The 70,985-nt window shown below is 41.2% G+C and overlaps 5 protein-coding genes, 1 long non-coding RNA gene and 1 gene segment (V, D, J or C); 5 read left to right on the top strand and 2 right to left on the bottom strand.

Moving 5' to 3' along the window:
• Positions 1-15,046: 15,046 nt before the first annotated feature.
• Positions 15,047-17,092, top strand: LOC117599702 (uncharacterized). The gene is made up of 5 exons (XM_034313579.2): positions 15,047-15,098; positions 15,200-15,544; positions 15,688-15,780; positions 16,107-16,144; positions 16,316-17,092. Exons 1-5 carry the CDS (start codon positions 15,047-15,049, stop codon positions 16,433-16,435), a joined length of 648 nt encoding a protein of 215 aa, XP_034169470.2. The 3' UTR covers positions 16,436-17,092.
• A 1,639-nt stretch (positions 17,093-18,731) lies between these two features.
• On the top strand, positions 18,732-19,715 carry LOC128321764 (Ig kappa chain V-III region PC 7183-like). The segment is given in 4 exon segments: positions 18,732-18,783; positions 18,885-19,229; positions 19,381-19,473; positions 19,645-19,715. Coding segments are annotated over 4 exon segments (561 nt in total).
• A 6,446-nt stretch (positions 19,716-26,161) lies between these two features.
• On the bottom strand, positions 26,162-27,658 carry LOC117599704 (uncharacterized). Its single transcript, XM_034313583.2, has 5 exons — positions 27,607-27,658; positions 27,161-27,505; positions 26,917-27,009; positions 26,547-26,584; positions 26,162-26,375 (listed from the first exon to the last, which is right to left on the bottom strand). Exons 1-5 carry the CDS (start codon positions 27,656-27,658, stop codon positions 26,256-26,258), a joined length of 648 nt encoding a protein of 215 aa, XP_034169474.1. The 3' UTR covers positions 26,162-26,255.
• Positions 27,659-37,148: 9,490 nt separating this feature from the next.
• On the top strand, positions 37,149-39,675 carry LOC128321733 (uncharacterized). Its single transcript, XM_053242261.1, has 4 exons — positions 37,149-37,310; positions 37,412-37,756; positions 37,898-37,990; positions 38,163-39,675. The coding sequence occupies exons 1-4, from the start codon at positions 37,259-37,261 to the stop codon at positions 38,279-38,281; spliced, it is 609 nt and encodes a 202-aa protein (XP_053098236.1). The 5' UTR covers positions 37,149-37,258; the 3' UTR covers positions 38,282-39,675.
• A 13,196-nt stretch (positions 39,676-52,871) lies between these two features.
• Positions 52,872-55,286, top strand: LOC128321728 (uncharacterized). Its single transcript, XR_008305280.1, has 3 exons — positions 52,872-52,972; positions 53,080-53,117; positions 53,289-55,286. It is a non-coding gene; the product is annotated as an uncharacterized LOC128321728 (long non-coding RNA).
• A 3,299-nt stretch (positions 55,287-58,585) lies between these two features.
• On the bottom strand, positions 58,586-60,565 carry LOC117599700 (uncharacterized). The gene is made up of 4 exons (XM_053242314.1): positions 60,514-60,565; positions 60,068-60,412; positions 59,824-59,916; positions 58,586-59,188 (listed from the first exon to the last, which is right to left on the bottom strand). Exons 1-4 carry the CDS (start codon positions 60,563-60,565, stop codon positions 59,064-59,066), a joined length of 615 nt encoding a protein of 204 aa, XP_053098289.1. The 3' UTR covers positions 58,586-59,063.
• Positions 60,566-69,046: 8,481 nt separating this feature from the next.
• LOC113524709 (uncharacterized) overlaps positions 69,047-70,985 on the top strand; it is a 6,724-nt gene continuing 4,785 nt past the window's right edge. Inside the window, exons 1-4 of the mRNA XM_053242041.1 lie at positions 69,047-69,086; positions 69,229-69,564; positions 69,732-70,086; positions 70,197-70,294. Of these exons, the coding sequence (XP_053098016.1) occupies positions 69,047-69,086; positions 69,229-69,564; positions 69,732-70,086; positions 70,197-70,294 (829 nt within the window). The remainder of the gene's footprint in view (positions 69,087-69,228; positions 69,565-69,731; positions 70,087-70,196; positions 70,295-70,985) is intronic.

The following is a 70,985-nucleotide window of genomic DNA, read 5'->3' as shown; positions in this document are numbered from 1 at the left end:
ATGTGGTTGTCCGCTCAGACAACACATCGGTGGTCTCCTACATCAACCGACAGGGGGGTCTGCTCTCGCGCCCCCTATACAGGCTGGCACACCAGATCCTACTGTACGCTCAGGGAAAGCTCCTCTCACTCAGAGCAGTCTACATCCCTGGGCACCTCAATCAGGGAGCAGACATCCTGTCGAGACAGGGGCTGAGGCCTGAGGAATGGAGGCTCCACCCCAAGGTGGTGCAGCTCCTCTGGAGGGAGTTCGGCCAAGGCGGAAGTGGATCTATTTGCGTTGCAGCAAATGACACACTGTCCACTCTGGTTCTCCCTCACGCATCCAGCTCCGCTTGGGCTGGATGCCATGGTGCAGATGTGGCCGAGGCTTCGTCTTTATGCTTTTCCCCCGATCGCTCTGCTCCCGGGAGTTCTAGAGAGATTACGCCAGGACGGGGTCCGTCTTCTGCTAGTAGCCTCGTTCTGGCCGGCCCAAGTATGGTTCTCGGACCTTGTGTCCCTCCTCGACGGCTGTCGACTGGAGATTCCGATCAGGAGGAACCTCCTCTTTCAGGCGGGGGGCACCATCCTTCACCCCCGCCTGGAGTTATGGAAGCTGTGGGCGTGGCCCCTGACGGGGCACAGCTCCTAGCATCCGGTCTCTCAACTGAGGTTGTTGAGACCATACTCCAGTCCAGAGCTCCCACCACAAGGAAACTGTACGCCTTGAAGTGGAAACTTTTCACTTCTTGGTGCGGACAGCGAATGCAAGACCCAGTCAACTGCCCAGTTGGTACAGTTCTGGAGTTTCTGCAGGAGCACTTCTCTGCAGGGTTATCTCCCTCGACTCTGAAGGTTTACGTGGCGGCCATAGCTGCTTACCATGCCCTTCTAGGTGGTCAGTCATTGGGAAGACACCGTTCGTTACACGTTTCCTCTGTGGCACCCAGAGGCTGAAGTCAGTACAGCGCACCAAGGTGCCCTTATGGGACCTGGCGGATGTTGTGGAGGCTTTGTGCAATGCCCCCTTCTAACCCATTGAAGATATTTCTGATAAGCTCCTCACACTGAAGACCATCTTTTCGCTCACTATATCCTCTCTCAGGAGGATAGGGGATCTTGAGGCACTCGCTGTATCGTGCCTGGAGTTTGCTCCAGGCATGGTTAGAGCGCTCCTTTACCTGAGAACCGGGTATGTCCCTAAAGTGCCCACTTCTTCGCCAGGCCCCGTGGTACTGTAAGCCTTTTGTCCTCCTCCCTTCCAGGAAGCAAGCCAGGAAAGCCTCAATCTGCTTTGTCCAGTGCAAGCACTGGACGCTTACGTCCACAGAGCTGCCCAGTGGCATAAGGCAGATCAGTTGTTCGTTTGCCTCAGTCCGCCTAAGAAAGGGGTTCCTCCATGATGACATGCTGCTTGAGTGCTGGTACCAAATGAAACTAATAAAAAATAAATAAATAAATGATCCTCCAGCAAAGTTGTATATGCATAAGTGACGTATGGAATTGCAGAAGTGATCCATGGCTCAGAATTAATTCCTCTGTGTGAAAGCAAATCTGGGATTATGAGCCCCGCCCCCAAACAAGCCTAGAAGCAGTCATGAGAGTGGACTCAAGTGTTCAGGCCAAGTGTGAAAACGCTCTTAACACATTTGCAGAAGTGTTACTGGCTGCAGCAGCTCTCTCACATCATGCAGTTGTTTTAGTTTAACAGAAATAGCATTGTTGTTTCTGAGTTTCTGAGACTGAGTGTTTTAATCAGCAGCTCACACTGACTTCTTTTGGGTCACTTCAACAGTCCAAATGTGTTTGTGGTAGAATCTCAGATTAACACACAAAAGAGCTGGAGTACATTACTAAAAATATCTCTAAAAATATCATGCATATGATATACTGGAGCTCTATCAGTCCTGTGTGCTGGAACCTCTCTGATAGAAGAAGTTTAATGAAGTGCTTTTAGGTCAGCAGATCTAACAACCCCAAAGACGAATAATGTGTAATCCCGCTGTGGGGGAGCGGGACGCAGTACAGTTTCAGTATGGTCTTTTCACAAATCATTTGTCTAAGGTAGAAACTGGAGTGAGCTTTTATACAGGGTTTTACAGCAACCATCAGATACTTGGTGGGGAAGAAGCTCATCTGTATTATTTAAGATGTAGACACTAGAAAGGTTTACAGTAGAAAAGGTTACTTTTATTCTTTATTTCTTTTTAAAAGATGTTGCCTGCAGCAGTTAATAAGAAAGTGTGCATAAAAATGTATAGTGTTTATGTTTAATTATAAAAAGAGGAGTGGTAGCTTTTTTCGTTGATGTGCTTTGTGGTTACCGTAAAACCCTGCATATATACACACTAGAGTTTCTACACAATGGGCTTTACCATCGATCATTAAATTATATATTTAACGACCAGTTCTTACCATCTATCAAATCCACACGTTTCATGTGTTAATTAACTTTCTAACCACATCAATGCACTTACCCTTTTAAGTTTCATGTTCAGTGTTACTTCATGACATTAACAGCATTTGACATGTAAATTAGTCACAGTAGTTAAGTACTTAGCATTTCTAGCTAAGTCCCAGCATTCCTAACATAATGAATGAATGTAGTGTGTGATTTATCCTTGTGTAACTCCAATTACTTACTGACGCCTTTGTATGTATTTTTCACTTTCACTTCTTTCATGTAAATTACAGACCTCGACATCACGTCGTGGTCCGGGGGTCACCGTGTGGAGGAGTGGAACTTACTGGATAGCTGAGTTTCAAGTTTGGTGATGTTGGGGAAAGGGTTGTTATTGTCAGTGGAGGAGACAGAACGCCTTATTGATAAATAAAACCACACTTTGCTAGGACTGGAGCAACTTTACTGTAATGACCTCACCCTTGTGCTGCGAGTGTTTGTACTGAGAACATTAAAAAATACACACGTCTCATGTCGGCCTCCGTGGCTAAAATCTTCTTACACCAGAACAGCTCCTCATTTGCAGGGATTCCTCCATGATGACATGTTACTTGAGTGCTGCTACCAAATGAAACTAATAAAAAACAATAAAAGGATGAACCTCCAGCAAATTTGCATATGCATAAGTGACATATGGAATTGCAGAAGTGATCCATGGCTCAGAATTAATTCCTCTGTGTGAAAGCAAACCTGGGATTATGAGCCCCGCCCCCAAACAAGCCTAGAAGCAGTCATGAGAGTGGACTCAAGTGTTCAGGCCAAGTGTGAAAACGCTCTTAATGCATTTGTAGAAGTGTTACTGGCTGCAGCAGCTCTCTCACATCATGCAGTTGTTTTAGTTTAACAGAAATAGCATTGTGGTTTCACAGTTTCTGAGACCGAGTGTTTTAATCAGCAGCTCACACTGACTTATTTTGGGTCACTTCAACAGTCCGAATGTCGTTGTGTTAGAATCTCAGTCTGATACACAAAAGAGCTGGAGATCATTAATTAAAATGTCTCTAAAAATATCATGAAGAATTTTGAGAGCACTATTTATTCAAACTGTGCTAGAGACTGTGCTCTATCTGTGTGAGGCCTGTTATCCACCCTAAAGGACATAACAACAGAGAAAGAATTGGTTATGATTAAAGTATAATCTCACACCTTTTGGTAGATATGAATCCTTTAATGATTAACCTGTATAAAACATATCAAAAATCTTCAATGCAAAACTTTTAGACACAGCGCTGCTTCAGTCTATGAGTCTGGCAGTTTCAGCACCTTTGATGTGGTAAAAACCTTAATGACCTCACGCTGGTGTATGGTTTGAGACTTTTGTCCTATAGTTTCCATCTCACACCAGAGAGTGTGTGTCAGTGTTAATGGAAACAGCACTGTGCTTTAAAGTGAGAGATATAAACTAAAGGGTTTGATTCTTTCTTTATCAGGGCTGTTAGAGATGTTAGACTTTTATAAATCCAGTGGTTCTGACCGAGATGGAGGTGTGGTAGCACACAGCCGGCACTTCAGGTCTAGAAATATGGTGCATTGTTACGTGTAGTCCATTCCACCACCAAAGAGATCGGGACCAGATTTTATGAAAATTTATATCATGTTAAGTGTTTTTCTTAGGTCACACTGTTTGTATTTTTCAGTGTGTGTGATGGATTCATGGCTCAGGCTCAGTACTTGGCTCTTCACTGATGTAGTGGCCCATCCCTCCAGCGTTGACATCTAAACACAGACACACACACACACACACACACACACACAGTAAAGCCTGGTTTAAACTTCTGTTTTAACACGTATTTGTGTCTTTGTGTCGTGATACAGAGGGGAGGATTATGGGTAAATGTGGCATGCAGAGATGTGCTAGCGCAGTCCTGTTTTATAAAGCTTAGTCTGTAGCACAGTTTGAATAAATAGTGCTCTCAACATTCTACATGATATTTTTTGTGAATTTTTATTAATGATCTCCAGCTCTTTTTGTGTGTTACCCTGAGATTCTAACATAAAGACATTTGGACTGTTGAAGTGACCCAAAATAAGTCAGTGTGAGCTGCTGATTAAAACACTTGGTATCAGAAACTCAGAAACCACAAAGCTATTTCTGTTAAACTAAAACAACTGCATGATGTGAGAGAGCTGCTGCAGCCAGTAACACTTCTACAAATGTGTTAAGAGCGTTTTCACACTTGAGTCCACTCTCATGACTGCTTCTAGGCTTGTTTGGGGACGAGGCTCATAATCCCAGATTTGCTTTCACACAGAGGAATTAATTCTGAGAGATGGATCACTTCTGCAATTCCATACGTCACTTATGCATATACAACTTTTCTGGAGGATCATTTATTTATTTATTTTTTATTAGTTTCATTTGGTAGCAGCACTCAAGTAACATGTCATCATGGAGGAATCTCTGCACATGAGGAGCTGTTCTGGTGTAAGAAGATTTTAGCCACGGAGGCCGACATGAGACGTGTGTATTTTTTAATGTTCTCCGTACAAACACTCACGGCACAAGGGTGAGCTCATTACAGTGAAGTTACTCCAGTCTTAGCAAAGTGTGGTTTTATTTATCAATAAGGCTTTCTGTCTCTTCCACTGACAATAACAACCCTTTCCCCAACATCACCAAACTTGAAACTGGAAGTGTACTGGCCTCACTGGCTACCTCACTCAGCTATCCAGTAAGTTCCACTCCTCCACACAGTGACCCCCGGACCATGACGTGATGTCGAGGCGTTTAATTTTAATGAAAGGAGTGAAAGTGAAACATACATTCAAAGGCATCAGTTAGTAATTGGAGTTACACAAGTGTAAATAACACACTGCATTCATTCATTATGTTAGAAATGCTCGGACTTAGCTAGAAATGCTAAGTACTTAACTACTGTGACTAATTTACATGTCAAATGCTGTTAATGTCATTAAGGAACACTGCACATGAAACTTAAAAGGGTAAGTGCATTGATGTGGTTAGAAAGTTAATTAACACACAAAACATGTGGATTCAATAGGTGGTAAGAACATGTCTTTAAATATATTATTTAATCATCGATGGTAAAGCCCCTTGTGTAGAAACTCTAGTGTGTGTATATGCAGGGTTTTACAGTAACCACAAAGCACATCGAGGAAAAAAGCTGCCACTCCTCTTTTTAGAATTAAACGTAAACACTATACATTTTTATGCACACTTTCTTATTAACTGCTGTAGGCAACAGCTTTTAAAAAGAAATAAAGAATTAAAGTAACCTTTTCTACTGTAAACCTTTCTAGGGTATACACCTTAAATAATACAGATAAGCTTTTTCCCTCAAGTATCTGATGGTTGCTGTAAAACCCTGTATAAACGCTCACTCCAGTTTCTACCTTAGACAAATGATTTGTGAAAGGACCATACTGAAACTGTACTGCGTCCCGCTCCCCCACAGCGGGATTACACATTATTCGTCTTTGGGGTTGTTAGATCTGCTGACCTAAAAGCACTTCATTAAACTTCTTCTATCAGAGAGGTTCCAGCACACAGGACTGATAGAGCTCCAGTAGATCATATCTGTAAAGTCATGTGACTCATCACAGCATCAGAATAGACAAGAATTCACTGTCAGCTTCACATCTCCTTACAGCTAATGGACCAATCAAATCAGTCCACAGCTTCAAAACATCCAATCAGGCGTGAGTCTGTACCTGGTTTTCTACTGAACACACAAGTTCCTTACCTCACTATCACTTTGTCTAAACAGGAACGATGATCACACTCTTTGTCGCTCTTTACTCTCTGCTTTGTCTCTGCACAGCTTGTGAGTAACATTTTGAAAACTTTCATTTAAAATAGTAATATTACATATTTAACTCATTTACTGACATCATTAAACATTAAATATTGAACGCTTTTTTACAGTAAAAACTTCTGACATCAAGGAGCTTCACGTGAAAAGAGTAAAGCATGGAGCAAATGTAACTATGGAGTGTGACATTAGCAGGGTCAAAGACAAAGATAAGGTAGTTTGGTACAGACAGAGTTTTGGAAAATTGCCTCAGTTTTTTGCAAAACCATACAGGAGCAATTTGAGCTACACATTTGATCCAGGATTTAAAGTCAGCCGCTTCAGTATTACTGTAAATGACCATAAGTTTGATCTCAACATTAATGGAATGATAGAAGATGATGAAGGAGAATATTTTTGTGGAGAACTGGAGGGAAATGGAATAAAGTTCACATCTGGAACACGTCTGCAATTTGAAGGTAAACAGTTTTACTCTGATAACCTGCTAATTCCAGATCAACACTTTAACCAGAATTATGTGTACATATGCATTAAATTTTGAATATTTCACATTATTCATATTTAGTATCATTTCTGTTCATTTGCTGCTTTTCCATTTTATTTGTAAAGGTAAAGAGATGAAACTCTGTCCTACACCTGGAACGGTTAACAAGAAGACAGATTCTACACCCCAGGGTTCGAACAGCAGCAATGGAGAAGGTTAGAATTTTAATCAAATAAGCTTCCTTTCACTTTCTATAACAGAATTTTCTCTAGTTAAAACCTTTTCTTGTTAATGAATCATTCAATATTAACACAAGTTGTGCATTTTGATCATTTCAGGAAATGAATATTGGATTATTGCCTTAGCAGCCTCCATAATAATATCTCTTATTCTAATCGTGGTTCTGATTGGAGTTTTATTTAAAAATCAAAGAAAAGGTTTGTTTACTTTTATTATTATTATTTATAGAGTTACTGTATAAAGATGTCACCAAAATGTGAATCCTTTCTACATTTAAACTGTACTTATGTGTATTACTGTTCAGGTGTTTCATCAAGAAACCATCAAATTCCCACCAATCAGGTAATCCAGTTTTCTATCAACTGTGATTCTGTTAAATAAATCCACATCTGATCTACAATCCACAATGCACAGAGAATTTTAACAGACAACTATTTACAAAATATTAGTGTAATAATTATTTGTAGTCTTTCAATCCACTCTGGTTTATAAACGGCTCTTGTTTTTTATCAGGATGATGATGAAGATGTCTTGAACTATGCAGCTGTGAGTTTTGCTAAGAAACCTTCATCCTCCAGAACCTCCAGAGACAAGAGCCATGAAGACGTTTATGCACAAGTTAAAATAAAATAGATAAAGAGAAATGACTTCACACTTGAAATACAATATAAATACAATTATTCACCCAGTTTGTAGACAGATGTGTTATATTTTAATCAGACAAAAACTTTTTTATTGCTGTTTTATCACCATTTCCAAACCTTTGTAATGTACTAATTTGCCTTACTTGATGGATGTATTTTTTTTAAATTTTATTTATTGATTTTTATCACTTTTATTTTAATTTTACTTTCATTGTCTGCTGTTTTTTTTCTGAAAGCCTTACATTTGGAATGTTTTCTCAGCATTTTCTCTTAAAGTTTATAGTTTTCTATAATGTAAATTTTTTATTTATTTATTTATTTTTCGATTTTGAAGGTTAAACTATGGCTAAGGTTAAGAAATGGCTCATGGTACACAATTTGCTTAAACTTTTATTTTGTAATTTATTTTGCTTAGGAGCTTTATAGAGATGCTAAATTTTGTGAATATTGTAATTACTTTAGATTAGCTAAAACATTTTTGTAGCCAGTTCATCTGTAAACGTAATACATTTTCCGCTTTTCCAGAAATACTAAGGAAATTTAAGTGCAACAGGGCTGAATATAAAGATGAGTGGTTACTGCATTACTGATGAGATTCGACTGCTTAACCTGAAACTAAATTCCAGATAGACATTTACGTGAATGATGTTAATGACCATAATTAATCCAATTTCATTTAATTTTGTTTAAATCAATTTTCCACATTTATTAAAAAAATGTTTATTTCATAATAAATTTCATTATTTCTTAGTCAACTCATCTTCCAGATCAACATGTTTATTGACTCCACTCCTTCACTTGATGCTGATGTAGCTAATATTACTAGGATAGCCTTCTTTCATCTCAGAAATATTGCTAAGATAAGAAATATAACATCACTACACAATGCAGAAAAACAGTTCCTGCTTTTGTTAATTCTAGGTTGGATTATTGTAATGCCTTACTGTCTGGACATTCTACTGGTGCATAAACAAGCTCCACTTAGTCCAGAATGCAGCAGCCAGAGTTCTTACTAGAACCAGACGATATGACCACATCACCCCTATCTTATCCACACTGCATTGGCTCCCAATCAAATTTCGCATTGATTATAAAATGCTACTGCTGACCTATAAAGCACTGAATGGTCTTGGACCTGAGTGAACTTCTGGTGTTTTATGATCCACCATGCCTACTTCGATCAAAAGGCTCTTTGTTGGTGCCTGGAATAGTGATGACTACAGCAGAGGGTAAAGCTTTCTCTTACAAAGCCCCACAGTTATGGAATAGCATTGTGTAACCCCTGTGTGGAACTCCTGGGTAAAAGCAAATAATGTCTGTGGTAGATTTTGTATAAATTCATTATCCTCAATTGGGTCTTCCAATCACCTTAGTCTGTAATACCTGATATGAGGAAATCTGCCTGGCAACTAGAGTCTATTAGCTGATGAAAATTTGCTATTGGTGGAAAATCACGAAGCTCTGATTTTGAGTGAATATCGGGGTGAGTGAGATTCCAGTTGTGCAGATGCAGAGAAGTTGATCTGATTACTCTAAAATGCTTCATTTTAGAGAGATTGCGAGCTGATATTCATTCTACAAGACGACAAAGTTGTCATAAGCATTTGAGCATTTGGATTTTGAAGTTGTATCCTGTCTTCTGTGAATTTGAGTCTTCTGCTAAGCTGTCAGTGAGTGTTAACTTGCTTAACAAGCTTAAACGATCTGATATTAATTCTTTCATAGTTAAATGAGATTTATATTGTCATACTTGTTTCAATGTTTCTTAATATCATGATCAAATAATTTCTTTGAGTTGATCTTCCCTGAGTTTTATCATTGATGTGTGATGTAAATGCTGTAGTGCTGAGCAGCCTTTTTAATGCGTTGTTGAGAACGCATAATGTGATTCATGGTAAGAAACGTGAATGTGATCGACTTGATGTAAAAGTTCTATGCATAGACAAAAGTGAATGTTGATTATTGTTAATTATTTACAATATGAAAGTCACGTTGTTGACAACATGATTAACTGAGTGGGCTTTCTGTATCTGAAGTAGGTATATTGAGTGAATTGAGCACATGATTGTGAATGTTTAAGAAGTCAAGTTCATGATTTGAATTCATTTATTGTGTTTAAACAGAGTTTATTGTACATTAAGGTCCGTATTAATTGACTATCAGCTGATTAATGAGTAACTGGATATATGGATAATAATATGGATGTGCCTGTTTTATTGCAGGCCAGGTTTTTTTTTGTATGCTATTGAATTCTTCTGGAAGGAAGATGGCGAGCCACCCACCCTTGATCGTTGGATCCATGGAGTTACTGCTTTCTGAAGGATGTTCCTGATGATACCACTGTGCAGTAGGATCTCAGTGGGCCTTGACTGCACCCCCTTTGGATATATATCTTTTTCCCCTATCAACTCCTAAGTTCCAGATTTGAATCAATAGAACATTTTTTGGCCTCACCTTATTTTTGGTTGTTTTTTCCTTCATCATTAAAAACAAAAAAAGACAGAGCTTATTTCTACAATAAGGGAACATTTCTCCATTATCTTCAAGACTGGACTGTGGAACTTGAAAAAAACTGAACACATACACTGATTGCGCACCACACTTTATTGATGTTCTTGGTACAAAAGTTGAGTTATATTTTGTACACATTTCAATGCAGTTCATGTGAAAGGGTAATCAATCTGTGTGTTGTCAATGACTTCCAATCGTACCATTCACCACATTAGAATCCAACTGACTTGTATACGAGTATTCGAACTTAGTGTGTATTTACCCTTAGAGAGGGTTACAATTGCACTTAGTGTTCAGGACTCAGATACAGTCTCAGTGTTTAAGTCAAGGCTGAAAACATATTTCTTTTGTCAAGCCCTTTGTCAACAGTTGTTTTCTTAGATAAAGGAGCAGATCTGGAGAGCTCATGGGCATAGAGTGTTTAGGGGAACTGGGATGTTTGGATGCTGTTTTTCCCCCACTCTCATACGTTCACTCAGGTTTGATGCCGAGAAAAGCGTGCTTTCTCCAGCTCAGAGAACCGCTTATCTAGGCGTCGTGTGGGATTCGACCACGATGCAGGCACGTTTGTCTCCTGCTCGGATCGAGTCGGTCCTCACAGCGGTCGCGAGAGCGAAAGTAGGCCGGTCACTCACTGTAAAGCAGTTTCAGAGACTGCTGGGCCTATTGGCAGCTGCGTCCAACGTGATACCGTTTGGCCTGCTGCACATGAGACCCCTACAGTGGTGGCTCAAGACCAGGGGGTTTTTCCGAAACAGAGGAAACCCGCTCCGCATGAACAAGGTCACGCGGCGATGCCGCCGTGCCTTAGCTGTGTGGAGAGAACCTGGGTTCTTGTCTCAGGGCCCGGTCCTGGGAGCTCCTGGTCGCCGCGTAGTGCTAGCGCGAGGTGGTGGAGCTCATATGGCGTATGTTCGGCAGAGCCCAGGTGGATCTGTTTGCGACGCAGGAGACGTCGCACTGTCCCCTTTGGTTCTCTCTGATTCATCCAGCTCCTCTTGGACTGGATGCCATGGTACAGCCGTGGCCGAGGCTGCGTCTGTACGCCTTTCCTCCGGTCGCTCTGCTCCCGGGAGTTCTGGAGAGAGTGCGCCGGGACGGAATTCGTCTACTGTTAGTAGCCCCGTTCTGGCCGGGCCGAGTATGGTTCTCGGACCTGATTTCCCTCCTAGACGGCTCCCCATGGGAGATTCCGATCAGGAGGGATCTCCTCTCACAGGCGGGGGGCCATCTTCACCCCCGCCCGGAGCTGTGGAAGCTGTGGGTGTGGCCTCTGAGGGGGCACAACTCCGCGCTTCCGGTCTCTCAACCGAGGTTGTGGAGACCATCCTCCAGTCCAGAGCTCCCTCTACGAGGAAACTGTACGCCCTGAAGTGGAAACTTTTCACTTCCTGGTGCGGAGACCGCCGGCTTGACCCTGTTCACTGCCCAGTTGGTACAGTGCTGGAGTTCTTGCAGGCCCGCCTCTCCGCGGGACTGACCCACTCCACCCTGAAGGTGTACGTGGCGGCTATTGCGGCCTGCCACGCCCCTCTCGATGGCCAGTCAGTGGGCAGGCACCCCTGGGTGACACGTTTCCTCCGCGGTGCGCTGAGGATCAGACCTCCAGCTCGATCTCGGGTCCCCTCGTGGGACCTGGCCGTGGTTTTAGAGGCTCTCTGCAAACCCCCCTTCGAGCCCATAGAGGAGATTTCGGACCGTCTTCTGACGTTGAAAACTGCCTTTCTCTTGGCAATTTCCTCTCTTAGGAGAGTGGGGGATCTTCAGGCCCTCTCGGTGGCCCCTTCCTATTTAGACTTTGCGCCTGGTTTGGCCAAAGCATTCTTGTACCCCCGAGCGGGGTACGTACCGAAAGTCCCCTCTTCGGCACCACGGCCGGTCGTGCTGCAGGCTTTCTGTCCTCCTCCCTTTAGGGAGCCCGACCATCGGAAGCTCAATTGTACGTGTCCAGTGCGAGCACTGGACGCATACGTCCACAGAACTGCCCTGTGGAGAAAGGCGGACCAGTTGCTTGTTTGCTTTGGTCCCCCTAAGAGGGGTTTTCCTGCTTCTAAGCAGACCCTCAGCCGGTGGATTGTAGAATCCATTTCTCTGGCTTTCGAGTCCTCTGGTCTCCCCAGTCCCCTGGGGGTCAAGGCTCACTCTACCCGAGCGGTGGCGGCCTCTAAGGCCTTTCTGGCAGGTGTGTCCTTACAGGACATCTGCAACGCGGCGGGATGGTCCACGCCCCTGACCTTTGCTAGGTTTTATGACCTAGATACCCGGGCCACTCCCAGCTCCTCTGTCCTTGTGCCTTAGGCTTGCCTCCTCCTGGAGGCAGGGACTTGTAAGTCTGGCGGCGTGGGTATACTCGTTCCCATAGCGTTTCGTGACGCAGCTCGAGTTCCTGAAGGGGAACGTCTCCAGGTTACGTATGTAACCATGGTTCCCCGAGGGAACGAGACGCTGCGTCTCGGTGCCACACTTCCGGCGTCCCTGCGGCGCTTGCTTCATTTTCCAGTAAGCTAACGCGGGGCTCGCCGCTCGGGCTTTTATGCTTCCGGGTCGCTACGTCACCCCGCCCGTGACGTCTCGCCCATCCATTGGACGGATTAGACACGTGATTCAGAGCGCGGTCACGCGGGAGCGTTCCCATAGCGTTTCGTGACGCAGCGTCTCGTTCCCTCGGGGAACCATGGTTACATACGTAACCTGGAGACGTTTCTGCACAATGGGCTTTACCATCGATTGTTAAATTACATATTTAATGACATCTTCTTACCATTTATCAAAGCCACATGTTTCATGTGTTAATTTACTTTATAATGACAGTAACGCACTTACCCTTTTAAGTTTCATGTTCAGTGTTACTTCATGACATTAACAGCATTTGACATGTAAATTAATGACAGTAGTTAAGTACTTAGCATTTCTAGCTAAGTCCCAGCATTTATATTATACGCATGAATGAATGTAGTGTGTGATTTATGCTTGTGTAACTCCAATTACTAACTGACGCCTTTGATGTATGTTTCATTTGTTATTGTCAGTGGAGGAGACAGAACGCATTATTGATAAATAAATTCACACTTTGCTAGGACTCGAGCAACGTTACTGTAATGAGCTCACCCTTGTGCTGCGAGTGTTTGTACAGAGAAGATTAAAAAATACACACGTCTCATGTCGGCCTTCGTGGCTAAAATCTTCTTACACCAGAACAGCTCCTCATTTGCAGGGATTCCTCCATGATGACATGCTGCTTGAGTGCTGCTACCAAATGAAACTGATAAAAAACAATAAAAGGATGAACCTCCAGCAACGGTGCATATGCATTAGTGATGTATGGAATTGCAGAAGTGATCCATGGCTCAGAATTAACTCCTCTGTGTGAAAGAAAACCTGGGATTATGAGCCCCGTCCCCAAACAAGCCTAGAAGCAGTCATGATAGTGGACTCAAGTGTTCAGGCCAAGTGTGAAAACGCTCTTAACACATTTGTAGAAGTGTTACTGGCTGCAGCAGCTCTCTCACATCACGCAGTTGTTTTAGTTTAACAGAAATAGCATTGTGGTTTCTGAGTTTCTGAGACCGAGTGTTTTAATCAGCAGCTCATACAGACTTATGAATGTCGTTGTGTTAGAATCTCAGGTTAACACACAAAAGAGATGGAGTTCATTAATTAATATGTCTCTAAAAATATCATGTAGAATGTTAAGAGCAAAATTTATTCAAACTGTTGTATGGACTGTGCTCTATCTGTGTGAGGCCTGTTATCCACCCTAAAGGACATAACAACAGAAAAAGAATAATAATAATAGTAATAATTAAAGTATAACCTCACACCTTTTGGTAGATATGAATCCTTTAATGATTAACCTGTATAAAAAAGGTTTAAACTTATTCATGCAAAACGTTTAGACACAGTACTGCTACAGTCTATGAGTCTGGCAGTTTCAGCACCTTTGATGTGGTAAAAACCTTAATGGCCTCACGCTGGTGTTTGGTTTGAGACGTTTGTCCTCTAGTTTCCATCTCACACCAGAGAGTGTGTGTCAGTGTTAATGGAAACAGCACTGTGGTTTAAAGTGAGAGATATAAACTAAAGAGTTTGATTCTTTCTTTATCAGGGCTGTAAGAGATGTTAGACTTTTATAAATCCAGTGGTTCTGACCGAGATGGAGGTGTGGTAGCACACAGCCGGCACTTGAGGTCTAGAAATATGGTGCATTCTTACGTGTAGTCCATACCACCACCAAAGAGATTGGGACCAGGTTTTATAAAAAATTATATCATGTTAAGTGTTTTTCTTAGGTCACACTGTTTGTATTTTTCAGGGTGTGTGATGGATTTATGGCTCAGGCTCGGTGCTTGGCTCTTCAAAGATGTAGTGGCCCATCCCTCCAGCGTTAACACCTAAAAAAAACACACACACACACACACACACACACACACACAGTAAAGCCTGGTTTAAACTTCTGTGTTAACACGTATTTGTGTCTTTGTGCCTTGATACTGAGGGGAGGATTATGGGTAAATGTGGCACGCAGAGAAGTGCTAGCACAGTCCTGTTTTATAAAGCATAGTCTCTAGCACAGTTTGAATAATCAATGAATAGTGCCTTCAACATTCTACATGATATTTTTAGAGACATTTTTATTAATGAACTCCAGCTCTTTTGTGTGTCAGCCTGAGATTCTAAAACAAAGACATTTGGACTCGGGACGGTGTTTAATTTGCATGAAAGGAGTGAAACTGAAATATACATACAAAGGCATCAGTAAGTAAAAGAGAAAAAAAGCTGTCACTTCTTAATATTAATATTAAACACTGTGAGCTTCACATCTCATTACAGCTAATGGACCAATCAAATGAGTCCACAGCTTCAAAACATCCAATCAGGTGTGAGTCTGGACCTGGTTTTCTACTGAACACACAAGTTCATTACATCACTATCACTTTGTCTAAACAGGAACGATGATCGCACTCTTTGTCGCTCTTTACTCTCTGCTTTGTCTCTGCACAGCTGGTGAGTAACATTCTGAAAACTTTCATTTAAAATAGTAATATTACATATTTAACTAATTTACTAACATCATTAAACATTAAATATTAAACACTTTTTTACAGTAAAAACTTCTGACATCGAGGAGCTTCACGTGAAAACAGTAAAGCATGGAGAAAATGTAACTATGGAGTGTAACATTAGCAGTGTCAAAGACAAAGATAAGGTAGTTTGGTACAGACAGAGTTTTCGAAAATTACCTCAGTTTTTTGCAAAACCATACAGGAGCAATTTGAGCTACAAATTTGCTGAGGGATTTAAAGTCAGCCGCTTCAGTATTACTGTAAATGACCATAAGTTTGATCTCAACATTAATGGAATGATAGAAGATGATGAAGGAGATTATTTCTGTGGAGAAGTGGAGGGAAATGGAATAAAGTTCACATCTGGAACACGTCTGCAATATGAAGGTAAACAGTTTTTACCTGATAATTCCAGATCAACACTTTAACCAGAATTATGTGTACATATGCATTAAATGTTGGATATTTCACATTATTTATATTTAGTATCATTTCTGTTTATTTGCTGTTTTTCCATTTTATTTGTAAAGGTAAAGAGATGAAACTCTGTCCTTCACCTGGAACGGTTAACAAGAACACAGATTCTGGTACACTCCATTGTTCAGACAGCAGCGATGGAAAAGGTAAGAGTTTTGATCAAATAAGCTTCCTTTCCCTTTCTATAACAGAATCTTCTCTAGTTAAAACCTTTTCCTGTCAATAAATCATACAATATTTATACAAGTTGTCCATTTTCATCATTTCAGGAATTGACTATTGGATTATTGCCTTAATAACCTCCATAATATCTCTTATTCTAATCGTGGTTCTGATTGGAGTTTTATTTAAAAATCACAGAAAAGGTTTGTTTATTTTTATTATCATTATTTATAGAGTTACTGTATAAAGTTGTCACCAAAATGTGAATCCATTCTACATTTAAACTTTACTTATATGTATTATTGTTCAGGTGCTTCATCAAGAAAACATCCAATTCCCACCAATCAGGTAATCCAGTCTTCTATTAACTGTGATTCTGTTAAATAAATCCACATCTGACCTACAATCCACAATACACAGAGAATTTTAACAGACAACTATTTACAAAATATCACTGTAATAATTATTTGTAGTCTTTTAATCTGCTCTGGTTTATAAACGGCTCTTGTTCTTTATCAGGCTGATGATGAAGATGCCTTGAACTATGCAGCTGTGAGATTTGCTAAGAAACCTTCATCCTCCAGAACCTCCAGAGACAAGAGCCATGAAGACGTTTATGCACAAGTTAAAATAAATTAGATAAAGTGAAATGAATTCAGACTTGAAAAACAATATAAATATAATCATTCATCCAGTTTGTAGACAGATGTGTCATATTTTAATCAGACAAAAACCTTTTATTGCTGTAAGTTTTACCTTCATTTTCAAACATGTTTAATGTACTCTTTTGCTGTACTTGATGGATGTAGGTTGTTTTTATTTATTTATGTTGATCACTTTTATTTTACTTTTCCATTTGGGATGTTTTCTCAGCATTTTCTCTTAAAATAGTGCACACTTTTTCTACAATGTAAAAACATTTTTTTTTACATTTTTCTGAAGGTTAAGCTATCAAGAAATGGCTCATGGTACACAACTTTATTAAACTTTTGTTTTGTAATTTATTTTGCTTGGGAGCATTATAAATATTTATATAAATATTTTATAAATTTTTATTATATATACATATATTTCATGCTAAATCTTGTGAATATTGTAGTTACTTTAGATTAGCTAAAACATTTTTGTAGCCAGTTCATCTGTAAACATGATACATTTTCCACTTTTCCAGAAATACTAAGGGCCTTTAAGTGCAACAGGGCTGAATATAAAGACGAGTGGTCACTGCATTATTGATGAAATTCAACTGCATAACCTGAAACTAAATTCCGGATAAAAACTTCTGTAAATTATATTAGTGACCATATTTACTTGAATTTAATTTAACTTTTTTAAATCAATTTTCAACATTTATTAAAATTCTTTTTAGTTAATAATTAATAAACACATCTTCCAGATCAACACTTTTATTGACTCCAGTCTTTCCTTTGAAGCTGATGTCGATACTATTACTAGGATAGGCTTCTTTCATCTCAGAAATTTTATGAAGATAAGAAATATAATGTTATTAAATGATGCAGAATAACCAGTTCATGCTTTTGTTACCTCTAGGTTGGATTATTGTAATGCCTTACTGTCTGGACATTCTAGTAGGTGTATGAACAAGCTCCAGTTAGTCCAGAAAAAAAACCTCTTCTGCTGTAAACAGTAAATAGTAAATAGTGCTCTCAACATTCTACATGATATTTTTAGAGACATTTTTATTACTGAACTCCAGCTCTTTTGTGTGTCAGCCTGAGATTCTAACACAAAGACATTTGTACTGTTGACGTGACCCAAAATAAGTCAGTGTGAGCTGCTGATTAAAACACTCAGTCTCAGAAACTCAGAAACCACAATGCTATTTCTGTTAAACTAAAACAACTGCATGATGTGAGAGAGCTGCTGCAGCCAGTAACACTTCTACAAATTTGTTAAGACCGTTTTCACACTTGGCCTCAACACTTGAGTCCACTCTCATGACTGCTTCTAGGCTTGTTTGGAGGCGGGGCTCATAATCCCAGGTTTGCTTTCACACAGAGGAATTAATTCTGAGCCATGGATCACTTCTGCAATTCCATACGTCACTTATGCATATGCAACTTTGCTAGAGGTTCATCCTTTTATTGTTTTTTTTTATAGTTTTACTCGGTACAAGCACTCAAGCAGCATGTCATCATGGAGGAATCCCTGCAAACGAGGAGCTGTTCTGGTGTAAGAAGATTTTAGCCACGGAGGCCGACATGAGACGTGTGTATTTTTTAGCAAACACTCACAGCACAAGGGTGAGTTCATTACAGTAAAGTTGCTCCAGTCCTAGCAAAGTGTGGTTTTATTCATCAATAAGGTGTTCTGTCTCCTCCACTGACAATAACAACCCTTTCCCCAACATCACCAAACTTGAAACTGGAAGTGTACTGGCCTCACTGGCTACCTCACTCAGCTATCCAGTAAGTTCCACTCCTCCACACAGTGACCCCCGGACCACGACGTGATGTCGAGGTGTTTAAGTTTCATGAAAGGAGTGAAAGTGAAAAATACATACGAAGGCATCAGTAAGTAATTGGAGTTACACAAGCATAAATGACACACTACATTCATTAGAAACTTAATTAACATATCAAAAGTGTGGATTTGATACATGGTACGAACGGGTCATTAAATATATAATTTAACAATCGGTGGTAAAGCCGATCGTATAGAAACTCTAGTGTGTGTATATGCAGGTTTTAACGGTAACCACACAGGACTGATAGAGCTCCAGTAAAGTCATGTGACTCATCACAGCATCAGAATAGACAAGAATTCACTGTCAGCTTCACATCTTATTACCGCTAATGGACCAATCAAATCAGTCCACAGCTTCAAAACATCCAATCAGGCGTGAGTCTGGACCTGGTTTTCTACTGAACACACAAGTTCATTACCTCACTATCACTTTGTCTAAACAGGAACGATGATCACACTCTTTGTCGCTCTTTACTCTCTGCTTTGTCTCGGCACAGCTGGTGAGTAACATTTTGAAAACTTTCATTTAAAATAGTAATATTACATATTTAACTCATTTACTGACATCATTAAACATTAAATATTAAACACTTTTTTACAGTAAAAACTTCTGACATCAAGGAGCTTCATGTGAAAACAGTAAAGCGTGGAGAAGATGTAACTATGGAGTGTAACATTAGCAGGGTCAAAGACAAAGATAATTTAGTTTGGTACAGACAGAGTTTTGGAAAATTACCTCAGTTTTTAGCAAAATCCTACAGTGACACTTTGGGCTACATATTTGATACAGGATTTAAAGATAGCCGCTTCAGTATTACTGTAAATGACCATAAGTTTGATCTCAACATTAATGGAGCAAGAGAAGATGATGGAGGAGAATATTTTTGTGGAGAACTGGATGGAAGTTTACTAAAGTTCACATCTGGAACACGTCTGCAATTTGAAGGTAAACAGTTTTACTCTGATAACCTGCTAATTCCAGATCAACACTTTAACCAGAATTATGTGTACATATGCATTAAATGTTGAATATTTCACATTATTCATATTTAGTATCATTTCTGTTTACTTGCTGCTTTTCCATTTTATTTGTAAAGATGAAGAGATGAAACCCTGTCCTACACCTGGAACGGTTAACAAGAACACAGATTCTGTTACACTCCAGGGTTCAGACAGCAGCGATGGAAAAGGTAAGAGTTTTGATCAAATAAGCTTCCTTTCACTTTCTATAACAGAATTTTCTCTAGTTAAAACCTTCTGCTGTTAATAAATCATCCAATATTGTAAAGTATTTTTTCATGGTAAAGTATTTTTTCATAGCTTCAGATGTTTTTTAAAACAATTTCATTTTTTCCATACAGGTTACAGTTGTACTGATCAGATGCATGTGCTGTTCTGGCTCTCCATTGTTAGAGTTGGAGTTCTTGCATGAGTTCATGATTATTGTCTTTCCAATAATCCTCCTTGTTTTCAAATTAAGATCAAATTAGAAATTCAAAAACAAATGGAAGAAATACTGATTTAAGAAAACAATGTGTTAGATTTAACTAGAGCTAATTGCTGATATTGGCTGTATACTGGAATGATTTTGGTCTAACTGTAATGTGGAGGTATTTACCAGCTGTACTTACAGCTGCATTTAAGAGTTCCTGAGTGACACAGTACAAAATCGTTCACCCTATCGTCTCGAGCTCTAATCCCGACGATGCCACAACCATCTGTGGCCTGGTGTCCAAGAGAGCAAAATTGGCCATGGTCTCGGGGAGGGCATCTGAGAGTGTGTTATTCCGCATCCTGATGTTGCATGATCAGCAGTTCTAAAAGATGCAGCTGGCTGGCTTCACATGTCTCGGAGATAGCACGTGAGAGCCTTCGCCCTGCCTGGTTGGTAGCTGTTGTGTGATAGGAGAGACCTAACTGGAGGGAGGGAATTGCTCATGAACAAATTAGAGAGAAAGTCATGGAAAAATACAAAAAATACATTTAATTAAATAAAATCTAAAGTGAATATACAATGCAGTAGTCCTCTTTATTTATATGATTTTTTTAAATAACTTCAAAGATAACATCATATTTTCCACATCACATCATGTACATGTTTGAGAGTACAGGGAGGCGTTTTAGACATATCTTCTATGTCTAATGTGTTCCATGTCATCATATGTTGCATGTCTGTTGGTACCAAAGGAAAATAATAATAAAAACTGCAAATGGATGAACATAAAGTGATGTATGTAAAGGAATTCTTCCATGTGAAGGCAAACCTGCAATTATAAGCCTGCCCCAAATGAGCCCAGAATCAGTCCTGAGTGCAGACTTAATTATTTGGACCAAGTGTCAAAGCACTCTTGAAGCATATGAAGAAGTTTTACTGGCTGCAGCAGCACTTTCTCACATCACACAATGCTTTCACTTTAACAAAAACAACACTGTGTTTTCAAGACTCAGACTTAAGAGTTTTAGCCAGCAGCTCACACTGACTTATTTTGCGTCACTTCAACAATCGAAACATCTTTATGTTAGAAGTAAACACTACAGCACGGGTCAGGAAGCTATCAAAGTCAAGTGAAAGAAACAATCGTTAACAATCTGACATTTTCAGCTCTTAAAATATTCCTTGTAAGTATATATGTGTGACTAGCGGTAGGCAAAGATTCACTTTGGGATCAGGTGGACAGTCACTCAGTTTGGTTTTATTGGACCTGGGATAAACATGACCAAAGGCTGGTTAACATAAAGTGGACCGATGTTGCTCGGAGGTTTTAACGACAGCGAGAGATATAAAGCTCTGCTCTGTAATGTCCAGATTCACAAGGTGACCGTGAACATATAGTGGACAGAAACTCAAATTAAAGCATACATTTAGGAAAATTAAATATAAAACACTCATTCCCTCATTACTTCCATCAATTCACATTAATACTGTAATGAATGCTGGGGATTTCTCTTTTGTCTGGCTTTGACCCCGCCTACTTGAGCTTTTACACAGCGTAATCTCTTCCCATTGACGGAGGGCAGAGATAGATTGAACTCACCTGGAGGGAAGGAAATTTAAGAGATGATGTGAGAAGAAAGCGGGGCGTTAGAGTGAACGTGACTGGCTTTTGTGCTCAGGGGAAGAACTGGGACGCTTTTGTGTTGCTCGAGACCATTAGGGTTTGTCTGGCAATGAAGATAGCTAGATAGATTGTATTTTTTGGGTTTAGTTAGATAGTGAGGGAAATGTAGGAGCGCTCGCCACCTGTTGAAGGAGCGTTTCAAAGGGAGGTGCTGTTTCAAGAGGACTCCTCAGTTTCCCAATAAAAGTGTGCTGCACAGAGGGGACTCATCAGTGCCAGTGACATTGTGATTCTCCAAAAGTTATTGATTGCTTTGACTGTCGGGACGGGAATAAAGGACAGAAGAGCGCATGCTGTCTCTGAGGACGTTGACTCGGCATGGCTGATTCCTTTCCCTAGACCCCGGGGCGGGGTCTTGTTTCCTGGAAAAGGGGAAGTGTTTTATCTTTTAAATTCTCTTTTGTATTTGTTTGTTGTGTCTATGTGTGAGTGTGTATGTTGTATTTGTGATTTTTAATGTTCCTATGAATAACTCTGTGCATGCTGAGCTAGGGGAAGTGCTGATTTTTCTAACTGTGTAACGTGCTTAGTGTTTAATCACGATGTTGTTGTGCTGTGTTGGGCGGGAAATGACCACGAGAGTGTAGTGCAGTGCAGTGCTGGAGTGTCACTTGTGTATCGCCGTTTGTTCTCAAGAGGACGTATAGAGTTAATGTTTGTCAAACTTATTTAGATGTTTATTTAAATAATGTTTCTATTTTTCCAAATAAAATTGGCAATAAAGTGATCTCTTTGTAAAAAAAAAAAGAGCTGGTGGTGTGATGTACCCTCTATCCTCCATATAAGTCTGGTTAAACTTCTTTAAATAAAAATGGATATTACCAAATAAACCACATACCTGGAACAAACACGACCAAAGGTTGGTTAATATACAGTGGACCGATGTTGCTCGGAGGTTTTAACTGAAATAAATAGAGGTTTGGAGTTCACATGCAGGTTAATGGCGCAATTGGATACCATCGGCTTTATCATTGCAAATATCATACACTGGACCTGACCAACAGAATCTGAATGCTGAAAGATGAAAAAGTAACCTTTTGTGTGATTCAAGCTCTAAACCTGCACCTGAAAACAACCATAATTCATTTTAACTTACAATAGAGCAATGATCGGAGCAACGTACTGACAGCAAGAGCAGTCAAGGGTTCGAGTCTCAGGTCCGGCAGGGATTGTAGGTGGGGGTAGCGAAGGACCAGCGCTCTCCTCCTCCCTCAAGGCACTGAACCCCCCACTGCTCCGGATGTGTGTGTGTGTGTGTGTGTGTGTGTGGCTCCACCTGGATGGGTTAAATGCAGAGCACAAATTCCGAGTATGGGTCACTATACTTGGCTACACGTCACTTTCACTTTCACTTTCATAATGTGGCATGATGGACTAATGCCTGTCTGCACGAGTTGTTGCTGGGATAGTTGTTACTGTGACACTCGTGACGTCATTAATTGGCGCCGTGTTGAGCGTATATACATATATATATACAAGCGACACACACCGGTAGCTCAGGAATGCATCATTTCCCGGGATATCACCCCGTTTCCTGGCCTGTGGTTGGAAGCTGCTCTGACACCTTTTGCTGTCTGCTCTTCCGAGTTGGCTTCATTGTTTGAAAAGTGGTTGATAACATTACTGCCGGTTTAGTGCTCTTCATCTTATCGCATCTGGATTAAATTGATACACATTTGCCCTTCATTAGGTGTGTAGTTTATTTGATTAGCACAACACTGTATCGGCTGTTGTAGTTGGGCGATTGGCAATTTATTCTATTTTCAGCTTAGCGCTAGATAAAGAGTCCTGAGGCCATTTTAACGGTAGGTTAGTGTTTCTCAGTAATTTTCCTCTTTTTTATAACATTGAATATGATTATTTTAAACCGTATCCACTGTCTGCAGGGTGAAGTGCCGGTTCTTTGCAGTGCATTACCGCTGCTTTGTTCCTAGTGGTCTGCATCGAGCACATCGTGTGTTTGTTCCTGTGTGTTAGCCCTCATTGTGGATACTTTTTCTTTTGTTTTTTTGTGTTTGTTTGTTAATTGATTTTGTTTTTTTGTTTTTTTTTATTTATTTAAAACACCAGCTGATCATTCATTTTAATATTTTAATACTGTTTTCTTCTTTGTGTAATGGAGCATCGTGATTGGCTCAAACAAATGAGAAAAACAATCAGCCGTCATTCATTTTGACAGGTCAATTTTGTTTCTTTCTTTGTATGGTCAACTTGGAACATTATTATTTTGTCTTTATTTGTTGTTTCTTTGGAATTGTTTGTGTATATTATATTATATAATTTAATTTGTGTATAGTTAAGTGTATTGAAGCCTGGCGGAACATTGAAGCCTTGTGGCTTGTTTTTATTTGTCATCTGCAACAGGGCTACTATTTTCTGTGCTAATTTTGTGTGTGTGTGTTTGAGTGCGTGTTTTCTTCTAGGAGCTGCAGGCTTCCATAGGAGTAAGGAGTGTGGCTGTCCTCCTCTTTTTGTTGGTGGTGGTGTCTTTTCAACGAATGCAAACAAATGAGTGTGCAGTGTGCACAGGGATTTTCTGCTGGTACATGTGTGAGTGTGGGGTGTGAATAGGGTGAACAATTACCTTTTTGCCCAGTCTGCCCCGTAGTTGAGCCGCAGCTCTGTGAAGTTGCCTTTAATGTAATGGGATATTTAGGTGTTTACCTTTTTAAGTGAAGGCTATATTGTGTTACTGTGTTTTGTTGTAATAAAGTATTTTTTTTTGTTTGAGAATAGATACCTGTGTCTCCATGTTTTATTCTGCCTTTGGGTGGGGAACCTGCATGTAGCTTTAGGGGTAAATTCTGTGGGTGTTTAGTTTAGGTAACGTTTTAATTCAGATCTTGCTTTGGACCATACTGCCTGGTCACAATAACAAAAAATATAAAGTAAAAAGAAAGAAAATAAATATAGTGGTTTTTAAAAGATATTTCTTTACCAATCCTTCTATATACACACTATAAATGAGTGTACAATAGATTCTGTATCTGCATTACAAAAAATCTCTTATTTTGTTACTGAGGACATATTTATAGGGGAGAGGCCCTACTGAACACCAATTCTGTCTTTGTTTATTTTACCATTGAAAGGTTGCTGCATCTATAGTTCTCTTGACTAATAGGTTCATCACCAGCAGCAGCAAGTGATTTCCAGGTGATGAAAATTTCAACCAGAAACAGGGCATCAGGATCAGCAGGTCCAGAGAGCTGTATAGGTCAGCTCAGGAATAGTATGTGTAACTCGAGAGAGAGAGAGAGAGAGAGAGAGAGAGAGATTATTAGGTATCCTCATTGTCACATAATGGTTAAAGAAATTGTACAGTAGAGTGCAAGCAGGGACTCCAGCAAGACAAGGTATGACAACTTAAATAAAAAGGAGATCCAACCAGTAACACAGACATGAGGGTGACTTGGAACATAAAGCAACCAGCCGCTCCATCATCAACAAACCTGAGTGAACGTATGAGAGTGGGGGAAAACCAGCATCCAAACATCCCAGTTCCCCTAAACACTCTGTGCCCATGAGCTCTCCAGGTCTGCTCCTTAACCTAAGAAAAAAACTATTGACAAAGGGCTTGACTCGCCTCGATTTACTTAACTACTCGATTTAAACACTGAGACTGTATCTGAGTCCTGAACACTAATTGCAATGCTGTTCCATAACTGTGGAGCTTTGTAAGAGAAAGCGCTGCCCCCTGCTGTAGCCGTCACTATTCCAGGCACCAAGACCCTTTTGATCGAAGTAGGTGTGGTGGATCATAAAACACCGGACGTTCACTCAGGTACTGTGGCACGAGACCATTCAGTGCTTTATAGGTCAGTAGTAGTATTTTATAATCAATACGAAATTTGATTGGGAGCCAATGCAGTGTGGATAAGATAGAGGTGATGTGGTCATATCGTCTGGTTCTAGTAAGAACTCTGGCTGCTGCATTCTGGATTAACTGAAGCTTGTTTATGCACCACTAGAATGTCCAGACAGTAAGGCATTACAATAATCCAACTTATAGGTAACAAAAGCATAAGCTGGTTATTCTGCTTGGTGTAGGAACATTATATTTTTTATCGTAGCAATATTTCTGAGATTAAAGAAGGCTATCCTAGTAACATTAGCTACAGGAGCTTCAAAGGAAAGACTGGAGTGAATAAAAGTGCTGATCTAGAAGATGTGTTTATTAATTATAAACTAAACAGAACTTTTAATAAATGTTGAAAATTGATTTATTTTTTTAATGACATTTGATTAATTATGGTCATTAACATGATTCGCATAAATTTCTATCTGGAATTTAGTGCAGTAACCACTTGTCTTTATATTCAGCCCTGTTGCACTTTTAAAGGCCCTTAGTATTTCTGGAAAAGTGGAAAATGTATTACGTTTACAGATGTACTGGATACAAAAATGCTTTAGCTGATCTAAAGTAATTACAATATTAATAATATTTAGCATCTTCATAAAGCTCCCAAGCAAAATAACTTGCAAAAAAAAAAAGTTTAGGCAAGTTGTGTACCATGAGCCATTTCTTGATAATGTAACAAAAATATTTTTTTACATTCTAAAATCTAGAAACTTTAAGAGAAAATGCTGAGAAAACATCCCAAATGTAAGGCTTTCAGAAAGAAAAAAACAGCAGAGAATAAAAGTAAAATAAAGTTATAAAAATAAGTAAATAAATAAAAAAAACTACATCCATCAAGTAGGGCAACTTAGTACATTAAAAAGGTTTGGAAATGGTGATAAAACTTACAGCAATAAAATTTTTTGTCCGATTAAAAAAAAAACACATCTGTCTACAAACTTGTTAAATAATTACATTTATATAGTTTTTCAAGTCTGAGTTCATTTCTCTTTAACTATTTTATTTTAACTTGTGCATAAACGTCTTCATGGCTCTTGTCTCTGGATGTTCTGGAGGATGAAGGTTTCTTAGCAAAACTCACAGCTGCATAGTTCAAGGCATCTTCATCATCAGCCTGATGAACAACAAGAGCTGTTTATAAACCAGAGCGGATTGAAAGACTACAAATGATTATTACATTGATAGTTTGTAAATAGATGTCTGTTAAAATTCTCTGTGTATTGTGGATTGTAGGTCAGATGTGGATTTATTTAACAGAATCACAGTTAATAGAAGACTGGATTACCTGATTGGTGGGAATTTGATGGTTTCTTGATGAAGCACCTGAACAATAATACACATAAGTAAAGTTTAAATGTAGAAAGGATCCACGTTTTGGTGACAACTTTATACAGTAACTCTGTAAATAATAATAATAATAAAAGTAAACAAACCTTTTCTCTGATTTTTAAATAAAACTCCAACCAGAACCACAATTAGAATAAGAGATATTATTATGGAGGTTGTTAAGGCAATAATCCAATGTTCATTTCCTGAAAGGATGAAAATGGACAACTTGTATAAATATTGTATGATTTATTAACAGGAAAAGGTTTTAACTAGAGAAGAATCTGTTATAGAAAGTGAAAGGAAGCTTATTTGATCAAAACTCTTACCTTTTCCATCGCTGCTGTCTGAACACTGGAGTGTACCAGAATCTGTGTTCTTGTTAACCGTTCCAGGTGTAGAACAGGGTTTCATCTCTTCACCTTTACAAATAAAATGGAAAAGCAGCAAATAAAGAGAAATGATACTAAATATGAATAATGTGAAATATTCAACATTTAATGCATATGTACACATAATTCTGGTTAAAGTGTTGATCTGGAATTAGCAGGTTATCAGAGTAAAACTGTTTACCTTCAAATTGCAGACGTGTTCCAGATGTGAACTTTAGTGCACTTTCCTCCAATTCTACACAGATATATTCTCCTCCATCATCTTCTATTGTTTTGATAATGTTGAGATCAAACTTATCGTCATTTACAGTAATAGTGAAGCGGCTATCTTTAAATCCCTCAGCAAATGTGTAGCCCAAAGTGTTACTGTAATGTCTTGCTAAAAACTGAGGCAATTTTCCAAAACTCTGTCTGTACCAAACTAACTTATCTTTGTTTTTGATCTTGTTAATGTTACACTCCATAGTTACATTTTCTCCACGCTTTACTGTTTTCACGTCAAGCTCCTGGACGTCAGACGTTTTCACTGTAAAACAGTATTTAATATTTAATGTTTAATGATGTCAGTAAATGAGTTAAATATGTAATATTACTATTTTAAATGAAAGTTTTCAAAATATTACTCACCAGCTGTGCAGAGACAAAGCAGAGAGTAAAGAGCGACAAAGAGTGCGATCATCGTTCCTGTTTAGACAAAGTGATAGTGATGTAAGGAACTTGTGTGTTCAGTAGAAAACCAGGTCCAGACTCACGCCTGATTGGATGTTTTGAAGCTGTGGACTGATTTGATTGGTCCATTAGCTGTAATGAGATGTGAAGCTAACAGTGAATTCTTGTCTATTCTGATGCTGTGATGAGTCACATGATATACTGGAGCTCTATCAGTCCTGTGTGCTGGAACCTCTCTGATAGAAGAAGTTTAATGAAGTGCTTTTAGGTCAGCAGATCTAACAATCCCAAAGAGGAATAATGTGTAATCCCGCTGTGGGGGAGCGGGACGCAGTACAGTTTCAGTATGGTCCTTTCACAAATCATTTGTCTAAGGTAGAAACTGGAGTGAGCGTTTATACAGGGTTTTACAGCAACTATCAGACACTTGAGGTAAAAAACTCATCTGTATTATTTAAGATGTAGACACTAGAAAGGTTTACAGTAGAAAAGGTTTTTTTGTTCTTCATTTCTTTTTAAAAAGATGTTGTGTACAGCAGTTAATGAGAAAGTGTGCATATAAATTTATAGTTTTTACTTTTAATGATAAAAAAGAGGAGTGACAGCTTTATTTCTCGAAGTGCTTGGTGGTTACTGTAAAACCCTGCATATACACACACTAGAGTTTCTACACAATGGGCTTTACCATGGATCATTAAATTAGATAATTAAAGACATCTTTTTACCACCTATCGAATCCACATGTTTCATGTGTTAATTAACTTTCTAACCACATCAATGCACTTACCCTTTTAAGTTTCATGTTCAGTGTTATTTCATGACATTAACAGAATTTGACATGTAAAGTAGTCACAGTAGTTAAGTACTTAGCATTTCTAGGTAAGTCCCAGCATTTCTAACATAATGAATGAATGTATTGTGTGATTTCTGCTTGTGTAACTCCAATTACTTACTGATGCTTTTGTATGTATGTTTCACTTTCACTCCTTTCAGGAAACTTAAACACCTGAACATCACGTCGTGGTCCGGGGGTCACTGTGTGGAGGAGTGGAACTTACTTGATAGCTGAGTGAGGTAGCCAGTGAGGCCAGTACACTTCCAGTTTCAAGTTTGGTGATGTTGGGGAAAGGGTTGTTATTGTCAGTGGAGGAGACAGAACGCCTTATTGATAAATAAAACGTCTCCAGGTTACGTATGTAACCATGGTTCCCCGAGGGAACGTGACGCTGCGTCACGAAACGCTATGGGAACGCCCCCGCGTGACCGCGCTCTGAATCACGTGTCTAATCCGTCCAATGGATGGGCGAGACGTCACGGGCGGGGTGACATAGCGACCCGGAAGCATAAAAGCCCGAGCGGCGAGCCCCGCATTAGCTTACTGGAAAATGAAGCAAGCGCCGCAGGGACGCCGGAAGTGTGGCACCGAGACGCGGCGTCTCGTTCCCTCGGGGAACCATGGTTACATCCGTAACCTGGAGACGTTCCCCTTCAGGAACTCGAGCTGCGTCACGAACGCTATGGGAACGAGTATACCCACGCCGCCAGACTTTCAAGTCCCTGCCTCCAGGAGGAGGCAAGCCTAAGGCACAAGGACAGAGGAGCCGGGAGTGGCTCGGGTATCTAGGTCATAAAACCTGGCAAAGGTCAGGGGCGTGGACCATCCCGCCGCGTTGCAGATGTCCTGTAAGGACACACTGCCAGAAAGGCCTTAGAGGCTGCCACCGCTCGGGTAGAGTGAGCCTTGACCCCCAGGGGACTGGGGAGACCAGAGGACTCGAAAGCCAGAGAAATGGATTCTACAATCCACCGGCTGAGGGTCTGCTTAGAAGCAGGAAAACCCCTCTTAGGGGGACCAAAGCAAACAAGCAACTGTTCCGCCTTTCTCCACAGGGCAGTTCTGTGGACGTACGCGTCCAGTGCTCGCACTGGACACGTACAATTGAGCTTCCGATGGTCGGGCTCCCTAAAGGGAGGAGGACAGAAAGCCTGCAGCATGACCGGCCGTGGTGCCGAGGAGGGGACTTTCGGTACGTACCCCGCTCGGGGGTACAAGAATGCTTTGGCCAAACCAGGCGCAAAGTCTAAATAGGAAGGGGCCACCGAGAGGGTCTGAAGATCCCCCACTCTCCTAAGAGAGGAAATTGCCAAGAGAAAGGCAGTTTTCAACGTCAGAAGACGGTCCGAAATCTCCTCTATGGGCTCGAAGGGGGGTTTGCAGAGAGCCTCTAAAACCACGGCCAGGTCCCACGAGGGGACCCGAGATCGAGCTGGAGGTCTGATCCTCAGCGCACCGCGGAGGAAACGTGTCACCCAGGGGTGCCTGCCCACTGACTGGCCATCGAGAGGGGCGTGGCAGGCCGCAATAGCCGCCACGTACACCTTCAGGGTGGAGTGGGTCAGTCCCGCGGAGAATTGAATTGAATTGAATTGAATTGAATTGAATTGTGCCCCCTCAGAGGCCACACCCACAGCTTCCACAGCTCCGGGCGGGGGTGAAGATGGCCCCCCGCCTGTGAGAGGAGATCCCTCCTGATCGGAATCTCCCATGGGGAGCCGTCTAGGAGGGAAATCAGGTCCGAGAACCATACTCGGCCCGGCCAGAACGGGGCTACTAACAGTAGACGAATTCCGTCCTGGCGCACTCTCTCCAGAACTCCCGGGAGCAGAGCGACCGGAGGAAAGGCGTACAGACGCAGCCTCGGCCACGGCTGTACCATGGCATCCAGTCCAAGAGGAGCTGGATGAATCAGAGAGAACCAAAGGGGACAGTGCGACGTCTCCTGCGTCGCAAACAGATCCACCTGGGCTCTGCCGAACATACGCCATATGAGCTCCACCACCTCGGGGTGGAGTCTCCATTCCCCGGGCACCGGCCCCTGCCTCGACAGGGCGTCCGCTCCCACGTTGAGATGACCAGGGATGTAGGCCGCTCTCAATGAGAGGAGGTTCCCTTGGGACCACACAAGGATCTGGAGCGCCAGCCTGTAAAGGGGGCGCGAACGCAGACCTCCCTGGCGGTTGATGTAAGAGACCACCGTCGTGCTGTCGGTGCGCACCAACACGTGGCGGCCTCTTAGGTCTGGGAGAAAGTGTTTCAGAGCTAGAAACACGGCCAGCATCTCCAGGCGGTTGATGTGCCAAGTGAGATGGCGGCCGCTCCACAGACTACGGGCAGGACGGCCACTCATGACCGCTCCCCATCCGGTGAGGGACGCATCCGTCGCTAGCACTACGCGGCGACCAGGAGCTCCCAGGACCGGGCCCTGAGACAAGAACCCAGGTTCTCTCCACACAGCTAAGGCACGGCAGCATCGTCGCGTGACCTTGATCATGCGGAGCGGGTTTCCTCTGTTTCGGAAAAACCCCCTGGTCTTGAGCCACCACTGTAGGGGTCTCATGAGCAGCAGGCCAAACGGTATCACGTTGGACGCAGCTGCCAATAGGCCCAGCAGTCTCTGAAACTGCTTTACAGTGAGTGACCGGCCTACTTTCACTCTCGCGACCGCTGTGAGGACCGACTCGATCCGAGCAGGAGACAAACGTGCCTGCATCGTGGTCGAATCCCACACGACGCCTAGATAAGCGGTTCTCTGAGCTGGAGAAAGCACGCTTTTCTCGGCGTTTAGTCTTAACCCCAGTTCCTTCATATGGGCGAGAACGGCATCTCGATGCCGAGCCGCCATCTGCTCTGAATGAGCTAAAATCAACCAGTCGTCGATATAGTTCAGTATGCGGACGCCCTGTAGTCGCATAGGAGCCAGGGCAGCATCCACGCACTTCGTGAAGGTGCGGGGTGAGAGTGCTAGGCCGAAGGGAAGAACCCGATACTGGTAAGCTTCGCCCCCGAAAGCGAACCTCAGGAACTTCCTGTGCGGGGGAAGGATGGAGATGTGGAAATACGCATCTTTTAGGTCGATCGTGACGAACCAGTCCTCGGACCTGATCTGAGACACGACCTGAGTGACCGTAAGCGTCCTGAACTTCAGTCGAGCGACTGAGAGGTTCAATTGCCGCAAGTCCAAAATGGGACGCAGCCCTCCCCCCTTCTTGGGAACAATGAAGTACCGGCTGTAGAACCCTGACTCCCTGTCGTGAGGAGGGACCACCTCGATGGCCTCCTTCCTCAGGAGAGTACGTACTTCCTGCTCCAATACCAGAGCCTGCTCGGGACCCACCACAGTGGGAAGAACCCCAGAAAAACGAGGTGGAGGCGAGCCGAACTGAATTCGGTAGCCTCTTTCTACAGTACGCAGGACCCAATGAGACACATTCGGCAGAAGTTTCCACGCTGCCAGAAAGCTCACTAAGGGAATCAGTCTCTCGAGACTGACCTCTGGTGTAATAGAAGTGGTTAGCTGGGTGCCCTGAGGCGGCGAACCGACATGGGGGAAATGAGCTAACCGCTGCGAAGGCCTCAGGAGAGGCCGCGAGCCTCCCAGACCCGCTACGTTGCCGGGCGAGAACTGGGAGAGGCGCTTGCCGGAGACCGCTGCGCCCTGAAGCACCATAGGTGGCAGGGTTGGCAGATCGACCTCCTGAGGGCACTGGGGGGACCGGGGCACCGTAAGATGAGGTGTACGCCGCGTTGCCCCAAAGGGGCCCGCCCTCGGAAGCCCTGGGCCAAAACCATCAGGGCTTCTTAGCCGCGGCCCTTCTGGACATGAGGACGGTCCTCAGATCCGCCTTAGTGCCCGAAGGGCCTCCCTGTAGGAGGGGGCCATACACGGAGGGGGCTGCCCCCGCCCGGCAGCCCCACGAGCTAGAGAGCGACGGGGGAGGAACCGCTGGAACGCCGCCGCCTGAGCACGGGCCTGCTGGTATCTCTCGACGACGGAGTCTACCGCGTCGCCAAACAGGCCCGAGGGAGTAAGCGGGGCGTCCATGAGCACGACCCTGTCCTTCTCTTTCATATCGGACAGGGTCAGCCAGAGATGCCTCTCCGCTGCCACCAGGACTGCCATAGACCGACCGATAGCACGGGCGGTCTCCTTGGTGGCGCGGAGGGACAGATCAGCGGCCCGCCTGAGCTCAGCTACCTGCTCAGACGTACTCTCCCCCTGCTCATCCAGCTCTGTAAGCAGGTCAGCCTGGTACGCCTGTAACACCGCCATGGTGTGCAGACACGCACCGGCCTGACCTGCTGCCGTGTACGCCTTGCCTACCAGCGCTGAGGTGGTCCGCAGCGGCTTGGTAGGCAACGCCGGAGCCTTCAGGGACGATGCAGCAGCAGGGGACAGATAGCTGGCTAGCGTCTGTTCAACCCTGGGCATCGCCCTGTAGCCGGAGTAGTCCAGCCCCGCCACATTAGCGTAATGGGAAGACGTGGGGCTGAACAACCGGGCCGAAAATGGCCTATTCCAGGACCTCGACACCTCAGTGTGGACGTCCGGAAAAAAGGGCAGGCTCCGGGGCGGAGGTGGCGGCCTACTGAGCAAAAAACGCTCCTCCAGTCTAGAGCCCTGAGGCTCAGGCCGTGACTCAGCGGGCCAGTCAATGCTAAGCTTAGCGACTGCCCGTGCAACCACCTCGAGCAGCTCCCCGTATTGAGGAGACTGCGGCTCAGGGTCGACGCTCTCCACATCGACCTCCTCGGAGGACGATAGGTGGAGCGCCGAGTCCGCTCCCCGGGGGGAAGAAACCGCAGAGCGTGCTTCCGAGCCCAGGGAGGGGACAGAGGACCTGGAGGGTGAGGAAGGAGAAAGGGACGGGCCCGTCTCCATTCCCTCCGCCAGGTCCATCTGCGAGCCCCACGAGCGCAACCGCCGCTCTGCCTCTGCAGAAGCTGGGCCGGCACCGCGAGGCACGCTAGTGAGGGCTCCCTCCTCAAAGAGAGCCCAGCGGGAGCGGAGAGCGCGCAGCGGTAAACGCTCGCAATGTGCGCAGCCGGCTCCCTCGAGAGCCGACTGAACATGCTCCGCTCCCAAACAGGCAATGCACAGACTGTGTGTATCCCCGCCCGTAATAAATCGCGGACAGGGAGGAACACACGGCCTGAAGCGCTGCCCGCTCTCGCCCTTAGTCTTAACCTTGGCTTTAGGCATGCCAACGATAAAACACCAAAAGACAAAAATAGACAGACAATAAACACAGAGCGCTTGCTGAAAACAGGAAGCTAACGCGGGGCTCGCCGCTCGGGCTTTTATGCTTCCGGGTCGCTACGTCACCCCGCCCGTGACGTCTCGCCCATCCATTGGACGGATTAGACACGTGATTCAGAGCGCGGTCACGCGGGGGCGTTCCCATAGCGTTTCGTGACGCAGCTCGAGTTCCTGAAGGGGACACTTTGCTAGGACTGGAGCAACTTTACTGTAAGGAGCTCACCCTTGTGCTGTGAGTGTTTGTACGCAGAACATTAAAAAATACACACGTCTCATGTCGGCCTCCGTTGCTAAAATCTTCTTACACTAGAACAGCTCCTCATTTGCAGGGATTCCTCCATGATGACATGCTGCTTGAGTGCTGCTACCAAATGAAACTGATAAAAAACAATAAAAGGATGAACCTCCAACAAAGTTGCATATGCATAAGTGACGTATTGAATTGCAGAAGTGATCCATGGCTCAGAATTAATTCCTCTGTGTGAAAGCAAACCTGGGATTATGAGCCCCGCCCCCAAACAAGCCTAGAAGCAGTCATGAGAGTGGACTCAAGTGTAGAGGCCAAGTGTGAAAATGCTCTTAACACATTTGTAGAAGTGTTACTGGCTGCAGCAGCTCTCTCACATCATGCAGTTGTTTCAGTTTAACAGAAATAACATTGTGGTTTCTGAGTTTCTGAGACCGAGTGTTTTAATCAGCAGCTCACACAGCCTTATTTTGGGTCACTTCAACAGTCCAAATGTCTTTGTCTTAGAATCTCAGGCTGACACACATAAGAGCTGGAGTCCATTAATTAAAATATCTCTAAAAATATCATGTAGAATGTTGAGAGCACTATTTATTCAAACTGTGCTAGAGACTGTGCTCTATCTGTGGGAGGCCTGTTATCCACCTTAAAGGACATAAAACAGAGAAAGAATTGGTAATAATTAAAGCATAATCTCACACCTTTTGGTAGATATGAATCCTTTAATGATTAACCTGTATAAAACATATCAAAAATCTTCAACCTTATTCATGCAAAACGTTTAGACACAGTGCTGCTGCAGTCTATGAGTCTGGCAGTTTCAGCACCTTTGATGTGGTAAAAACCTTAATGACCTCACGCTGGTGTTTGGTTGAGACGTTTGTCCTCTAGTTTCCATCTAACACCAGAGAGTGTGTGTCAGTGTTAACGGAAACAGCACTGTGGTTTAAAGTGAGAGATATAAACTAAAGAGTTTGATTCTTTCTTTATCAGGGCTGCAAGAGATGTTATACTTTTATAAATCCAGTGGTTCAGAATGAGATGGAGGTGTGGTAGCACATAGTGGGCACTTTAGGTCCAGAAATATGGTGCATTGTTATGTGTAGTTCATTCCCACCACCAAAGATAATTATTATATCATGTTAAGTGTTTTTCTTAGGTCACACTGTTTGTATTTTTCAGTGTGTGTGATGGATTCATGGCTCTGACTCGGTACTTGGATCTTCAAAGATGTAGTGGCCCATCCCTCAAGTGTTCACACCTAAACACACACACAGTAAAGCCTGTATTTGTATTGTACAAAAAGTGTATTTGTGTCTTTGTGTCGTGATACAGAGGGGAGGATTATGGGTAAATGTGGCACGCAGCGATGTGCTAGCACAGTCCTGTTTTATAAAGCACAGTCTGTAGCACAGTTTGAATAAATAGTGCCTTCAACATTCTACATGATATTTTTAGTGAATTTTTATTAATAAACTCCAGCTTTTTTGTGTGTCAGCCTGAGATTCTAACATAAAGACATTTGGACTGTTGACATGACCCAAAATAAGTCTGTGTGAGCTGCTGATTAAAACACTCGGTCTCAGAAACTCAGAAACCACAATGCTATTTCTGTTAAACTAAAACAACTGCATGATGTGAGAGAGCTGCTGCAGCCAGTAACACTTCTACAAATGCGTTAAGAGCATTTTCACACTTGGCCTCAACACTTGAGTCCACTCTCATGACTGCTTCTAGGCTTGTTTGGGGGCGGGGCTCATAATCCCAGGTTTGCTTTCACACAGAGGAATTAATTCTGAGCCATGGATCACTTCTGCAATTCAATACCTCACTTATGCATATGCAACTTTGCTGGAGGTTCATCCTTTTATTATTTTTTATCAGTTTCATTTGGTACCAGCACTCAAGTAACATGTCATCATGGAGGAATCCCTGCAAATGAGGAGCTGTTCTGGGGTAAGAAGATTTTAGCCACGGAGGCCGACATGAGACGTGTGTATTTTTTAATGTTCTGCGTACAAACACTCACAGCACAAGGGTGAGCTCATTACAGTAAAGTTGCTCCAGTCCTAGCAAAGTGTGGTTTTACTTATCAATAAGGCATTCTTTCTCCTCCACTGACAATAACAACCCTTTCCCCAACATCACCAAACTTGAAACTGGAAGTGTACTGGCCTCACAGGCTACCTCACTCAGCTATCCAGTAAGTTCCACTCCTCCACACAGTGACCCCCGGACCACGACGTGAGGTTGAGGTGTTTAAGTTTCCTGAAAGGAGTGAAACTGAAACATACATACAAAGGCATCAGTAAGTAATTGGAGTTACACAAGCAGAAATCACACACTACATTTATTCATTATGTTAGAAATGCTGGCACTTAGCTAGAAATGCTAAGTACGTAACTACTGTGACTAATTTACATGTCAAATTCTGTTAATGTCATGAAATAACACTGAACATGAAACTTAAAAGGGTAAGTGCATTGATGTGGTTAGAAAGTTAATTAACACATGAAACATGTGGATTTGATAGATGGGAAGAACATGTCGTTAAATATATAATTTAATGATCGATGGTAAAGCCCATTGTGTAGAAACTCTAGTGTGTGTATATGCAGGGTTTTAAGGTAACCACAGAGCACATCAAGGAAAAAAGCTGTCACTCGTCCTTTTATAATTAAACGTTAAAACTATAAATTTATATATGCACTTTCTCATTAACTGCTGTATGCAACATCTTTTTAAAAAGAAATAAAGAATAAAAGTAATCCTTTCTGCTGTAACCTTTCTAGTGTCTACATCTAAAATAATACAGATGAGTTTTTTTCCCTCAAGTGTCTGATGGTTGCCGTAAAACCCTGTATAAACGCTCACTCCAGTTTCTACCTTAGACAAATGATTTGTGAAAGGACCATACTGAAACTGTACTGCGTCCCGCTCCCCCACAGCGGGATTACACATTATTCCTCTTTAGGGTTGTTAGATCTGCTGACCTAAAAGCACTTCATTAAACTTCTTCTATCAGAGAGGTTCCAGCACACAGGACTGATAAAGCTCCAGTAGATCATATCTGTAAAGTCATGTGACTCATCACAGCATCAGAATAGACAAGAATTCACTGTGAGCTTCACATCTCCTTACAGCTAATGGACCAATCAAATCAGTCCACAGCTTCAAAACATCCAATCAGGCGTGAGTCTGGACCTGGTTTTCTACTGAACACACAAGTTCATTACCTCACTATCACTTTGTCTAAACAGGAACAATGATCGCACTCTTTGTCGCTTTTTACTCTCTGCTTTGTCTCTGCACAGCTGGTGAGTAACATTTTGAAAACTTTCATTTAAAATAGCAATATTACATATTTAACTAATTTACTGACATTATTAAACATTAAATATTAAACACTTTTTTACAGTAAAAACTTCTGACATCAAGAAGCTTCACGTGAAAACAGTAAAGCGTGGAGAAAATGTAACTATGGAGTGTAACATTAGCAGGGTCAAAGACAAAGATAATTTATTTTGGTACAGACAGAGTTTTGGAAAATTGCCTCAGTTATTTGCAAGACCATACAAGAGCAGTTTGGGCTACACATTTGGTGAGGGATTTAAAGATAGCCGCTTCAGTATTACTGTAAATGATCATAAGTTTGATCTCAACATTAATGAATCAAGAGATGATGATGGAGAAGATTATTTCTGTATAGAAGTTGATGGAAGTTTACTAAAGTTCTTATCTGGAACACGTCTGCAATTTGAAGGTAAACAGTTTTACTCTGATAACCTGCTAATTCCAGATCAACACTTTAACCGTACATATGCATTAAATGCTGAATATTTCACATTATTCATATTTAGTATCATTTCTGTTTATTTGCTGCTTTTCCATTTTATTTGTAAAGGTAAAGAGATGAAACTCTGTCCTACACCTGGAACGGTTAACAAGAACACAGATTCTGGTACACTCCAGGGTTCAGACAGCAGCGATGGAAAAGGTAAGAGTTTTGATCAAATAAGCTTCCTTTCACTTTCTATAACAGAATTTTCTCTAGTTAAAACCTTTTCCTGTTAATAAATCATCCAATATTGTAAAGTATTGTTTCAGTGTACTCCATTATGTACTTTAGCTTCAGATGTTTTTTAAAACAATTTTATTTTTCCATACAGGTTGTACTGATCAGATGCATGTGTTGTTCTGGCTCTCCATTGTTAGAGTTGGAGTTCTTGCCTTCATGATTATTGTCTTTCCAATAATCCTCCTTGTTTTCAAATTAAGATCAAATTAGAAATTCAAAAACAAATGGAAGAAATACTGATTTAAGAAAACAATGTGTTAGATTTAACTAGAGCTAATTGCTTATACTGGCTGTATACTGGAATGACTTTGGTCTAACTGTAATGTGGAGGTATTTACCAGCTGTACTTACAGCTGCATTTAAGGGCTCCTGAGTGGCGCAGTAGAAAATCGTTCCCCCTATCGTCTCGAGCTCTAATTCAAACGATACCACAACCATCTCTGGCCTGGAGTCCAAGAGAGCAAAATTGTCCATGCTCTCGGGGAGGGAGGGACATACTCTCTCTCCCCTGTCAATCACAGCAACACTATCCAATCATGGGCATCTGTGATTGTGTTATTCCCCACATGAGCAGCACTTCGAAAAGATGCAGCTGGCTGGCTTCACATGTCTCGGAGATAGCATGTGATAGCCTTCACCCTGCCTGGTTGGTAGCTGTTGTGTGATGGGGAGACCTAACTGGAGGGAGGGAATTGGCTATGAACAAATTAGAGAGAAAGTCATGGAAGAATACAAAAAATACATTTAATTAAATAAAATCTAAAGTGAATATACAACGCAGTAGTCCTCTTTATCTATATGATTTTTTTAAATAACTTCAAAGATAACATCATATTTTCCACATCACATCATGTACATGTTTGAGAGTCCAGGGAGGCGTATTAGACATATCACATACAACAAATTAAGAAAACGATATCCCTCAGTTTGTAATAACATGAGTCATGCTGCAAAGTATGTGAAATAAAAATGAAATGTAAATAATAACTTTGCATTTCATCAGTCATTAATATACTTTTTTTTATCCATTTTAATATTTAGTATTTGGAATTTAATTTCAGTTTAAGCAGTAGAATCTAATCAGTAACGCAGTAACCACACGTTTTTTATATTTAGTCCTCTTACAATTTAAGCCCCTTAATATTTATGGAAATATTATAGAAATATTGCAACCATTAAATATTAACCACAAAATGTGTACTCAGATTTGATAATATTTATTCCTCAATGGTATAGATGTATGGAGCCGATATAGTGCACAAGGTGACACAGAGGCCTGAAAGTGATCTATATGACCTTAGATAGGAATGGGTAGCCTGCAGGAAATGTATAACACAGAGGCCTGAAAGCACCCTATATGAACTTACATAGGCAGTGGTAGCCTCCTAAGTGGGGAGAGCAGGAACAAGCTGTAAATTTAAGTGAGAAAGGCTGCCTTAAACCATAACATAAGCATATATGGGAATGTTGGGTCTTGTGAAAAACAGGATGTGGAAGCTTTTTGTCAGTGTATATAAGAATGCCCTTCAGAAGAGTTGGGGAGCTTTTCTCTGCAGACAACTGCTCAGCTTAATTCTGGAAAGAATAAAGTCTAATGGCGTCAACAACCAGGCTCTCCAGAGTGATCTTTGATCTGCGTGAATCGGTACAACAATATACGTAATTTAAAACACATAATCATGCATTATAGTTACTGATTTACTGACTACAATTGGGAAAAATGAAAGTGGTGGTCTGGGGTTTGCTTCATCTGAACCCTGGTCTGGACTGCATTGTGTGTGGAAGCTATCAGCACAGCGCTGCATGCCGAGTAATGTGATTGGTTCAACTTGTCACCTGTTTCAAGTTTAGTGATGATGGGAAAACGGTCAGACTTTCATAAGACTGGAGCACTGTAATTATCTTACTCTTGTGGTGTGAGTGTTTGTACTGAGAACACACAAAAGAAAACAGTTTCTTTTTTCCAGGTTTTCCTGCACAATGCCATGCCATGCTTGTAAACAGTGCTGTTCTTTGTTGCATGTCTGTTGGTACCAAAGGAATATAATAATAAACTCAGCAAATAGATGAATATAAAGTGATGTATGTAAAGGAATTCTTCTAGGTGAAGGCAAACCTCCAATTATAAGCCGACTCCAAACAACCCCAGAATCAGTCTTGTGTGCAGACTTAATTATTTGGACCAAGTGTCAAAGCACTCTTGAAGCATATGAAGAAGTTTTACTGGCTGCAGCAGCACTTTCTGACATCACACAATGCTTTCACTTTAACAAAAACAACAAAAACTGTGTTTTCAAGCCTCAGACTTAAGAGTTTTAGCCAGCAGCTCACACTGACTTATTTTGCATCACTTCAACAATCCAAACATCTTTATGTTAGAAGTAAACACTACAGCATGGGTCAGGAATCTATCAAAGTCAAGCGAAACAAACAATCATTGACAATCTGACATTTTCTGCTCTTAAAATATTCCTTGTAAGTATATATGTGTGACTAGCGGCAGGCAAAGATTCACTCTGGGATGAGGTGGACAGTCACTCAGTTTTCTTTTATTGGACCTGGGACAAACACGACCAAAGGCTGGTTAACATATAGTGGACCGATGTTGCTCGGAGGTTTTAACGACAGCGAGAGATATAAAGCTCTGCTTTGTAATGTACAGATTCACAAGGTGACCGTGAACATATAGTGGACAGAAACTCAAAATAAATCATACATTTAGGAAAATAAAATATAAAACACTCATTCCATCATTACTTCCATCAATTCACATTAATACAAAACAACAATAAACTAAGTGACCATCAGTTTATGAATTACATATTATTTTAAATATGAAACAGAACAGGAAAAGCTAGCTACGTAACTCAGCTACATAACTCAGCACGTGCGAGCAGATTACACGTGCTCTAATGCTCAGTCTCAATTAGGGCTGGAATTTCTTACACAGAACATGGATATTACCAAATAAGCCACATACCTGGAACAAACACGACCAAAGACTGGTTAATATACAGTGGACCGATGTTGCTCGGAGGTTTAAACTGAAATAAACAGAGGTTCAGAGTTCACTTGCAGGTTAATGGCGCAATTGGATACCCTCGGCTTTAACATTGCAAATATCATACACTGGACCTGACCGACAGAATCTGAATGCTGATAGATGAAAGAAGTAACCTTTTGTGTGATTCAAGCTCTAAACCTGCACCTGAAAACAACCATAATTCATTTTCACTTACAATAGAGCAATCATCAGAGCAACTTACTGACAGCGAGAGATATAAAGCGTAGCACCACCCCACCATATAAGGTATGCAAATATATGCGCAACAGCCAATGGTAAGTTTTCCCAATTTCAGCATGAATTTAACATTCTCTCCCTCTCTCTCCATCTCTCTCTCTCTCTTTTGCTCTCTGTCGAGCTACACATGCTACTTCTGAGAAGCCAGTGGTGCTGACCCCTGTTGCTCCCAGGACTCCATCAATGGACAGTGGATAGATTTTAACCAACCGGACTTCTTGCAAAAACTTTGATGAATTTACTGGTTGCACAATTGCACCATTCGTCCATATAGTACACAATAATAGAAGGGATTTATTTATAATTGCACTATCCGTTGCACCCAGATGAGGATGGGTCCCCTTTTGAGCCTGGTTCCTCTCAAGGTTTCTTCCTCATATTGTATCAGGGAGTTTTTCCTTGCCACCGTCACCTCTGGCTTGCTCATTAGGGATAAATTCACATATTTACAATATATTTTTTGTGAATCCATCTATTACTGTAAAGCTGCTTTGTGACAATGTCCATTGTTAAAAGAGCTATACAAATAAAATTGAATTGAATTGAATTTAACAGCAATATTTGAACTCCGTTACATATGTTGTGATGACAAGTATCAATATTCAGAGTGTATTTTTCATTTTAAACATTAAAAGGAAATCATATATTTAATGACTTGTTCTTACTGTCTATCAAAGCCACACGTTTCATGTGTTAATTAACTTTCTAATGACCAATGCACAAATGCCCTTTTAAGTTTCATTCCTTGTATTCCTTGTTATTTCATAACATTATCCATATTTGAATAATTTTTTTGTAGTAATTTTACATTTTTATTTTACATTCTATTTGAACACAAACATTTTGATATATGGATACAATATCATTACATCAGGTGGTGGAATCAGTGACAGTTGCAGGTAAAGTTTCCTTATTTTTGCAAAGACAAACAAATCCAAAATGAGAAGCAGGGTCAAAGTCAACAAACAGGCAGAAGTCAGGAGATATGCAAACAGAGTTACTTGGGCAAGAGACAAAGACATAAACCAGAATCCAGAAACGTAGTCATAACCACAAACAACCCGGCAAACGCACGTTAGCTTTTGCTCATCAGCGAGCGTCTCTGTTTATGTGCGTGTGTGTGAAGCAATGTCAAAGCAAAAATCAAAGTCTGTGGCGAGCGGACGGCGTTTCAAATTGTGTGTTGTTCCCTGCCCACGCTATCTCTTGGGTGGGGATATACACGATTTGTGTGTCGTCTGTTTGGGAGCGGAGCATGCACGGTTAGCTCTCGAGGGGGCTAACTGTCATGATTGTGAGCTTCTTCCACTCCGTGTGCTCCACTCCCGTCTGGCCATCTTTGATGAAAGCGGCCAGGTTCGCGATCCTGCTGGGTCCGGTCCCACTGTTGCCGAGGCACAGCGGAGAGTGTTATCGTGGGGATTGCAAGTGGATTTAGCGGAGGGATCTGAGACGGTTATCTCGGTCCTCACCCGCTAGATCCACGGCTCCCTCTCAGGGATCGGAAGCCCGCCCCGCAGTTTCTTCCCCCCGGACAGAGAGCCAGGCGTTTCATCCCTCTTCCTCCGAGGAGGTCGACGTGATGAGCGTCGACACGGAGGAGACTGTGGGCTCGCCACCACAGTCCCTCACGTATGAGGAGCTCATGGAGGTTATGAGGAGCTCATGGAGGTTGTGACTCGCGCTGTAGCCAAGCTCAATTTCGATTGGCCGGCTGATAAGCAGGACGCTCGTCCCAAAAGCAAGCTGGATGAGCGCTTCCTTTGAGCTAAATCACAGCTCTCACGACGGGGCCTTCCGTTTTTCCCTGATCTCCACGCCGAGGTGTCTAGATTGTGGGAGAAACCATATTCTTTCTGACTCTTCAGCCCTACAGTTTCGAATTACTCAAACATCACAGGGCTGAATGAGAACGGATACGGGGTGATGCCGGTGGTGGAGCAGACGCTCGCTAGCTATCTCTCCCCGTATTCAGCATCGTCCCTGAAGGCCCCAAGGCTTCCCACCAGGCCAGTAAGACTGACATCCAGCCTGGTTGGCAAAGCTTATACGGTGGCAGGTCAGGCCGGTGTGTGTCTGCACACCATGGCGGTGCTGCAGGCATACCAGGCCAACCTGCTAAAAGACCTGGAAGGGAGGAAGAGGAATCCGACGTGGTCGCTGAACTATGTCGGGCCACAGATCTATCGCTCCGGGTCACCAAAGAAACGGCCAGAGCCATTGGCCGTTCGATGGCAGCGGTGTTGGCCACGGAGTAGCACCTGTGGTTGAATCTGTCTGAGCTTCAAGACGAGGACAGATTCTTCCTGCTGGATGCCCCGGTAAAGCCTTCTGGCCTCTTCAGCGGCGCAGTTGACACTGTCGTTGAGAGGTTTCAGGAGGCGAAGAAGCAGGCGGCGTCATTCCAGCACTTCCTCCCTCACCCTTCCCAGGTCGTTGGGGCTGCTGAGCCCCGGCCATCTAGCTCCTCATATCGCCAGACCCAGAAACAGAGTGTTGCAACCCTACGGACCGTTATTCTGGCTAAGAGGACCTTGGCCAAGCGGCCCTGACGCCACCATCCCAGGGCCCTGGGAGGAGAGGTACACACCTCAGTGCCCGACCCCAACACAGGAAGTTCCTGCGGTTTGCTTTCGGGGGAGAAGCATACCAGTATCGGGTTCTTCCGTTCGGCCTGTCACTCTCATCCCGCACTTTTACCAAATGTGTGGATGCTGCCCTGGCTCCGCTATGACTCCAGGGCATCCGCATACTGAATTACATCCACGATTGGTTGCTTCTAGCTCAGTCAGAGCAGATAGCGGCTCGGCATCGAGATGTCGTCCTCACCCATATGAAAGAGCTGGGGTTACGGCTAAACGCCAAGAAAAGTGTGCTTTCTCCACTACAGAGGACCACTTATCTGGGCGTAGTGTGGGATTCGACAACGATGCAGGCACAGTTGTCTCCTGCTCCTATTGAAGCGATTCTCACAGCCGTGAGGGGAGTGAGAGAAGGCCAGTCACTCATTGTCAAACAGTTTCAGAGACTGTTGGGTCTGATGGCAGCTGCATCCAACATGATACCTTTTGACCTGCTGTACATGATCAAGGTCACGCGGCGATGCTTACATGCCTTAGACATGTGGAAGAAACCTTGGTTCCTGTCACAAGGCCTGGTGCTGGGGGCTCCTTGTCGTCATGTAATGCTAACAATGGACGCCTCCCTCATGGGTCATGAGTGGCCACTCTGCCCAGGGTCTGTGGGAAGGCCATCATCTCATGTGACACATAAACTGCCTGGAGATGCTGGCCGTGTTTCGAGCTCTTAAACACTTCCTTCCAGACCTAAGCTGACATCATGTGGTTGTCCGCTCAGACAACACATCGGTGGTCTCCTACATCAACCAACAGGGGGGTCTGAACTCGCGCCCCCTATACAGGCTGGCACACCAGATCCTACTGTACGCTCAGGGAAAGCTCCTCTCACTCAGAGCAGTCTACATCCCTGGGCACTTCAATCAGGGAGCAGACATCCTGTCGAGACAGGGGCTGAGGCCTGAGGAATGGAGGCTCCACCCCGAGGTGGTGCAGCTCCTCTGGAGGGAGTTCGGCCAGGCGGAAGTGCATCTATTTGCGTCGCAGGAAATGACACACTGTCCACTCTGGTTCTCCCTCACGCATCCAGCTCCGCTTGGGCTGGATGCCATGGTGCAGATGTGGCCGAGGCTTCGTCTTTATGCTTTTCCCCCGATCGCTCTGCTCCCGGGAGTTCTAGAGAGATTACGCCAGGACGGGGTCCGTCTTCTGCTAGTAGCCTCGTTCTGGCCGGCCCGAGTATGGTTCTCGGACCTTGTGTCCCTCCTCGACGGCTGTCGACTGGAGATTCCGATCAGGAGGGACCTCCTCTTTCAGGCGGGGGGCACCATCCTTCACCCCCGCCTGGAGTTATGGAAGCTGTGGGCGTGGCCCCTGAGGGGGCACAGCTCCTAGCATCCGGTCTCTCAACTGAGGTTGTTGAGACCATACTCCAGTCCAGAGCTCCCACCACAAGGAAACTGTACGCCTTGAAGTGGAAACTTTTCACTTCTTGGTGTGGACAGCGAATGCAAGACCCAGTCAACTGCCCAGTTGGTACAGTTCTGGAGTTTCTGCAGGAGCACTTCTCTGCAGGGTTATCTCCCTCGACTCTGAAGGTTTACGTGGCGGCCATAGCTGCTTACCATGCCCTTCTAGGTGGTCAGTCATTGGGAAGACACCGTTCGTTACACGTTTCCTCTGTGGCACCCAGAGGCTGAAGTCAGTACAGCGCACCAAGGTGCCCTTATGGGACCTGGCGGTTGTTGTGGAGGCTTTGTGCAATGCCCCCTTCTAACCCATTGAAGATATTTCTGATAAGCTCTTCATGCTGAAGACTATCTTTTCGCTCACTATATCCTCTCTCAGGAGGATAGGGGATCTTGAGGCACTCGCTGTATCGTGCCTGGAGTTTGCCCCAGGCACGGTTAGAGCGCTCCTTTACCTGAGACCCGGGTATGTCCCTAAAGTGCCCACTTCTTCGCCAGGCCCCGTGGTACTGTAAGCCTTTTGTCCTCCTCCCTTCCAGGAAGCAAGCCAGGAAAGCCTCAATCTGCTTTGTCCAGTGCAAGCACTGGACGCTTACATCCACAGAGCTGCCCAGTGGCATAAGGCAGATCAGTTGTTCGTTTGCCTCAGTCTGCCTAAGAAAGGGGTTCCTCCATGATGACATGCTGCTTGAGTGCTGGTACCAAATGAAACTAATAAAAAATAAATAAATAAATGATCCTCCAGCAAAGTTGTATATGCATAAGTGACGTATGGAATTGCAGAAGTGATCCATAGCTCAGAATTAATTCCTCTGTGTGAAAGCAAATCTGGGATTATGAGCCCCACCTCCAAACAAGCCTAGAAGCAGTCATGAGAGTGGACTCAAGTGTTCAGGCCAAGTGTGAAAACGCTCTTAACACATTTGTAGAAGTGTTACTGGCTGCAGCAGCTCTCTCACATCATGCAGTTGTTTTAGTTTAACAGAAATAGCATTGTTGTTTCTGAGTGTTTTAATCAGCAGCTCACACTGACTTATTTTGGGTCACTTCAACAGTCCAAATGTGTTTGTGGTAGAATCTCAGATTAACACACAAAAGAGCTGGAGTACATTACTAAAAATATCTCTAAAAATATCATGCATATGATATACTGGAGCTCTATCAGTCCTGTGTGCTGGAACCTCTCTGATAGAAGAAGTTTAATGAAGTGCTTTTAGGTCAGCAGATCTAACAACCCCAAAGAGGAATAATGTGTAATCCCGCTGTGGGGGAGCGGGACGCAGTACAGTTTCAGTATGGTCTTTTCACAAATCATTTGTCTAAGGTAGAAACTGGAGTGAGCGTTTATACAGGGTTTTACAGTAAACATCAGACACTTAAGGGAAAAAAACTCATCTGTATTATTTAAGATGTAGACACTAGAAAGGTTTACAGTAGAAAAGGTTTTTTTTGTTCTTCATTTCTTTTTAAAAAGATATTGTGTACAGCAGTTAATGAGAAAGTGTGCAAATAAATTTATAGTTTTTACTTTTAATGATAAAAAAGAGGAGTGACAGCTTTATTTCTCGAAGTGCTTGGTGGTTACTGTAAAACCCTGCATATACACACACTAGAGTTTCTACACAATGGGCTTTACCATGGATCATTAAATTATATAATTAAAGACATGTTCTTACCACCTATCGAATCCACATGTTTCATGTGTTAATTAACTTTCTAACCACATCAATGCTCTTACCCTTTTAAGTTTCATGTTCAGTGTTATTTCATGACATTAGCAGCATTTCACATGTAAATTAGTCACAGTAGTTAAGTACTTAGCATTTCTAGCTAAGTCCCAGCATTTCTAACATAATGAATGAATGTAGTGTGTGATGTATGCTTGTGTAACTCCAATTACTTACTGATGCTTTTGTATGTATGTTTCAGTTTCACTCCTTTCAGGAAACTTAAACACCTCAACATCACGTCGTGGTCCGGGGGTCACTGTGTGGAGGAGTGGAACTTACTGGATAGCTGAGTGAGGTAGCCAGTGAGGCCAGTACACTTCCAGTTTCAAGTTTGGTGATGTTGGGGAAAGGGTTGTTATTGTCAGTGGAGGAGACAGAATGCCTTACTGATAAATAAAACCACACTTTGCTAGGACTGGAGCAACTTTACTGTAAGGAGCTCACCCTTGTGCTGTGAGTGTTTGTACGCAGAACATTAAAAAATACACACGTCTCATGTCGGCCTCCGTGGCTAAAATCTTCTTACCCCAGAACAGCTCCTCATTTGCAGGGATTCCTCCATGATGACATGTTACTTGAGTGCTGCTACCAAATGAAACTGATAAAAAACAATAAAAAGATGAACCTCTAGCAAAGTTGCATATGCATAATTGATGTATGGAATTGGAGAAGTGATCCATGGCTCAGAATTAATTCCTCTGTATGAAAGCAAACCTGGGATTATGAGCCCCGCCCCCAAACAAGCCTAGAAGCAGTCATGAGAGTGGACTCAAGTGTTCAGGCCAAGTGTGAAAACGCTCTTAACACATTTGTAGAAGTGTTACTGGCTGCAGCAGCTCTCTCACATCATGCAGTTGTTTTAGTTTAACAGAAATAGCATTGTGGTTTCTGAGTTTCTGAGACTGAGTGTTTTAATCAGCAGCTCACACTGACTTATTTTGGGTCCAAACGTCTTTGTGTTAGAATCTCAGGCTTACACACAAAAGAGCTGGAGATCATTAATTAAAATGTCTCTAAAAATATCATGTAGAATGTTGAGAGCACTATTTATTCAAACTGTGCTACAGACTGTGCTCTATCTGTGGGAGGCCTGTTATCCACCCTAAAGGACATAAAACAGAGAAAGAATTGGTAATAATTAAAGCATAATCTCACACCTTTTGGTAGATATGAATCCTTTAATGATTAACCTGTATAAAACATATCAAAAATCTTTAAACTTATTTCTGCAAAACGTTTAGACACAGTGCTGCTGCAGTCTATGAGTCTGGCAGTTTCAGCACCTTTGATGTGGTAAAAACCTTAATGACCTCACGCTGGTGTTTGGTTGAGACATTTGTCCTCTAGTTTCCATCTCACACCAGAGAGTGTGTGTCAGTGTTAATGGAAACAGCACTGTGGTTTAAAGTGAGAGATATACACTAAAGAGTTTGATTCTTTCTTTATCAGTGCTGTAAGAGATGTTAGACTTTTATAAATTCAGTGGTTCTGACCGAGATGGAGGTGTGGTAGCACACAGCCGGCACTTCAGGTCTAGAAATATAGTGCATTCTTACGTGTAGTCCATTCCACCACCAAAGAGATCAGGATCAGATTTTATAAAAATTTATATTGTGTTAAGTGGTTTTCTTAGGTCGCACTGTTTGTATTTTTCAGTGTGTGTGATGGATTCATGTCTCAGGCTCGGTACTTGGCTCTTCAAACATGTAGTGGCCCACCCCTCAAGTGTTCACAACTAAACACACACACAGTAAAGCCTGGTTTAAACTTCTGTGTTAACACGTATTTGTGTCTTTGTGTCGTGATACAGAGGGGAGGATTATGGGTAAATGTGGCAGAGACATGCTAGCACAGTCCTGTTTTATAAAGCATAGTCTCTAGCACAGTTTGAATAAATATTGCCTTCAACATTCTACATGATATTTTTAGAGACATTTTTATTAATGAACTCCTGCTCTTTTGTGTGTCAGCCTGAGATTCTAACACAAAGACATTTGGACTGTTGAAGTGACCCAAAATAAGTCAGTGTGAGCTGCTGATTAAAACACTCGGTCTCAGAAACTCAGAAACCACAATGCTATTTCTGTTGAACTGAAACAACTGCATGATGTGAGAGAGCTGCTGCAGCCAGTAACACTTCTACACACACGTTTTCACACTTGGCCTGAACATTTGAGTCCACTCTCATGACTGTTCTAGGCTTGTTTGGGGGCGGGGCTCATAATCCCAGGTTTGCTTTCACACAGAGGAATTAACTCTGAGCCATGGATCACTTCTGCAATTCCATACGTCACTTATGCATATGCAACTTTGCTGGAGGTTCATCCTTTTATTGTTTTTTATTAGTTTCATTTGGTACAATCACTCAAGCAGCATGTCATCATGGAGGAATCCCTGCAAATGAGGAGCTGTTCTGGTGGAAGATTTTAGCCACGGAGGCCGACATGAGACGTGTGTATTTTTTAATGTTCTCCGTACAAACACTCACAGCACAAGGGTGAGCTCATTACAGTAAAGTTGCTCCAGTCCTAGCAAAGTGTGGTTTTATTTATCAGTAAGGTGTTCTGTCTCCTCCACTGACAATAACAACCCTTTCCCCAACATCACCAAACTTGAAACTGGAAGTGTACTGGCCTCACTGGCTACCTCACTCAGCTATCCAGTAAGTTCCACTCCTCCACACAGTGACCCCCGGACCACGACGTGATGTTGAGGTGTTTAATTTGCATGAAAGGAGTGAAAGTCAAATATACATACAAAGGCATCAGTAAGTAATTGGAGTTACACAAGCATAAATCACACACTACATTCATTTATTATGTTAGAAATGCTGGGACTTAGCTAGAAATGCTAAGTACTTAACTACCGTGACTAATTTACATGACAAATGCTGTTAATGTCATGAAGTAACACTGAACATGAAACTTAAAGTGTAAGTGCATTGCTGTCATTAGAAAATTAATTAACACATGAAACATGTGGCTTTGATAGATGGTAAGAACACTTCATAAAATATAAAATTTAACAATCGATGGTAAAATCTCTTGTGTAGAAACTCTAGTGTGTGTATATGCAGGGTTTTAAGGTAACCACCAAGCACTTCGAGAAAAAAAGCTGTCACTCCTCCTTTTATAATTAAATGTTAAAACTATAAATTTATACACACACTTTCTCATTAACTGCTGTATGCAGCATCTTTTTAAAAAGAAATAAAGAATAAAAGTAACCCTTTCTGCTGTAACCTTTCTAGTGTCTACATCTTAAATAATACAGATGAGTTTTTTTACCTCAAGTATCTGATGTTTACTGTAAAACCCTGTATAAACGCTCACTCCAGTTTCTACCTTAGACAAATGATTTGTGAAAGGACCATACTGAAACTGTACTGCGTCCCGCTCCCCCACAGCGGGATTACACATTATTCCTCTTTAGGGTTGTTAGATCTGCTGACCTAAAAGCACTTCATTAAACTTCTTCTATCAGAGAGGTTCCAGCACACAGGACTGATAGAGCTCCAGTAGATCATATCTGTAAAGTCATGTGACTCATCACAGCATCAGAATAGACAAGAATTCACTGTCAGCTTCACATCTCCTTACAGCTAATGGACCAATCAAATCAGTCCACAGCTTCAAAACATCCAATCAGGCGTGAGTCTGGACCTGGTTTTCTACTGAACACACAAGTTCATTACCTCACTATCACTTTGTCTAAACAGGAACGATGATCGCACTCTTTGTCACTCTTTACTCTCTGCTTTGTCTCTGCACAGTTCGTGAGTAACATTTTGAAAACTTTCATTTAAAATAGCAATATTACATATTTAACTAATTTACTGACATCATTAAACATTAAATATTAAACACTTTTTTACAGTAAAAACTTCTGACATCAAGGAGCTTCACGTGAAAACAGTAAAGCGTGGAGAAAATGTAACTATGGAGTGTAACATTAGCAGGGTCAAAGACAAAGATAATTTATTTTGGTACAGACAGAGTTTTGGAAAATTGCCTCAGTTATTTGCAAGACCATACAAGAGCAGTTTGGGCTACACATTTGATGAGGGATTTAAAGATAGCCGCTTCAGTATTGTAAAGGACCATAAGTTTGATCTCTACATTAATGAAACAAGAGAAGATGATGGAGGAGATTATTTCTGTGTAGAACTGGAGGGAAGTACACTAAAGTTCACATCTGGAACACGTCTGCAATTTGAAGGTAAACAGTTTTACTCTGATGACCTGCTAATTCCAGATCAACACTTTAACCAGAATTATGTGTACATATGCATTAAATGTTGGATATTTCACATTATTCATATTTAGTATCATTTCTGTTTATTTGCTGCTTTTCCATTTTATTTGTAAAGGTAAAGAGATGAAACCCTGTCCTACACCTGGAACGGTTAACAAGAACACAGATTCTGTTACACTCCAGGGTTCAGACAGCAGCGATGGAAAAGGTAAGAGTTTTGATCAAATAAGCTTCCTTTCACTTTCTATAGCAGAATTTTCTCTAGTTAAAACCTTTTCCTGTTAATAAATCATCCAATATTGTAAAGTATTTTTTCAGTGTACTCCATTATGTACTTTAGCTTCAGATGTTTTTTAAAACAATTTTATTTTTCCATACAGGTTGTACTGATCAGATGCATGTGCTGTTCTGGCTCTCCATTGTTAGAGTTGGAGTTCTTGCCTTCATGATTATTGTCTTTCCAATAATCCTCCTTGTTTTCAAATTAAGACCAAATTAGAAATTCAAATACAAATGGAAGAAATACTGATTTAAGAAAACAATGTGTTAGATTTAACTCGAGCTAATTGCTTATATTGGCTGTATACTGGAATGATTTTGGTCTAACTGTAATGTGGAGGTATTTACCAGCTGTACTTACAGCTGCATTTAAGGGCTCCTGAGTGGCGCAGTAGAAAATCGTTCACCCTATCGTCTCGAGCTCTAATCCAAACGATGCCACAACCATCTGTGGCTTGGAGTCCAAGAGAGCAAAATTGTCCGTGCTCTTGGGGAGGAAGGGACATACTCTCTCTCCCCTGTCAATCACAGCAACACTATCCAATCTTGGGCATCTGTGAGTGTGTTATTCCTCACCCTGATGTTGCATGAGCAGTAGTTCAAAAAGATGCAGCTGGCTGGCTTCACATGTCTCGGAGATAGCACGTGATAGCCTTCACCCTGCCTGGTTGGTAGCTGTTGTGTGCTAGGGGAGACCTAACAGGAGGAAGGGAATTGCACGTGAATAAATTAGAGAGGAAGTCATGGAACAATACAAAAAATGCATTTAATAAAACTAAAATCTGAAGTGAATATGCAATGCAGTAGTCCTCTTTATTTCTAAAATTTTTTTTATAACTTCAAAGATAACATCGTATTTTCCACATCACACACCTGCTAATTCCAGATCAACACTTTAACCAGAATTATGTGTACATATGCATTAAATGTTGAATATTTCACATTATTCATATTTAGTATCATTTCTGTTTATTTGCTGCTTTTCCATTTTATTTGTAAAGGTAAAGAGATGAAACACTGTCCTACACCTGGAACGGTTAACAAGAACACAGATTCTTACACAGGTAATAGTTTTGATCAAATAAGCTTTCTTTTCACTTTCTATAACAGAATCTTCTCTAGTTAAAACCATTTCCTGTTAAAAAAAATCATACAATATTCTTACAAGTTGTCCATTTTTTTTATCATTTCAGGAAATGAATATTGGATTATTGCCTTAACAACCTCCATAATAATATCTCTTATTCTAATCGCGGTTCTGATTGGAGTTTTATTTAAAAATCAAAGAAAAGGTTTGTTTACTTTTATTATTATTATTTATAGAGTTACTGTTTAAAGTTGTCACCAAAATGTGAATCCTTTCTACATTTAAACTTTACTTATGTGTATTATTGTTCAGGTGTTTCATCAAGAAACCATCAAATTCCCACCAATCAGGTAATCCAGTCTTCTATTAACTGTGATTCTGTTAAATAAATCCACATCTGACCTACAATCCACAATGCACAGAGAATTTTAACAGACATCTATTTATAAAATATCAATGTAATAATTATTTGTAGTCTTTTAATCCACTCTGGTTTATAAACGGCTCTTGTTCTTTATCAGGCTGATGATGAAGATGCCTTGAACTATGCAGCTGTGAGTTTTGCTAAGAAACCTTCATCCTCCAGAACCTCCAGAGACAAGAGCCATGAAGACGTTTATGCACAAGTTAAAATAAAATAGATATAAAGAAATGACTTCACACTTGAACTACAATATAAATACAATTATTCACCCAGTTTGTAGACAGATGTGTCATATTTTAATGAGACAAAAACATTTTTATTGCTGTAAGTTTTATCACCATTTCCAAACCTTTGTAATTTACTAATTTGCCTTACTTGATGGATGTATTTGTTTCTTAATTTATTGATTGATTTTTATCCCTTTTATTGTAATTTTATTTTCATTATCTGCTGTTTCTAGTTTTCTAGAATGTAAAAATTTTTTTTTTTATTTTTATTTTATTTTGAAGGTGATCAAGAAATGGCTCATGGTAAACAATCTGCTTAAACTTTTATTTTGTAATTTATTTTGCTTGGGAGCTTTGTAAAGATGCTAAATCTTTTGAATATTGTAATTACTTTAGATTAGCTAAAACATTTTTGTAGCCAGTACATCTGTAAACGTAATACATTTTCCACTTTTCCAGAAATACTAAGGACATTTATGTGCAACAGGGCTGAATATAAAGACGAGTGGTTACTGCATTACTGATGAGATTTGACTGTTTAACCTGAAACTAAATTCCAGATAGACATTTACGTGAATGATGTCAATGACCATAATTAATCCAATTTCATTTAATTTTGTTTAAATCAATTTTCAACATTTATTAAAAATTTTGTTTAGTACATAATTAATCGACAAATCTTCCAGATCAACATGTTTATTGACTCCAGTCCTTCACTTGAAGCTCATGTAGCTAATATTACTAGGATAGCCTTCTTTCATCTCAGAAATATTGCTAAGATAAGAAATATAATGTCACTACACGATGCAGAAAAACAGTTCATGCTTTTGTTACCTCTAGGTTGGATTATTGTAATGCCTTACTGTCTGGACATTCTACTGGTGCATAAACAAGCTCCACTTAGTCCAGAATGCAGCAGCCAGAGTTTTTACTAGAACCAGACAACATGACCACATCACCTCTATCTTATTCACACTGCATTGGCTCCCAATCAAATTTCGCATTGATTATAAAATACTACTACTGACCTATAAAGCACTGAATGGTCTTGTGCCGCAGTACCTGAGTGAACTTCTGGTCTTTTATGATCCAGCACACCTACTTCGATCAAAAGGCTCTTTGTTGGTACCTTGAATAGTAACCACTACAGCAGGGGGCAGAGCTTTCTCTTACAAAGCTCCACAGGTATGGAACAGCATTGCAATTAGTGTGCAGGACTCAGATACAGTCTCAGTGTTTAAGTCGAGGCTGAAAACATGTTTCTTTAGTCAAGCCCTTTGTCAATAGTTTTTTTCTTAGGTTAAGGAGCAGATCTGGAGAGCTCATGGGCATAGAGTGTTTAGGGGAACTGGGATGTTTGGATGCTGTTTTTCCCCCACTCTCATACGTTCACTCAGGTTTGTTGATGATGGAGCGGCTGGCCGCTTTATGTTCCAGATCACCCTCATGTCTGTGTTACCTTCTGGATCTCCTTTTTATTTATGTTGTCATACCTTGTCTTGGTGGAGTCCCTGCTTTCACTCTACACACAATGTACAATTTCTTTAACCATTATGTGACAGTCAGCATATCTAATAATCTCTCTCTGTCTCTCTCTCTCTCTCTCTCTCTCTGTCTCTCTTTCTCTCGAGTTACACATGCTACTCCTGAGATACCAGTGATCCTGACTCCTTCAGCTGTCTGGGCCTGCTCATCCTGATACCCTATTTCTGGTTGAAATTTTCATCACTTGGAAAACACTTGCTGCTGCTGATGAATCTATTAGTCAAGAAAACTATACATGCAGCAACCTTTCAATGGTAAAATAAACAAAGACAGAACTCGTGTTCAGTAGGGCCTCTCCCCTATAAATATTTCCTCAGTAACAAAAGAAGAGATATAATACTGCATAGCTTTTACCCTGTTAATTTTTATAATACTGCATAGCTTTTACCCTGTTAATGCTGCTTTAAGCACTTGAGTGATGTTTTTTGTAGAGGAGCTCCAGAATTCAATTAAATTCAATTCAGTTTAATTCAATTTTATTTGTATAGCGCTTTTAACAATGGACATTGTCACAAAGCAGCTTTACAGAAATAAATGGATTCACAAAAAATATATCGTAAATATGTGAATTTATCACTATTGAGCAAGCCAGAGGCGACGGTGGCGAGGAATAACTCCCTGAGACATGCTTCAGTATTTGTCTAGCCAGGAGAGAGTGGAGAAAGAAAATTGCACATTTCATCTTCTCTGTTAACCGATAAAGCACTAACATGGGCTACAGCCATCTGGTCCAAGGAGGAGAGCACACCACCTCCTAACACTTTCTTGAACTTTTTCAGCACGTGTTTGACCATACTCTGAAGCGAAAAGATGTGGGTGAACAATTCCTCTAGCTCAGTAAAAGCCACCAGAGCACTGCAGAGTTCGTGCTGACATTCCACACCCTAGCCATTGACAGTGGCTGGAATAAACCAGTGCTCAAAACGGCATACTGGCAGGGCTTAAAACAAGATATTCTCATGAATCTCACATGCTGTGATGACAAAGCCTCACTAGACTCCCTTATCTGCCTTGATAACCTGTTGAGGAGCTGGCAGGGAGAATCTCAATAAATCCCCTCATGAAAGTCCGTAAGCATCTGAACCTATGCAGATAGAACAATTGTGTCTCTACTGTTTTGGGCACTGATCGACTTCGGAGCAGCTGGCAACTTCATCGACAGCTCCCTCATCTCGAGATTGAATCTATCCATGCAGCCACTCTGCGACCTACTGTACATCCAAGCCCTGGATGATGGACCTATCAGAGGGGGGTCCATAACTCATCACAAGGCACCCATCATTCTCGAAGTCAGTGCTCTTCATCAAGAGCAAATCTCCCTACTAGTCACCATCACTAAGAAATTTTCCATTGTTCTGGGATTTCTCTGGATGCACACTCAAGATCTACAGATTTCCTGGTCCAATAGAGAAATCAGCAACTGGTCACCGCATTGTCATAACCACTACAAGCCCCTACCCTCATTGCAGTGTCAACTTCATCTGAGAGTCCTGAAGCCAGGACCTCAAGGAAGTTTTCAGCAAAACCAAGGCAAGCAGCCTCCATCCTTACTGGCCCTATGAATGTGCTATTGAGTTCATGGCCATGAATCTATACCCTCTCAGCTAAAGAAACTCAAGCCATGGGTAAATACATCACGGATGCCTCGAAAGAGGGGTACATTCATCCCTCCACTCATCCACCTTGGCTGAATTCGTCTTTGTGGGAAAAAAGGAGGAGGGTTCGGACCATGCATTGATTATTGTAAATTCAATTAATCTACTGTTAAAAAATTACGGAATCATCAACAAAAAAAACACAATTAATACTTTGTTGCTCCTCCTGTGGCTTTTATTCTTTGAGGCATAGACCTCACTAATGAAAAACAATATTCCCCTTCAATCTGGTTCCAACTTTCTCGAATAGCAGTTGACAGATCAGCTTTGCAGGGTCGAGCCTTAACATGGACCAGTTTTTTTTACTTTCCACCATAAATTTTCAATTGGATTGAGATCCGGACTGTTTGCTGGCCATGTCATTGAGTTGATATGCCTTTCCTGAAAAAAAGCTTTAAAACTGTTTGCTCTGTGGCAAGATGCATTGTCATCCTGAAAAATTATTTCATCATCACCAAACCTATTTTCTATGGATGGAATGAGAAAATGTCTAAAATTTCACTGTACAACTGTGCATTGACTGCTGAGGTAATGACTGCCATCTCCCCTGGCCCTTTACCTGACATGGAACCCAATATCATAAATGAGTTGGGAAATTTGATTGACTCAGGCAGTCATCTTTATATGTTTTGTTAGAACGGCACCAGACAAAAGTTCCAGCATCATCTCCTTGGCCAACGCAGATTCATGATTCATCACTGAATTTCACTTTCATCCAATCATCCACACTCCATGATTGCTTCTCCTCTTTCTTTTGGCTTTTCTATATATAAATCTCATTTCATTCAGCCGGTTTCTTACAGTTCTATCACAAACATTGACTCCTGTTTCTGCCCATTTGTTTTTCATTTGTTTTGTTGTGCATTTTCTATTTTCAAGGCATAGTGCTTTGAGTTTTCTATCCTGATGCTTTGACATCTTCCTTAGTCTGCCTGTATATCTACCTTTCATAACCTTCCCATTAAGTTTATACTTGCAACAAATTTTAGACACAGCTGACTGGGAGCAACCAACTTCTTTGGCCACACTCCATGTTGAAATTCCTTGTTGAAGGAGTTTTATAATCCTTTCCATTGTTTCAACTGACAACTCTCTCATTGGAGCCATGTTTCCTTTCAATTAGCCAAGTCCAACAGCCCATTAAAGTGTGTAAGCACTCCCTTTTAACTGCTGACTTATTAGCATTTTTAGACTTGTCCCAGTATTTGTTTTAGAAATGGAAATTAAAAATTGATTCCATAATTTTTTCCTCAACATTGAGTGATTCCATAATTTTTTCCTCTACTTGATTTGGAAAAAGACATGCCATTAATAAAAAAATGTCCTTGAATTTTTTTATGTATATTTCACAAACCAGAATGTTAAGCTATTGAACAAAACCTTTTTTGTGTCATATCTGTGATTTGTTTGTTTGCTATAAAGTAAAAAAGCTGGGTGAACATCCTCTAAGTGTGGTGATTCCATAATTTTTGCCAGGGGTTGTAACTGCAGGTTTGCCTTCACATGGAAGAATTCCTTTACCTACATCACTTTACGTTCATTGATTTTTTTATTATTATTATTTATTATTATTATGTTACTGATCAGATTCGACTGCTTAACCTGAAATTAAATTCCAGATACTAAATATTAAAATGGGATTAAAAAAAAGTATAATAATGACTGATGAAGTGGCAAGTTATTATTTTCATTTCATTTTTTATTTTACATGATTTGTGACTCATTTTATTACACATTGAGGGACATCATTTTGTTAATTTGTTGTGATATGTCTAATACACCTCCCAAACGTGCATGTTGTGATGAGGAAAATATGATGTTATCTTTGAAGTTATAAAAAAATCTTTAACAACTTCAACGACTACTGCGTTGTATATTCACTTTAGATTTTATTTAATTGAATGCATTTTTTGTATTTTTTCATGACTTTTCCTCTAATTTGTTCATCAGCAGTTCCCTCCCTCCAGTTAGGTCTCTCCTATCACACAACAGCTACCAACCAGGCAGGGTGAAGTCTATCACGTGCCATCTCCGAGACATGTGAAGCCAGCCAGCTGCATCGTTTTGAACTGCTGCTCATGCAACATCAGGGTGCGGAATAACACACTCACAGATGCCCATGATTGGATAGTGATGATGTGATTGACAGGGGAGAGAGAGTATGTCCCTCCCTCCCCGAGAGCACGGCCAGTTTTGCTCTGTTGGACTCCAGGCCACAGATGGTTGTGGCATCGTTTGGATTAGAGCTCGAGACGATAGGGAGAACGATTTTCTACTGCGCCACTCAGGAGCCCTTAAATGCAGCTTTAAGTACAGCTGGTAAATACCTCCACATTACAGTTAGACCAAAATCATTCCAGTAAAGCCAATATAAGCAATTAGCTCTAGTTAAATCTAACACATTGTTTTCTTAAATCAGCATTTATTCCATTTGTATCTGAATTTCTAATTTGATCTTAATTTGAAAACAAGGAGGATTATTGGAAAGACAATAAGCATGAAGGCAAGAACTCCAACTCTAACAATGGAGAGCCAGAACAGCACATGCATCTGATCAGTACAACTGTAACCTGTATGGAAAAAATAAATTGTTTTAAAAAAAACATCAGGAGCTAAAGTACATAATGGAGTACACTGAAAAAATACTGGATGATTTATTAACAGGAAAAGGTTTTAACTAGAGAAAAGTCAGTTCAGGCAAACACTCTTAACGCATTTGTAGAAGTGTTATTGGCTGCAGCATCTCTCTCACATCATGAAGTTTTTTATAGTTTAACAGAAAAAGCATTGTGGTTTCTGAGTTTTTGAGACCGAGTGTTTGAATCAGCAGCTCACACTGACTTATTTTGGGTCACTTCAACAGTCCACATGTCTTTTATGTTAGAATCTCAGGCTAACAAACAAAAGAGCTGGAGTTCATTAATTAAAATGTGTCTAAAAATATCATGTAGACTGTTGAGAGCACTATTCATTCAAACTGTGCTAGAGACTGTGCTCTATCTGTGTGAAGCCTGTTATACACCCTAAAGGACATAACAACACACAAAGAATTGGTAATAATTAAAGTACAACATCACACGTTTTGGTAGATATGAATCCTTTAATGATTAAACTGTATAAAACATGTATACATTTATTTGGCAAACCATTTAAACAATGTCTGCTATAGAAAGTGAAAGGAAGCTTATTTGATTAAAACTCTTACCTTCTCCATCGCTGCAGTCTGAACCCTGGAGTGTAACAGAATCTGTGTTCTTGTTAACCGTTCCAGGTGTAGGACAGGGTTTCATCTCTTCACCTTTACAAATAAAATGGAAAAGCAGCAAATAAACAGAAATGATACTAAATATGAATAATGTGAAATATTCAGCATTTAATGCATATGTATACATAATTCTGGTTAAAGTGTTGATCTGGAATTAGCAGGTTATCAGAGTAAAACTGTTTACCTTCAAATTGAAGACGTGTTCCAGATAAGAACTTTAGTAAACTTCCATCAACTTCTATACAGAAATATTCTCCTCCATCATCTTCTCTTGCTCCATTAATGTTGAGATCAAACTTATGGGCATTTACAGTAATACTGAAGCGGCTATCTTTAAATCCCTCATCAAATATGTAGCCCAAACTGCTCCTGTATGGTCTTGCTAAAAACTGAGGCAATTTTCCAAAACTCTGTCTGTACCAAACTAAATTGTCTTTGTTTTTGATCATGTTAAAGTTACACTCCATAGTTACATTTTCTCCATGCTTTACTGTTTTCACGTGAAGCTCCTTGATGTCAGAAGTTTTTACTGTAAAAAAGTGTTTAATATTTAATGTTTAATGATGTCAGTAAATGAGTTAAATATGTAATATTACTATTTTAAATGAAAGTTTTCAAAATGTTACTCACCAGCTGTGTAGAGACAAAGCAGAGAGTAAAGAGCGACAAAGAGTGTGATCATCGTTCCTGTTGTGATAGTGAGGTAAGGAACTTGTGTGAATTCTTGTCTATTCTGATGCTGTGATGAGTCACATGACTTTACAGATATGACATACTGGAGCTCTAGAAACAGGAGTCAGTGTATATACAGTGTTTTACGGTAACCATCAGACATGGGGGGGGCCATCTGTATGATTTAAGATGTAGACACTAGAAAGGTTTTCACCATTTATTGTTAAATTATATGTTTAATGACCCATTCTTACCATCGATTAAAGCCACACATTTCATGTGTTAATTAACTTTCTGACAACATCAATGCACTTACCCTTTTAAGTTTCATGTTCAGTGTTATTTCATGACATTAACGGCATTTGACATGTAAATTAGTCACAGTAGTTAAGTACTTAGCATTTCTAGCTAACTGACAGCATTTCTAAAATAATGAATAAATACAGCGTATGATTTATGCTTGTGTAACTCCAATTACTTTCCGACACCTTTGTATGTATGCTTCACTTTCACTCCTTTCATGAAAATTAAACACCTGAACATCACTTCGTGGTCCTGGGGTCACTGTGTGGAGGAGTGGAAGATACTTGATAGCTGAGTGAGGTAGCCAGTGAGGCCAGTACACTTCCAGTTTCAAGTTTGGTGATGTTGGGGAAAGGGTTGTTATTGTCAGTGGAGGAGACAGAACACCTTACTGATAAATAAAACCACACTTTGCTAGGACTGGAGCAACTTTACTGTAATGAGCTGACCCTTGTGCTTTGTACTGAGATCATTAAAAAATACACACGTCTCATGTTGGCCTCCGTGGCTAAAATCTTCTTACACCAGAACAGCTCCTCATTTGCAGGGACTCCTCCATGATGACATGTTACTTGAGTGATGGTATCAAATGAAACTAATAAAAAATAAATAAGTAAATGATCCTCCAGGAAAGTTGCATATGCATAAGTGAGGTATGGAATTGCAGAAGTGATCCATGGCTCAGAATTAATTCCTCTGTGTGAAAGCAAACCTGGGATTATGAGCCCCGCCCCCAAACAAGCCTAGAAGCAGTCATGAGAGTGGACTCATGTGTTCAGGCAAACAATCTTAACGCATTTGTAGAAGTGTTATTGGCTGCAGCATCTCTCTCACATCATGAAGTTTTTTATAGTTTACCAGAAATAGCATTGTGGTTTCTGAGTTTTTGAGACCGAGTGTTTGAATCAGCAGCTGACACTGACTTATTTTGGGTCACTTCAACAGTCCACATGTCTTTTATGTTAGAATCTCAGGCTAACAAACAAAAGAGCTGGAGTTCATTAATTAAAATGTGTCTAAAAATATCATGTAGACTGTTGAGAGCACTATTCATTCAAACTGTGCTAGAGACTGTGCTCTATCTATGTGAGGCCTGTTCACCCTAAAGGACATAACAACACACAAAGAATTGGTAATAATTAAAGTACAACATCACACGTTTTGGTAGATATGAATCCTTTAATGATTAAACTGTATAAAACATGTATACATTTATTTGGCAAACCGTTTAAACAAAGTGCTGCTGCAGTCTATGAGTCTGGCAGTTTCAGCACCTTTGATGTGGTAAAAACCTTAATGGTCTCAGGCTGGAGTTTGGTTTGAGACGTTTGTCCTCTAGTTTCCATCTCACACCAGAGAGTGTGTGTCAGTGTTAATGGAAATAGCATTCTCCTGAAGTCTCTCCTTAAACCACTTGCGGTTCAAGATTTTCCTGAAAGATAGCTGATATTTTAGGGTCTTGTTCCAGCTACCACTGTAACATATCACAGCATTCTGTGTGTGCAGTCATGAGGTTAAGATAGACATTAAAATTCATAAAGTAAAATGAATCATGAAAAGTGATGCTTGTGCATTTTCCCACCCTCGGACAAATCAGGATCGAGACACAGATGCCCCTCAACAATCTCATTATTGCTGAAAAAGGCCAACTGTCCGCAGATCAAATCAAACAGAACTACACCCAGACTCCAGGAAGTAGCAGGAATGTCAAAATACTCTCTGTAGAGAACCCACGCAGGAGGCCAGTAAGCCAGAGTGCCTGAGTGAGAAAACGAGAGGCACAAAAAGATCACAAAAAAATCACAAAAAATGATTCTTAACAGTTTGACTGTATCCACATATCAATTCTAAACTCACCTGTATAGTCATTGTAGAGCTCATCCGTCAACAAATCACCACAGCCAAAGTCGATCAACTCCAGCATGTCCAGATTGATCAGAATATTCTCAGGCTTGATGTCATGGTGAAGAACTTCATGTTTACAGCAGTGATGAGCAGCCTGAACCACCTGCCACATGACCTCTCGGGCCACTGGTTCAGGCAATCGACAGTTGTTACGTTTGCAGAATTGATAAAGCTCTATGCAGGGGATGGGTTGCTCCAGCACCTAGATGAAGAAAGTGGATGTCTCGACCTATTCCAGCAGCTCCACCACATGCTCACATAGAGGAGGCTTGGACACCATCTCCATTAATGCCACCTCCAGATGCAGGCTGCGCGTCTCTCCGTGCTAAAATTACAAACATACATGGTTGCACGAGTTTGCGTGGTTAGCATGGAGGGAACATGTTTAAACGTTCACGCTGACACTTCCACCCTTACACACCCACTCTAAACTGAGTCAAACAGAGACCAGTCTATTTAAAGTATGACTCTTTATATATGTATATATTCACTGTCCACTTTATTAGGAACACCTGCACATAAAGATTGCAGATTGACATTGTTCCAATCTTCTCCTGTCCAGTTTGAGTGAGTGTGTGACCACTGTAGCCTCAGATTCCTGACAGATGCTTTTCTGCTCACCACAGTTGTACAGAGAGGTTATTTGAGTTACTGTAGCCTTCCTGTCAGCTCTGGCCATTCTTCTCTGACTTCTCCTCAAGGCCGTTTCCACCCTCATAAATAACGCTCACTGCATGTTTGTTGTTTTCTGCCCCATTCTGTGTACACTCTGTGTGAGACTTGTGTGTTAAAATACCAGCACATTACTAGGTTCTGAAATACTCAGACTGGCACCAACAATCATGCCCTGAGATCACTGAGAATTTTCCTTATTCTGGTGTTTGAAGTTCTTGACCTGTATCTGTATGATTTTATACACTGCATTGCTGACACATGATTGGCTGTTTGGATAAATACATGAACGGACAGGGGTACAAATGTTCATAATAAAGTGGCCAGTAAAGATATATGGTGTATAGTGTACACCGATCAGCCATAACATTAAAACCACTGACAGGTGAAGTGATTAACAATGATTATCTTGTTACAATGGCACCTGTCAAGGTGTGGGACAGAAAGTGAACAGTCAGTTCTCAAAGTTAATTTGTTGAAAGCAGGAAAAATGGGCAAGCATAAGGATCTGAGTGACTTTGACAAGGGCCAAATTTTGATGGCTAGACGACTCGGTCAGGGCATCTCCAAAAAGGCAGGTCTTGTGGGGTGTTCCTGGTATGCAGTGGTTAGTACCTACCAAAAGTGATCCAAGGAAAAACAGTGAACCGGCGACAGGGTAATGGGGGCCCAAGGCTCATTAATGTGCATGGTCAGCGAAGGTCAGTCCTCTGGTCCATTCCCACAGAAGAGCTACTGTAGCACAAACTGCTGAAAAAGTTAATGCTGGCTATGATAGAAAGGTGTCCGAACACAGTGCATCACAGCTTGCTGTGTATGGTGCTGCATAGCTGCAGACCTGTCAGAGTGCCCATGCTGACCTCTGTCCACCACCAAAAGCATCTACAATTGGCACGTGAGCATCAGAACTGGACCATGGAGTAATGGAAGAAGGTGGTCTGGTCTGATGAATCATGTTTTCTTTTACATCATTTGGAGTGCCGTGTGTGTGTGTTGCTTACCTGGGGAAGAGATGGCACCAGGACTTATTATGGGAAGAAGACAATGTTCTGCTGGGAAACCCTGGGTCCTGGCATTCATGTGGATGTTACTTTGACATGTACAACCTACCTAAACATTGTTGCAGACCAAGTACACCCCTTCATAGCAACGGTATTCCTAATGACAGAGTCCTCGTTCAGCAGGATAATTTTGCATTTTTAAATTTGCATTTTGGTGCCAGATACCACAGCACATCTTAAGAGGTCTTGTGGAGTCCATGCCTCGATGAGTCAGAGCTCTTTTGGCAGCAAAAGGGGGACAAGCACGATATTAGGCAGGTGGTTTTATGTTATGGGTGATTGGTGTATAGTGTGTGTGTGTGTGTGTGTGTATTCCACAGCACTTTAACACACACAGCTCATTAGCACTGTCTCAATAATGCACATATCATCCTGCTCCTCCATACAACTTCATTAACAGAATTCATGTGCACTATTTGTCCATGTAGTACATAGTAACAGAAGGGATTTATTTATAATCGCACTATCCGTTGTCACCCAGATGAGGATGGGTTCCCTTCTGAGTCTGATTCCTCTCAAGGTTTCTTCCTCATATCCTCTCAGGGAGTTTTTCCTCACCACAATCTCCTCTGGCTTGCTCATTAGTGATAAATTCATACATTTACAATTTATATCCTGAATAAATTTATTTCTGTAAAGCTGCTTTTTGACAATGTCCATTATTAAAAAAGCTATATAAATAAAATCGAATTGAATTGATTTGAATTGAACTTAATACTAATATCTTATAATTAAAATTATTTTTATTTTATTCCTCTTACATCACAGCAACTTACCATTGATTACAATTTTTTATTTATTACAGAAGGACACAACATGTGATCTGTGATTTGCAGCTTTACAACTGTCAGCACTGCTGTGCTAAACTACACAAAATGATCAGCCTTCCAGAGACAAGCTTTGTTAAATTGGTTATTAATTTATAAACACAATTTCTCACTTCATCAGGCTTTATGTTGATGAACATGTCACTTGTAAGGGGCAGGCCGCCACAGCCCTAGCCCATCACCAGCAGGAGACAGAGAGTTGCCACTCAGTAATTAGTGCTAACCAGCTCCACCTGTGACTGCTTTATTTCAATTCTCTAGCCCTAGTTTTAAGCCCAGTATTGGGTGACCCTTTGTTTTCCCTTCTTTGGAGGTATTCTTTCCTAAGTTTGCTTCCCAAGGCCTAGGGCCACTTCTTTAGGCCCGATCCCTTGGTTGGCCCCTTGTGCACATCAGTTTTTAGTTGGCTCTGTACCTGGGTTCACCCTACCAGTCTCAGTTTGTGACCCAGTAGGTAGCACCCCTCTGGGCCAATCCCCTGTTACAGCAAGACTGAGCCATCAACATGAACCCAGCAGAGGTGGACCAGCTAAAAACAGTCCTGGTTGCAACCAGGGTTCTGCAGTATACACAAATGAACAGATTCTGAAGAACAAATTCTCTTATAACTGCAAACACTTTCTGAATGCTCTCAGCAAGAAGCAGAACCTCCTCACTGGTTTCAAGTAATGAGGCAACTCCTGTCATTCCAGATCCAACTCCTGTCACACATCCTACCAAGCCACAGAACAGTGCAACAGGTACCCTGGGTGGTATAGAGGTTTCCTCCACTGTTGTTCAGTTGCATTTGAGCAATAACCCTCCCATTTCCTTTCTGACCATGCTAAGGTGGCCTATATCATAGCCTGCTCACGGGAAGGGCACATGCATCAGACACCTCAGTATGGGCACACCAACCCACTGAGTGTTTTTCCATTGGTGCCTTTACTGAGGTGATGCACAAGACCTTCGAGAGACAATGTGTGGGAGAGAGGCTGCCTCTTGCCTTAGGCAGGGCAGTGGCAGCATGCTTGACTATGTCATCAAGTTCTGGATGCTGGTGGTCAAGAATGGTTGGAACTCTGAGGCACTCATGGTCACTTATCAGCAGGGTTTAGTGAAGGAAATCAAGGATGAGCTCACTATCCGTGAACCTGCTCAATCTCTTGAGTTCCTATATAAGCTGATGCTGAGGCTTGACAACCACTTTCAGGAGTGGTGTAGGGAACAAATGTTTCACGCACCCAGGGAACCTACTGAATTAAGTACCCCACCTGAGCCCACCAGCATGGCAGTTACAAGGCACTCTGACTCATTTGAGCAGCCCATGCAGATAGTCTGCACCTGCCTCTCACTCCAGGAAAAGGAGGCTCCTATGAGAGCAAGACGCTGCCTGTATTTTAGCGATACCAGGCACTTCTGTTCATCTTGTCCCAAGCTGGTGTCAAATGCCAGGGCTCTTCCCAGGAAGAGAGATAGCAGTCACAGTCCTGGGGTCATTTCCTGGGATACACGACAGCTTTCACTGACTCCAGAGCAGCAAGCAATTTCATTGATTCTGCCCTGGCCAAGGTTCTCCATATCACACTCCTCTCGTTGGAGCCCCCTTTCAGTGTCAGCCGTTGATGGTCCTCATTTCAGGTTCAGTGACTCGCCGATTCTTGGGATTTGCCAACGTTCTACACTGTTTTTTTCTTTCTTTTTGCTTTTTATGTTTATATTAATGACATTGTAATGTTTATGTTCAAATAAAATAAAAATGTAAAATTAAAAAACAGGACTGTGCAAGCATGTCTGTATGCCACATTTACCCATGATTTCCCTCTCTGTGTCATGACACAAAGACACAAATATGCTTTAACCCAGAAGTTTTAACCTGGCTTTACTGTGTGTGTGTGTGTGTTTAGGTGTGAACACTGGAAGGATGGGCCGCCACATGTATGAAAAACCAAACACCGAGTCTCAGCCATGAATCCATCACACACTGAAAAATACAAACAGTGTGATCTAAGGAAAAACACTTAACATAATACAATATAAAGTTTATAATTTATAAAGTCTGGTCCCAAACTCTTTGGTGGTGGTATGAACTACACATAACAATGCACCATATTTCTGGACCTAAAGTGCCCACTATGTGCTACCACACCTCCATCTCATTCTGAACCACTGGATTTATAAAAGTCTAACATCTCTAACAGCCCTGATAAAGAAAGAATCAAACTCTATAGTTTATATCTCTCACTTTAAACCACAGTGCTGTTTCCATTAACACTGACACACAGTGGTGTGAGATGTGAGATGTGAGGTGTGAGATGGAAACTAGAAAACAAATGTTTCAAACCAAACACCAGCGTGAGGTCATTAAGGTTTTTACCACATCAAAGGTGCTGAAACTGCTGGACTCATAGACTGCAGCAGTACTTTGTCTAAATGTTTTGAATGCATTGAAGTCTAGACATGTTTTACAGTTTAATCATTTAATAATCATATAGTGCGAAAATATTGTTTAATACTCTTTCTTTCTTGTTTTTAAAACTTTTTGTTTTTTAAGGTGAACAAGTCCTCACAGAAATCGAGCACATTTGGACTGTTGAAGATGCAAAATAAGCCAGTGTGAGCTGCTGGCTAAAGCTCTCAGTCTCTAGCTGAGGCTTGAAACCACAATGCTATTTCTGTTAAAGTGAAAGAACTGATGTGACAGAGCGCTGCTGCAGCCAGTAACACTTCTTCAAATGCATTAAGAGTGTTTGGCTCGAATAAACGAACATATTGAAGAATTCCTTCTGAACTGTGGATCGATTGCGCAGTTCCAAACATCACTTTTGTGTACACAGGTTTGCAAAATGGTAGCCATTAGGTTCATCCTTTTCTTCTCAAGTAATGAAGAACAGCACTTTTTGGAAGGATGCCATGACATCGTGCAGGAAAACCTGCAAAAGAAAAGTCATTCTCATGCAAGAAGATTTTTAGCCATGGAGGCTGATGCTGAGTCAAACTGCTCCAGTGCTGTGAAAGTACACCTCTCCTTTCCACCTTACACTCTATAACCAGTGGACTACATAAAGTTTATCCCAATATGCAGGCAATACAAGGTGCAATAAAAACACACTCACTTTAATAATGAGACAAGGACAAGTAGACACGTGCTGTCTTTCCTGCCCACACGTTATATTTGTAGCTTGTGGTTGTACACTAAAGGTTGCATTGGGATTGGGATTGCTTTATCCTTGTCAGAGTGTCTACAGTATAAAAATAAAAAATCAGTTATATTGTGGGAAATAGACTAAAGTTATTAGAAAATATTTTGGACAGGTACAGATAAAACACTAACTGGGTAAGAGTAGGATTGGTCAGAATTCCTTCAAAAGTAAGCAGGATTTGGATAAAAAAAAAAAAAGTACCTGTAGTTAAATTATTTCACTTTCTTGTGTAGTGTGATAACATGGTATATGAGTGAAATAGAAAATCTCCTTGTCTGACATCAAATCACTGAATCTGGATTTAAACTCCCTTTTCAGTTCTTTAAACACTTTAACAAGTTCACTGCAGTTGAAAATGCACAACTATTTGAAGACTGCATATAGACTTTTTTACTGAGACTACATTACATTCATTACGGCTACTGGACCAATCAAATCAGTCCACAGCTTCAAATCATCCAATCAGGGGCAACTCTGAACCTGGTTTGCTACTGAACACACAAGTTCATTACCTCACTATCACTTTGTCTGAGCAGGAACGATGATCACACTCTTTGTCGCTCTTTCTTTCTTAACGTCAGGTGAGTTACATTTTGTATATTCTGATATAAAATAATACAAAATAAATTTAAAATTTATGAAAAAATATTAGTATATTTCTAACTTCAGGTTGTTGTCTTTATTAATGACATCATCACTGACAATGAATATTTTTTGTTTCAGCAAAACCTTCTAACATCAAGGAGCTTCAAGTTCAAAAAGTAAAGCATGGAGAAAATGTTTCTATAAAATGTGATGACTTGTCCATGGATAAAAATAAATTAGTTTGGTTCAAACAGAGTTTTGGAAAGGTTCCTCAGTCGGTAGGGAGAGGAGGGGAGAGCTCATTCAGACCCGGTGAAGGATTTAATGATGGACGCTTCAGTATTAGTGTAAATAAAAAACTGCTTAATCTCAACATTAAAGAAATCAAAGAAGAGGATACAGGAGCATATTTCTGTGCAGAATTGCTGGTATCTTCACTACACTTTAGATCTGGAACCCTTTTGGTTGTTGAAGGTAAACAGTTTTACTCTGATAACCTGCTCCTGAACTCAAACTAATTCCAGATCAACACTTTAGCCAGAATATCTAGAATTCTCTATAATTTCACACCACTCGTTATTTATAGTATAGTATATAGTTATTTATATATAGTATTTTATTTTTACTAATTGATGTTAAAGCTGAGGAGAAGAAACAGTATCCTCCGACTGTAACGGTGATGGAGAACGGAGAGTCGCTCACACTCCAGTGTTCAGTACAAGCGTTTACTTCAAGCTGTGAAGAACAGAGTGTGTACTGGTTCAGACACGGCTCAGGAGAATCTCATCCAGGAATCATTTACACTCATGGAGACGGCAGTGATGAGTGTAAGAAGAGCTCTGAGGCTGGTTCTCCTACACAGAGCTGTGTCTACACTCTCCCCAAGAGGAAGCTCACAACCTCTGATAATGGAACGATCTACTGTGCTGTGGCTGCATGTGGACAAATCCTCTTTGGGAATGGAATTAAAGTGGAACTAAAAAGTAAGCAAGACTCCTATTCTATAACAGAATTTTACTTTAAACCTTGTTTCGCTGGGCTCAGTATTAAGTTTCAGCTCTTGACGTGTTTTAAAACTGATTTTTTTTCCATACAGGTTACAGTTGTACTGATCAGATGTATGTGCTGTTCTGGCTCTCCGTTTGTAGAGTTGGAGTTCTTGCCTTCACGCTTATTATCTTTACAATAATTATTTGCAAATTAAGATCAAATTAGAAATTAAAAATTCAAGACAAATCTAAGAAATTCTGACATGACAAAAAATGTGTTGCTTTGTTTTTCTACCTAGATTTTTTTATTCAGTTCAAAACTGAAAATGCAATTAAATAAATAAAATCTCTAATGAATATAAAATGTCTTAGTCCTCTTGATTTATGAGATCTTTTAAATGTTACATCTTGGTCTGTGATTTAATTTAAATGTTTTGTGAAATAACAATTGTTTGTAGCTTTTTCTGCTAATAAATTTTTGACAAGAAAAAAGTCTCAGATATTTCATTCTCATGTAGAGCTGCAGTGAATTAATGTACTGAATGAATACAAATGTGACAGTACTAAAATAAAGAACTTATTTATGTTATTCACTACCTGACTGAGAGTCTAAACTACTTCTGTATATTAGATTATTTGTTTATTTTTTTACATTTCACTTTCTTAATCTACAAAAAATGAACAATACGTGTGAAGTGATTTTTTGATTATCTTATTTTCAAACTGTGCATAGAACAGTAGTAACATGCCTTTACAGATATAAGACCTAAGTGCTTCCTCGCCTCTTGTGGGGCTTACAAGAGGCAAGCCAGGATTTCCCACGCATAGATCATACTCTGTCGGAGTGTCAAAGTATTATTCAAGCCCACACAAGTTCATTTCATCCCACGAAAAAGGCCCGCTGTT

Source organism: Pangasianodon hypophthalmus, chromosome 19 (assembly GCF_027358585.1).
Source record: "Pangasianodon hypophthalmus isolate fPanHyp1 chromosome 19, fPanHyp1.pri, whole genome shotgun sequence".
Lineage (NCBI taxonomy): Eukaryota > Metazoa > Chordata > Actinopteri > Siluriformes > Pangasiidae > Pangasianodon > Pangasianodon hypophthalmus.
Note: the sequence above shows the minus strand (reverse complement) of the source record. Positions and strands in the feature narration are given on the sequence as shown.

Excerpts from the sequence above, each read along its gene's own strand:
- LOC117599702 (XM_034313579.2), top strand. The coding sequence starts at position 15,047 with ATGATCGCACTCTTTGTCGCTCTTTACTCTCTGCTTTGTCTCTGCACA. Across the intron at positions 15,099-15,199 it reads GCTTTGTCTCTGCACAGCTG|TAAAAACTTCTGACATCGAG; the intron begins GTGAGTAACATT and ends ACTTTTTTACAG. Across the intron at positions 16,145-16,315 it reads ATCCAATTCCCACCAATCAG|GCTGATGATGAAGATGCCTT; the intron begins GTAATCCAGTCT and ends GTTCTTTATCAG.
- LOC117599704 (XM_034313583.2), bottom strand. The coding sequence starts at position 27,658 with ATGATCGCACTCTTTGTCGCTCTTTACTCTCTGCTTTGTCTCTGCACA. Across the intron at positions 27,506-27,606 it reads GCTTTGTCTCTGCACAGCTG|TGAAAACGTCTGACGTCCAG; the intron begins GTGAGTAATATT and ends ACTGTTTTACAG. Across the intron at positions 26,376-26,546 it reads ATCAAATTCCCACCAATCAG|GCTGATGATGAAGATGCCTT; the intron begins GTAATCCAGTCT and ends GTTGTTCATCAG.
- LOC128321733 (XM_053242261.1), top strand. The coding sequence starts at position 37,259 with ATGATCGCACTCTTTGTCGCTTTTTACTCTCTGCTTTGTCTCTGCACA. Across the intron at positions 37,311-37,411 it reads GCTTTGTCTCTGCACAGCTG|TAAAAACTTCTGACATCAAG; the intron begins GTGAGTAACATT and ends ACTTTTTTACAG. Across the intron at positions 37,757-37,897 it reads AACACGTCTGCAATTTGAAG|GTAAAGAGATGAAACTCTGT; the intron begins GTAAACAGTTTT and ends TTATTTGTAAAG.
- LOC117599700 (XM_053242314.1), bottom strand. The coding sequence starts at position 60,565 with ATGATCACACTCTTTGTCGCTCTTTACTCTCTGCTTTGTCTCTACACA. Across the intron at positions 59,917-60,067 it reads AACACGTCTTCAATTTGAAG|GTGAAGAGATGAAACCCTGT; the intron begins GTAAACAGTTTT and ends TTATTTGTAAAG. Across the intron at positions 59,189-59,823 it reads AGACTGCAGCGATGGAGAAG|GTTACAGTTGTACTGATCAG; the intron begins GTAAGAGTTTTA and ends TTTTCCATACAG.